Source organism: Diospyros lotus, chromosome 3, assembly GCF_014633365.1.
Source record: "Diospyros lotus cultivar Yz01 chromosome 3, ASM1463336v1, whole genome shotgun sequence".
In the NCBI taxonomy this organism is placed as follows: Eukaryota; Viridiplantae; Streptophyta; class Magnoliopsida; order Ericales; family Ebenaceae; genus Diospyros; species Diospyros lotus.
Window position 1 is genome coordinate 29038202 of NC_068340.1, and position 72089 is coordinate 29110290.

A 72089-nucleotide genomic window follows, 5' to 3' on the forward strand; every position below is an offset into this window, starting at 1 on the left:
GGCCTCCAATCCTGGGCCAAAGCCTATGAAGAAAAATACTCGCCCAAAAAATTCATCACCGCCTTAGGCCTTATTAGGAAACACAAACCCAACAATCTCCAACTTGATTTCTAATTAAGCCAGCACACACAAGCAACAAGAAACAAACATATGCAACAAATGCAAAAACATGTAACAAATGTATTCATTCACACAAGAAATAGATTCATAAACATGTAACAAATGCATTCATCCATACAAGAAATAGATTTATAAACATGTAACAAATGCTTAAACATGAGCTAACTCTCTCTCCATCCCACTTAGGTTTGGATCTTACTAATCCTCCCACTTAAAGTAAGATCTCTCTCATCCTCCTACTAAGGTTAGGATCTACTTCATCCTACCACTCAGGTTAGGATTTCTCTCATCCTCTCACTTAGGTTAGGATCTACCTTATCCTACCACTTAGGGTAGGATCTCTCTCTCACTTAGGGTTAGGCATTTTCTCATTTTCCCACTTAGGGTTAGGATCTTTTTTTCTAATCTCACTTAGGGTTAGGCCCTTTTATCATCTTCCTACTTAGGGTGATTGGGTTTAGTGACTCCACCTCACTCAAGGTAGGTTAGGCTTTCTCTTATCCTCCTACTTAAGGTGATCGGTTGAATGACTCCACCTCACTCAAGATAGTATCCCTTTCATCTTTTGTTCCAAAAAATAGACAAAATCCCCCTTCTCTTTGCAAATTTCTATTTCATAATGTGTGGACATGTTCACAAAGAATATGCTCAACACAAAATATCCAACCTAGAGGATCATAGAAACCTAGAGTTTCACAATAAGTGTGCACAAAACAACTAGGGTAGATTTGTAGTAGGGATAACACAAATTTATCAAGCACATTTTTTTTTTAAAGCACTAAGCAAGTAAAAAATTGCCACAAATAAATCACACTAAGGATGCAACCTAAGAAGACTTTAAGAAAACACAAAGTTTTAGTTTAAAAGACTTAGGTAGCAGATTCACAGATAATCAAAATTCAATTAGGAACGGGTTATTCAAGCACTTAGAGCAATAAAAAAATTAACAATATTTAAAATGCACTTAGCAGTTTAAATAGGCATAGGTAAATCACAAAAATATCAAACAAAATATCAAGCTGATACTCGATAAAAATCATAAACAAATTCTGATACCTAAGAGGTTTAATAGGCAGGATAATAAAGCACTAAGCAACAAAACAGCCACAGGTAAATACAGATGTCACAGATATTACAAAGATATCACATATTTACTTATCAATAATTAAAGGTACCAAGCAATTAAATAATCACAAGTAAATCACAAAAAATAATATATAAAACCACATAGGTTACTAAAACAGATCTCAGATCTGAGATCTGAAACTGAAGAGAGTTGGATCTAGGAAGATCTGGATCTAAATGAAACACATGTCGGCCTTTACGTTTCGTCGCCTGCAGCTTCAATCGCCTCCGTCGAACAGCGAGTTGGCTGACACGTACCGATCAGGGAAACCACTTCGGTTGGTCGATTACGGCTATGGGGTTGGAACACCCCAATTCGAACCCAAAGGGCTTTTCCGATTTGGCTTTGATTTCGCACAACCCAGGAGCCACACAAGGCTCTGATACCAATTGTTAGCGGAAGATAACTGCAAAACAGAGGATTAGAGAAAACCAAATTCGATAACCAGATTAAACCAAAAACAAGAACACGAAGATCAATAAGTAAAACTTCCTGTTGAATAGTTCAAGGCTCAAATCTGGTATGTCCGTTCACCACTTTGGTAACGCCAACGAATAGAGACCACAAAGCCACAAAGAAGCCCCTAAACTGACAACCCAGAAAACCCCCAACACCTTTCGGCCGAAACAAAACGAAGCCCTCTCTCCCAAATCGATCACAACCACACAAAGTAGGTCACCACAAAGGTAGATCAGTCAGAAAAACAATGGGTCAAAAACAAAAAGCCAAGAGAGAAACCTTACTCATAAAAGAGACCTAAGTCTCGAATATGTAGAGGTTGAGATCGGCATCGAAGGATTTCCCCTCACACACAAAGAAAGGCGACCGCGAGAATTGAAGAATAGATCAACCCACAAAAGACAAGAAGTCCCAATCACAATCAAATGAACATAAAAGGTGAGAGGAAGCAATTGGCCAAGAAAGGAAACATGAGAGGGTAGGGTTTCGGCCGCAAAAGGAGAGACACACAAAGATGACTAAAATGCCCTTTTATATGAGAGCTTTAGGGTTAAGGACAATAGGCTTTTCCCACTTGAGCAAATGGGCTAAGGCTCATTTCTTCTTCAAATTGGGATTAGGGTTTGTGGCCCAATTTTTAAAATGAGCTGTCTAAAAGTGGTGATGGACACGAGTCTCCAATCTTGGACCGAATCCTATAAAGAAAAATATCCATCCAAAAAATTTATCACTACCTTGGGTCTCATTAGAAAACACAGACCGAACATGATGAATGCATGCGGACAATAAACAAGGGAATCAAAACTGGAAGAGACTATTGATCAGCTCTTTGATTCATGTTTAGGCAGCAGCCGGGTTACCTTCCTCTCTTCTAGCAAGTGCAGTGCAGGACGGGGAGGGAGAGAGGGGGACCATACCACCCCATACCATACCATATTTGGGTCCCTCCAATGTGAGAAAAAGTAGAGGACCATCACCATTCCAGCACAAGGGAAGGGATTGGGGGTGGCCAACATATTGGTGGCCTACGTGGAGTGGGCTGATGTCTGATGTGACCCTGCCCATTGCCCAAGCCCCAACAACAGATAAAGAAGAAGATGATGCATCTGCATCTCCCCTTCCATACAAATTACTTCATCTTCACGTGGCGTGTTTCTTGCTCTTCACAGGTAAGAAAATCTTTCAACCTTTGCCTCTCCTCTCCTTGTCCATACATTATTTTCTCAAAATCTCAACTATGATTATTGAACCGTTTAGTTACATTCATTGGAACTGTGATTGTTTAAACTTTTTTCGCTTTAACGTTCACGTGATGCCAAATTAAGCTCCAGTAATCTTCTTTTGGGTTTTTTTTTTTTTCAATTCCAAATGGTTTGGCCGAGTTTAAACCGAGGTTGACAAATTTTCAGGGGTCAGAACTTACCACCCTCCTCAATTGTTCTGCTGAGTTTAATGATCCTAATCCTTCCTTCGCGTCTAATTAAGAAATATATATATATATATGTATATATGTTTAGTTAGTACGTAAGACGATGCTTACTGTTGAGTGAGTGAATGCGAGGTATCAATTAATTAATTAATTAAAGCTCAAGCAGTGAACCTTATTATGTTGCAAAGAATTCTGAGAAGCAGCTTTAAAAGCTTGCTTCCACATTTTAAGTAATACTTTCACTTGTCCTAAGCAAATAGAAATACTATTAACAATTAGCAAGTTTTCTATCTAGTGGTGTGACTGACCAAGGATCCATTGAATATGGTTGATTCTTTTTGAATTATTTGGTGGACAAATTATTAAAATGATTTTTGCAGTGTTCTTTTCATTTTAACCAGTTATTTTGATTAACACTTTTCATACAGTATTTTATATAAATATTTTTGTGTACCAAAAGATTCTGAGTTTTGTTACTTTCTGAACCCGATTAATTACTTAAATTGCAAAATTTTCTCCTAGCTTAAGTGCCCTAGTTAGTATTAGTAGATAAGTCCTGATTACTGGATTGAATCACCACCTATAATTTTGTTGAAGGTATTGCACTAATAAATTATAATCCTATAATATAATAAATTATTTATCAATAATCCAATTCTCTATTTATGTATATCGTTAACATTTTTATATTATATTGATATTAATATAGTTTCGGAACTTGAGTTTAAATTTGGAGAATTAGCAAGAAAACCGAATATTCATTTACAATTTTTTTTTATTTAAAGTATAAAAAAATCATTAAATTTTAATTTGTAATCAAAAGGACATTAAACCTTAATTTAATATATAATTATAAAATTATTGTTAATTATCGTTAAAAAATCAAATGAAATGTTGATATTTTTGTATTTTAATGTTAAAATTCAATGATCTTTAAGTATAAATTAAATTTAGTGTTATTTTTATATATTTTTACAAAATTTAATAATTATTTATTCTGTTTAACCTATATGAAGAGAGAGAGAGAGAGAGAGAGAGAGAGAGAGAGAGAGAGAGAGTGAGAGTGGGGGGGGGGGTGTTTGCTGGCGCATAATATATAGTTCCAAAGAAAGAGGTGCGAAGTTATCCTTGTTAACATTTTGCGCCTCCAGTGGGACGCAAACACAGGCATTTTAGACGCATTGCTCTCTCTCTCTCTCTCTCTCTCTCTCTCTCTGGTTCCGGTGCTTGCATACCCTTTATACGTTGCCAACCAATCCAGTCTGGAAATAAACTGAGAGAAGGTCAATCAATCGGGTGAGTTGGGTTTTGACGCAGAGAAATGCAAAGGGTTGTTTGTTTCCTGGAATAAAAAATCCCTTTTTATTAAGTTGATAATTGAGCTTATATATGCAGGTATAGGAAGACGTGTACAGGCCATGTGAATTGTAGGTGCCCAGGAATGGGATGCCATTGCTTCCGCCTCCCCTTTTCCACATTCATTCTCGGCCCTCCCTCTGCTTCTCCCTTATTTTTACAGTTCTCTCCTTCAATCATCTCTGCTTACACTAACCTACTGAGAAGCCTCTATGCTAGAGACAGGGCCAGGGGAGCCAAGGATATTTCAAATTCAGCAGCCTCAGCTTCATCTCTGGTACGCTTCCTCTCCCTCTCCCTCTATTCATATGAAAGATAGATAGATAGATGGTTGGTTTCATTTCAACAGATGAAAAACTTTATTAAACCAAGTACCCATGCATTATATATATTGTATATTGCCTCCCCTTTTCTCCTCAAAGGGCTAATTCCAAAGTGATTCTTGCTTATTGGCACTCAATTCTCTCACTCACTGCAGTTAATTAAATACTAGTTTTCATTCTTGAGACTTAAATTTTGTGTGGATGCTGCTCCTTTTCAAAGTTAAAAAAGGGAATCAGTTCGGACAAATTGTTAATTATAGGCACGCTGATCCAATTCAATGCAGTATCTGTTTCGCTTTCTTTCTTTCTCTTTTGTTTTTTTGGAGTCGTAATGTCACCGTTGGTGTCGCTCACCATCACTCTCAAGGACAGCAAACAGATGGGTGTTGATTAGCTTTAACAGAAGAAGGAGCTAGCAGCCTAGCTGCTACCCAACCCCGAAAATTGTCAATTTTTACGTGTGAACCGAAGCGTGACCCGCTGTTTCGCGAGTTCTCTAAAGTCTCTGTCTCCACTTTCCACCTCCTTCGCCCGTATCCTCAAATATCCCACCCAGATGAGAGGCCGTCATTGCTCCCTCCCTTCTCCATCCCATATCTCCACAAGTTTGTTTGGTGAAGCAATGTGCAATGACCCAACTACCCCTACCTCCTCCACTGCCTTCATCTACTACCACCCTATCTTTCGCAACACACACACACACACATAATAAATCATAAAGTATGTATATATAAAAAAACACTTTTACGTATGAATTTATTAAAATATTTTAAATCTTAATGTGGAAAGAGTTACTGTATGACTTGTTAGCATCATGTTAATTAACATTCATCACAGACAGACAGTTACCCCTCTCTCTTTCCTTCGTGACTTCTCAATATCATATGTGAACAGTTCCAAAAACCTCTCTCTCAAATGGAGCAGTCTCTCTCACCTCCAAGTTGCCCCACCACATGATAATGTTTATATTATATATACATTTATTTATTATTTATGCAGTGTGACAATATTGCTTATTATGTCATAATCTCACTAACAACTACTTATCAAGTCTCGATGGGTCAGGCATCCATGAATCCATGATCATGATAGAATTTAGAAAGTAGTATGCTCGAATATATTATTTTTTTTTATAAATAATATCATGATAGTAATATTTTTATCTTGTGTCCATCCGGAGATAATTAAGATTACAATTTTATTCATATTTTTTTGTTAAGTAATTAGAATCCTATTTGCTTTTTTAAATGAGGGAAAAATGAATTTTTGATATGGACCAATCATTATCCATAAACTATTTTATTTTTATTTTTATTTCTTGCAAACGTGTCACGTTTTTACTTGATTGATGGAATGGTATAAATTTATAATACATTTTGGTGCGGGATGTTTTCATGCAGAAATGGAACCGACGGATCACGCAAACAAGCAATCGCCTCTATTGTCAACCCTCCCCAGAGACTCACGTGGCTCCCTCGAAGTGTTCAACCCATCCGCTACGCTCCCAGGCCAAGCTATCCAACCTTCGGCTCTCAGCCGTCCACACAGTCCACCCGGAAGAGCTGTTCAGAGTTGCCGCCGCCGCCGCCGCCACGTAGCAGCCCACCGCCGGAGGAGCCCAAGCTCTCTTCCAACTCCGGCAAGGCAAACGCGGACGAAATCTCCTCATGGATGGCTCTCAAGGACCCCACGCCGCCGTCGCCACATGCGATGGCCCAAAAGACCATCTCGGCCCCCGTCAAAGACCGCCAGAACCCGGCCGAGACGACGAAGAACGTGTCCGGCGAAGTTGGCTTGGCCGCGAAAAGGGCGGCGGAATGGGGACTTGTACTGAAGACGGACACTGAAACTGGGAAGCCTCAAGGGGTAAAGGTGAGGACTTCTGGGGATGATCCGAGTAACAAACCCGGGAGCTCCAGGAGGGACTCGGGCAACTCGCTTCGGAGCTCCGGTGACATGTCCGATGATGGAGCAGGTAAACAATTAAAAACAATGATATTTATTTAGCCATCTCTCTCTAGCTAGTAGTTTAATTATTAGATAATATTAATTATATTTAATATGCATTTGTATTGATTTTAATAATCACAATTGCAGTTAAGGAGGGAGGGCTTCCAAGGGTATCCGAGGACTTGAAACATGCGCTATCGGCATTTCAACAAACATTCGTCGTCTCGGATGCCACCAAACCCGATTTCCCGATTTTGTATGCGAGTGCCGGGTTCTTCAAGATGACTGGTTACACATCCAGAGAAGTAATTGGCAGAAATAGGTAATTTGGGATTTGTTATTGACAGCTGTTTGTTGGATTGGGGATGGGTATCTTAGTAAGACACTTTCTTTAACGTGGCTTGGTCGGGTGCAGTCGGTTCTTACAGGGTTCGGGTACCGATCCAGAAGAACTGGCAAAGATCCGGGAAGCTTTGGAGGCGGGGACTAATTACTGTGGGAGGTTGCTGAATTACAAGAAGGATGGGACACCCTTTTGGAACCTTCTCACTATTGCGCCTATCAAGGATGAGAGTGGCAAAGTCCTCAAATTTATTGGGTGAGTTTTGACTTTTCATATGCAAATTTAGTATTATTTTTTAAAATAATTTGATAAGTCAAATTTATTTTATTAACTACAATAATAATGAAGTAATAAAACTATTCATTTGAATAAATTTTATTTTTGGTTTAAAAAGTTACACAATAAATCATATAGTCACGTTTACATGCATTACTATAAACAGATACACACAAATTAATTATAGCACATTGAACTTCTTTTTCAATTGTCTTATAGTATAAAACCCAATATAGTAAAAGCCGTAACAAAATTGGATCAGTCATGGTCATCGGCAGAAACCATTGTTATCAGTTTCAACTTTCATTTATTTATTTATATATATTTTTTGTTTTTTCTTGTTAGGTACTAATTAAGGCTATTTGAGTTTTTATTGAGACAACCAACTGGTTGTCATCGACTCATTGTCATGCATGGCCATTGGGCCCCAACAGTCGTCTATAACACACCATCCATCCCTCCCACATCAAGATTTTATTGGACCAGTGGATCCCAGAACCGCATCTCATGCCCAAGTTCTTTCTTCCAATAATTTCAACTTTTTCCGCCAACTGGGCCATTTACGTATTCGGACAAGTTTCCAGATTCAATACTCCATATGTTGGATATATGTGGACCTTTGTTCCATGACTTTAGGAGGTAGATTTGTGTGCTCTTTAGCTTCCTTTCTAACTCTGAAAACTCAACTCATAATTACACATCAAGTATGTGTAATAACTCCGTAAAATCACATGCTAAATTAGTCTACAACAACTTTGTCTATGGCCCAATCTCAAATAAGAAATTTTGATTTTTGGTAAAAGGACGATTATAACTCTTACTAGCAGATTAATCATAATGAGATAGATTTGGTCTATTCACCACCATGTGCTCTAGCTGATGGACAACTAGCCCGGCATCTCGTTCCCTTGTCGCTCCAATAATTATCAAGCCCCCCCCCCCCCTCCTTTTTTTTTTTTTTTCTTTATCCATCCTTTCAGTACTGGGTAAATGTGGGCCTTCGTAACCCAAGAAAAGAGCGGAATTAGGGGACCTGTAGTTTAGCCTGTAGATAAGACCCAAACTTTATAGTAGAAAATTGAAAAACTGCAATCTGTACCGCTGGGCCTAACTTCACGTGACATGGTTCCGATTCATCCGGTCCTTCAAATGGTGTCTCCCTCGCTGTTGGTGGAACAAATGGACTGTTTGTTACCTATCAAATCAATCAATACAACTTAATTGTATAGTTTTGATTTTCAAAAATTTTCAACCACTAGATATTTGCTTGTGGTAAGGTTTTTAGAAATTTATGGAATAACAATTATTTTTTGCCATATATGCTTTGAGTTTTGATTAAAAAGTAAAAACACATATATAATTTCTACTTGTTTAAAAGTTAGCACATATTTCTTCTATACTTTGGATTGAAAAAATATATGCATTTCATTAATCTAACAGCACCTGTGTTTTATTGGTTATTTTAACTCATAAAATATTTAAAATACATGGGAGTTATATGTTTCTCATAAAAATATAAGGGATTGTGTTCTATTTAGTTTTTGACGTTCAATTCTTTTAATAAACATCAAGAAATATTCATGTTTGACTTCATTTCAAGATATAATGGGATTATTATGTACTGATCTAATTATTTATATTTTTTTGTTTAAATTGTAATAAGAGAGTAAAGTACAAGTATTCTACCCTTATCTTATGGTTAATACCATAGCAATTATAAAGAGAGTGGCACTGAAAATGAAGTCTTATCTTATGGTCTTTTCGTTTGTGGACCCTATGCCTGTTTGATATAAGACATTCCATAAAAGCTCCATAAATGCATGTCCAAACTGCACCTCCTTGTGATCAAAATTCAAGGCTCAAGGGCCTGGCAACGAAATTATTTAGGATCTGTAATAGGAAAAGTTCATGGAAGAAAAATAATATGTATATATGTGTCAATCATTTTATTTTCATTTTATTTTTTAAAGAATCAGAATTTCAAACATGCCCAAAAGTTCTAGAAGTTTCTGTCTTAAACTTGACCCAATTGCTCACAATCCAAAAGAAAAAAAGAACAAATTTTTCCCAAGAATATGCTATGATGGGATGAGAAAAGTTTGTATTGGGAAATGCATATTTACAGTTATTCTTTTGCTTTTGTATGCCTATATTGGCAGAATGCAAGTGGAGGTGAGCAAGCACACTGAGGGTACCAAGGAAAAAATGACACGTCCCAATGGGCTGCCTGAATCCTTGATCCGATATGATGGTATGTATTAGTCTCCTTCTCTTGAGTAATGAAATGTTAAGTAATTTCACTCTGCACACTTATCCTATATATGCACCCAAATCTTTGGGTGCCATTAACAAATGCTTCTGGATCTACTAATTTATTTCAGAATGAAGAATAGAATTATATGTAACATTTGACTAAATTAAATGATTTTGTTATGGACAGTGTTAAAAAATATTGCCAAAAAGCATACTCTTCTTGCAATTCAATCATTATCCCAATTCAACATCTTTCTCTCATCATCTTGCTAGCCCAATGATTGTTAGTTTCCTGAATGCAGAGATTTTGTTGTTGATCTAACCAGTTACATACTTAGCATGAAATTTCCATGGTTTATCAACTCCATCAAGTGCTTTCTTGTTATGTATTTCTAACATTCTTAGCTTCTGAGCGACATGAGTTTAGAAATTAATTGTTGCATTGATGATCCTAAGAATTTTAATTGATGGATCAAACTTGCGGGTGATTAATTACGTGCGAGTGATCCCAAAGCATATATACCACAGGAATTTCATTCCAGTTGGATTAGTATATACGTCTACATATTTATATTACAAAGTGATGACTTATATATGTAAGGAGTATTTTGGTTAGACCATGTTCTCCAAATAGAACCATGGTGGGAGTCTATATAAAGTCAAGGCACAACCACTTTTTGTTGCTAATATATACTTAAAAAAAAAAAAAAAACACTATTGTATGTTTTCGTTTGGGAATTCAGTTAGGATTGTCTTTTGCTTGAAGAGTTAGTTTTACGGACTTGCAAATAAAGAAATGGAGTTTATGAATGTGTAACGTTTTAGTATTTTTAATTTTCCAGCACGTCAGAGAGAGAAGGCTAGTATCTCAGTGACTGAGCTAGTGCAGGCAGTGAAGAGACCCCGGGCACTCAGCGAATCCACAAATCGTCCCTTCATGAGAAAATCAGAGGGTGGTCAGGAAGATGAAAGATTAGAAGGTGTAGGGAGGCGAAACTCGGAGAACATGGCTCCGCATAGACGACACTCAGTTGCTGGTACAAGAACCAGCTCCATGCAGAAAATCAGTGAGGTGCCAGAAAAGAAACAGAAGAAATTTGGCCGTCGTTCTTTCATGTCGTATGTACTCATTTTTGTTAAGATTTTTTTATCTTTGTACAGTTGCATCATGCATGACGTCATGCTTGCAAGCACATTGCTGGCATATGTTATGGTTCATGCTATGCCATAAAATAATCTGTGGCAATGCCATATTGCTATCTAAATTTCCTTCATTTTCTTGCTTCAGGATGATAAAGAAAAGTCGTGCCAGCACTGAAGAGTTTGATGTTGGAGTTACCGTGGAGGATGATGATGATGATGACAGTGATGATGACAATGATGGGCGCCCTGACAGTGTGGATGACAAAGTAAGGAAGAAGGAGATGAGAAAGGGTATTGATCTTGCAACAACACTTGAACGTATTGAGAAAAACTTTGTTATTACTGATCCCAGGCTTCCTGATAATCCCATTGTAAGGTTCTTGGCTTGAGAATTTTTCTTCATTCCATTGTGACTAAGCTACCTTTTCTTCTCACAATTTGACCTTATTCATAGGAATATAATTGGTTTTGCCTGAATTTTCAGATATTTGCATCGGATAGCTTCTTGGAGCTAACTGAGTACAGTCGTGAAGAAATCCTAGGAAGGAATTGCAGGTATGGATTATAAAAACTCAGTAATTCTTTAAAGGAACTAGAATATTTGTATGGCATGATTGAATTGATTAGTGGCTGTGGAATAGCCTTTACCAGTAAGAGAGTGAGGGGATCCAGAACGATGACATGGATCACTTGAACATGCATGTACATAAGTAGTTTTTTCTTGTAGGCTGGTAATTGATCCACCTTAATAAATTTTTGTATTAACTTGGACTAAGTCCTCCCCCAGCCATCACAAAGTGAGTAGCCTTATGCATTGGGGACACCCTTCTAGACTTCTAATTTCAAATGTTCTCTAATTGCATTTACTATCCAAAATTTTTGGCCTTCCAAACTGGATTTAATTCAATAATATCTCAAACTCAATTTATTAATGTATGCAATCACAAAATTGCTATTTGACCAAAATTATAGTCCCGGTATTTATAATGAGTATTCTTTTGGGCATCCTATTCTGTAATGCTAACATTGTACAATTCTTATCAAAAAGGCAAAGCCTCTATATCAAGGAACTAATTGAAAGTTCTTTGATCCATTCAAGACTAGACCTTGACCTGAATATACATCTAGTTATCTACTAAATTTGGCTGTCCCCCAATTATAATTGTTGTTTAGGATATGAGAATTCCTCTATTCATCCCTGTATTCTTCTATAAATGTGTATGGATGTAACATGCCCAGGAGAACACTTGTACAGTTACACATGGTCACCTGATAACAGTCAGGTGCCTTTATCTATTAGCTTGCTGGCACTTGATGGTGTTTTCTGTTGAAACTTTGAAACCTGTTCTGAAAGAATGATCTTTGAAATCATTGCTATAATTATTGGAATCCCAAAAGATGCCACGGGGTAGGCTTTTTGTCTTCAGTGTGCACTGCCAATTTGTTGGGGTTCACATTTTCCCTATTAGAACAAAGTGTCTGGTTGCTAGAATGCTAAATGGAAATGGTGAATAATGATTGTACATAACCCTTAAAAATTCTTAAATTTCGTTTTATTTTAAATCCTGATATGTCTACTCTGTTTGAATTTCACCAGGTTTCTTCAAGGCCCTGAAACTGATCCAGCCACAGTGAGAAAAATTAGAGATGCAATTGATAACCAGAAAGAGATTACGGTGCAGCTTATTAACTACACCAAAAGTGGTATGCTTATCATTGCAAATATGCAATGCTCCTCTTCATTCAAAATAAATATCAATCATTGTTGTAAACATAACTTCCAATTTTAGTTTTATGCATTATTAAACAGATTAAAATACAAAGCAAAACAGACATTGCTTTGGAATACATGTAGCATGATATTCTCTAATTAGAGAACATGATTCAAGACGAGAAGAACCTCAACCGTACTCTTTTGAGGAATTTATTGCCTCAATAATGAACTAAAATTTCTGAACCCAGGGAAAAAGTTCTGGAATTTGTTTCATCTGCAGCCCATGCGTGATCAGAAGGTATATTTTTAAAATTATTTGTAGATGGGATAGGTTCTGTTGTCTTTCGAAGTGGGATTCTTCTTATTAAGTGAATAGCCTGCCAAGATTTTTCACATCTTCTTCTAAACAGGGAGAAGTGCAATATTTTATTGGGGTACAGCTTGATGGTAGCGAACATGTTGAGCCACTTCACAACTGCATCCCTGAGGAAACAGCAGAAGAGAGTTCAAAAGTGGTGGGTTCTCCTAATTTGTTTCATTGATTCTGTACTATGGGTATGATCTTTCCATGTCATTATCACTTGCTTATATGCTTGTCTGGGTGCATATTCCTATACATGTAAATGTTTATGCACAAAGGAACACAGCTTTGTTGGTAACTGTACTCATACTCCTCCACATAGATAATTATAAGAATTACGAATTTGATGATCAAGGAAATACTAATTACCTCATATCTAGACTTATAATGACCAATGGTTTGTTTCACTTGTCTTCTTATATCTGAAAGATTCATATTTTTCCCACTCTCAGGTTAAAGAAACTGCTGCAAATGTTGATGTTGCAGCCAGGGAACTTCCAGATGCCAATTTGGTAATTTCAAATTGTTAAAAAGTTCAAAAGAAAGATCAGAAAATTTTTAGATTCAAAATCCTGAACACCTTATCTATATTCAGAAACCCGAAGATCTATGGATCAACCATTCAAAAGTGGTTCAGCCAAAGCCCCACAGGAAAGACAGTGCATCTTGGAGGGCCATCCAGAAGGTACATGTCTTGAAATTTAAGTGTGGCTTGCTACTTAATTGGAATAAAAAGTTAATTGTTACTCATTGGAAGAAGGAATACAGACTGTTTCTTGGAAGAATAAATTAGATATAATGCTATTTCTTAATGTCATTCTATGTCCATAATCATGCCAATATTTCTCACTACTTCTCACTATAAATTAGATATGATGCTTTTGATCTTTAAAGTGTGAGTTTTGCTTCAATGCTTAAAGGATTTTCTAATTTACTCTTGACGTAAACAATGAGAGTTATGAGATTAGCTCAATTGATACAAGTTTTGACACAAACATGAATATGATGGCATAGAAAACAGATTGCTTCATGTTCCTTATGGCCATTCTAGATGTCCGGATTTTATTCTGATGCTTTTCTTGACTTTATTTCTCTTCAAATTTCATGGTTTGTGACTTGCAGATTCTGGATACTGGAGAACAATTAGGCTTGAAGCATTTTAGGCCAATAAAACCCTTGGGATCTGGAGATACTGGCAGGTTTGTCAATTATTTTCAATTTGGATGGACTATGATATTTCATTTGCAGTCATGGGATGAGATGTGTAATTCATCCTTATGGAACAACACTATGCTATAAATTCTGTATGTACTTATCACCCTGAGTGCAGTAAATAATGTTGAGTATAACCTCTGTAGTAAGATGTGCTGTTCTTGAATGTGTTTCAGTGAGTGCATTATTCTTCTTAATTAGATCATTGTTCTCTGCACTTTATGTGCATACTTGCTTGTATATATTGTATAATTGAGGGATTGTGGTTCTGCACAATCCCTTAAACTGGGAAGTCCTGGCACTTGGTACCAGTAGGCCTTTCCTTGACTGGATCCCCAATTATTGCTACGGACTCTTTCTGGTAACTGTATGATGTAACTCACACTTCATGACTAGGTTTTTGGCTGGATTCATTAGATAATTTCTGCTGCGGGCCTTTTAGTTAAAAAGTTGTGCAAATCAGATTTGTTTCTCAGAAAAAAAAAAAGAGAGAACAGAAGAGGATTAAAAAAACAGAAGGCAGCTGGCTAATTAACTCAAGAATGTCTTTGATCATCTCAACTTCTGTAAAATATTTCTTCAAAGAATTCTCAAACAACCATTTATATTTTCTTCCAAAGCTTATACAAAATCCTTTTCACTGCATTTTGCTTACTTGCAAAATTGAGATATTGACCCATGTGGCAGTGTGCACTTGGTGGAATTATGTGGAACTGGAGAATACTTTGCCATGAAGACTATGGATAAGGGGGTTATGCTCAATCGAAATAAGGTATTGAAAATGAAATTTTACATATTTATTGGACATAGTTCTTGGTGACAAGCAACTATAAACTGAAAATTGAAAGCCTACATGACCTATTGGCTATTTCTATCCCATAATCCTATTGTTTGACCAGAAAATAATGACATCATCTGGCCTCAATACCTATACAATATGACAGGTCATAAATTGTTAAATGACATAATTTCTCTCGATCTAATTAATGACACCAAAGTGGAATTGTGAAACCTTTCTTGCAATGTCATGAGAATTTCTTTTTTTCCCTTCTCTCTCTAGATATATGCATACAAAAACATATATATTTGTATGTACATTTTGATATTTGACCATTTCAAATTCTGAGAAGTGGACATTATATATGATTAACTCAATCCAAATCCTGGTTATACTTTGTTTAACAGCTTCTGCATTTGATTTTCTGAAGGTACATAGAGCTTGTGCAGAAAGAGAAATCCTTGACATGTTGGATCACCCTTTTCTTCCTGTATTATATGCTTCATTTCAGGTTAGGCAAATTGATGTGAGCTCTGCTATGTGGATTATAATTTTGAACTAACGATAACTCCCATAAGATGCAGAAAATTGATTGCCTTAAGGCCTTAATCACTTCACATGATGTGCTTAAAAAAAATGAAGTTGTTCTTATGCTTGCAAATGTCACTGAAAAATCTATCAGGATGTTGCAATATGCATTTAAGAACCTTTCATTAGTTAGCAACAAAAAAAAAAAGAAAAAGAAAAGTACTTTTGACTGGTATGATAGGATTTCAACATATAATGCATTTTGCAGACCAAATCACATGTCTGTCTGATAACTGATTACTGCCCTGGTGGAGAGCTGTTCTTACTTTTGGATAGACAACCAAAGAAGGTCTTGAAGGAAGATGCTGTGAGGTAAGACCCTATAATCAAATATTACATTTCAACTACAAGAAAGAAATTGGAATACTAATTTATAATTTTTTTTCCCTTGTTGAAAAAGTCCAAATAACATTGTGTTGTTTTTTCACTTCAGTCCAAGCACAGAAACATATAGACATCAATCCGGAAAAATGTGGAGTTAATCTGCTATATAAACCTTGAATTGATGACTATATAACCTACTACTTGACTAACAGTTCTTTTCTGGTTGAACTATGCAGGACGCAAATCTAGTCCCATCTATTAATATATATTTGTTTGATATCTTGTAGGTTCTATGCAGCAGAAGTAGTTGTTGCATTGGAGTACCTGCACTGTCAAGGTAGGATTGCAGCTATTTGTATATAAATTTCTTATGCATTCAAGAACACGTTCAGATACGCAAGTTTAAGATGACTATTCTTGTGCATGTTAATTTATAGCTAATTCTTTTAATCCAAATTGATCGCTAAGGTTTTTCTGGATCTTCGTCATTACATCTGAATGTCCTAAAGTCAACAATCTCTCTCTCTCTCTAGAATTCAATAAGCCTTCCAGTTAATGGGCTTCTTTTGTTGGTCTTCTGGATCATATATTATAGTTTTTATCAGTTAAAGTTGCCACTTTAGCCCTATATCCAATATTTCTCCTAGAAGCCATTCTTATTCCAACTGGATGTCCTTCTAAAGTTGCTTTACTTTTTTTGTGAACATCATTCTTTTCTTGTTTTATCCCTGCCATTCATAAGATAATTTTGTAGGTAATTTCTGGTAATGTTCATTCAAAATCTCCTACCTAGTGCTCACCCGAAAAATCCAAACTAGTTGCAAAGGTTTAGGGTATTTTTATCAATATGAAGGTTAGAATTAGAAGAAAATGAAATTAAAAAAAATATAACATTGCATATTTTAATCATTCCTCCGGGAGACCTTTTAAGTGACTATGATCCTGTGTTCACCTTTGAGATGAAAAATGCTCTTTCTTATTTTACCACTTTTTTTTTTTTCTACAGGAATAATTTACAGGGATTTAAAGCCTGAGAATGTGTTGCTTCAGAACGATGGACATGTCTCCTTGACAGATTTTGACCTGTCTTGCTTGACATCTTGCAAACCCCAGGTTTGCCAACTCCTGTCTCGCAAGCTAGCCAACGTTTTATTGGAGTACTACTAGTGGAAGCAAAAACTCTGATTTGAGTTTCTTTCTTTCTTTTTTTTTTTGGTGCGCGCTCCGTGTAGATTCTGATTCCTGATACAACTGAAAAGAAAAAGCATCAGAAAGGCCAACAAGCTCCAATATTTGTGGCTGAACCGATGCGAGCATCAAATTCTTTTGTTGGAACAGAAGAGTATATAGCCCCAGTATGTTTATCCTGAAATTGCTCTCTTGGACCTGAGAATGAATTTCAGAATTATGGATCACTTGCGGATGTTGCCTCTATGTATAAGTAAATGCAAACAGTGTTGTAGAGTAAACGACTCAGAATAAAATCACCAGAAAACCAACAAATAGTAGTTCTATATATATCCATACCATTACGATTTATATATAATTTCTCAGCACTGTAGTACATCTCTGTTTTTGTTGAAGTTGGTGTCTGGACTGTGCTTCAATAATAGAGTGGAAAATTAGAGTCTCTGGATGTTTGAAGTTTTTAGCTTTCATGTGCAACAAAGAGAAACAAAAATTCCCCTTGTGCATGCTGCTTTGCGGTTTTCTCCTCTCTTTTCAACTTGAATAGCTTCATGCGGTGGACCAATTACTTTATCTGTCTCTAAACTGTTTGAATTATTCTTTCTCAGTTCCGTAATTAGTTCTTAATTTATTATATCTTCATGTTTATGATCTTCATTACACTGACCATTGCTGCAGGAAATCATAACTGGGGCAGGCCACACAAGTGCAGTGGACTGGTGGGCTTTAGGTAATTCTCCATTCTTCTAACAAAACAGACATATTTAGTATTTATTATGTTCTTTCTTCCATAACATCAGATCAGTTTTGATTAACAATAAATCGAGGGTCAAGATTGGAACATTTATATTATTACGTTTTTAATGGAAAAGAGAAAGCGTAGGGGGTCTATATGAATAATGAGGCATATATATGTAACAAATGAGAAAAGGGAATTACGTTGTCAATATTGCAGAGTCCTAATTATGTCAGTCTTTAGGCTTTTTGCTGATTAATTGGATTTGTTGTAGCTTAGGATATATCTTATTGTTTTGTTTGTTTTCTATTTTTTATTAAACAGTTATAGTCAAGATAACATCTGAATTCAAAGTTATTATTGGACTGAATTCCTAATTCCACTGTAATTAGGATTAGATTCAACATGTAAATGCAATTACTTGTTGTCGGGAACGGAATGATCTGCTATGTCTTATGTGTATTAAAACTTAATTAGTGTTTTGAACCATGAACTGGGAACTAACATGCAAAAAATGCTGAAAAAGTTTCAAAGAAAATATAAAGAACCCCAAGCATTGTCTTTCCTTGATATTGGGTAAATGTTCCAAACTACTGTTTTTTTGCAGTGGTCTTGCAGGAATTCTATCTAGTGTCCGATTCTGAGATCACAATATAATAGCTTTTATTGCAAGAAATCATCTTTATTATTTCTTCCTTTCTTCACTTATCCTTTTTCTTCTTTTCTCTTTTCATTGTTGTTATTATATTAGGCTCCCCTGCTTGCATTGCTGTTTGATTTATTGTTATTTCAAATTTTTGATAGGCATTCTGCTCTATGAAATGCTGTATGGCTACACGCCATTTAGGGGAAAGACAAGGCAAAAGACATTTGCTAACATTCTTCATAAGGACCTTAAATTCCCAGGAAGTATACCGGTGAGATCCTCTTCACTCAATTTACCACACGAACGGGATTGGCACAGTATTCTTTAATGTTAATAAGTTTTTGAAATGTACTTCGGCTTATTTACTCCTTATCCTACTAATCATACAAAATGGTAGCATAAAGCTTCAGCAGCAGCATAGCGTAGCTGAAAGACACATAAATAATAGGAAGAACGAAATGGAATTCTATCCAACTTGGTCTTGAAGCCATTGAAAGAAGAATAAAAGAAGCATCTAAAATGTTGCTATTAGAATGTTTTGTGTTTTATTTTATGCTGTATGAATTCTTTAAAATTACTTATACAATGGTTTCCCGTAGATAATATGCATGGATTTTGATGAAATTAGCGGGAAATATATATGTTGTATGTTGCACAATTGAATTGCTGTAGCAAATAACATTGTTATCTGTTGCAGGTAAATCTCCAGGTAAAGCAATTAATCTATCGGTTGTTACACAGAGATCCCAAAAACAGATTGGGTTCACGTGAAGGAGCAAATGAAATAAAGCGACATCCTTTCTTCAAGGGTGTCAACTGGGCTTTAGTTCGTTGCATGGTAAGATCAAGAACCCTTAGTACTTGGAATTTAATTTTGAACTGATTTAAGGGGATATTCAATTCTGGACTGGTGGGGTTTTGGTAACTAAAAAGAGTGTTATCCTAGATATAACCGAATCATTTTGCTAGAATTTTCCCTTTCTAGCAGTGCGTGTTCTGTTTTCTTTAACCAAGACGGAGGCTCTGATTGCACATTTACCTAGTTATCCGTGAATTCAAGCATTTATTTACAGATATTTGTTCTTTCATGGGTAAGTTGTGCGAATGAACATTAGAGATTCAAAACCGCCAAACTGACTGATTCTGTATTCTCTTACTCTACTTTAATCATGAATCCGAATTCTCATTTCACCTTCAAATTTATTTGTACTTATTATATAGAGCCCTCCGAAGCTGGATGCTCCTCTCTTTGGGACTGAAGATGGGAAAGAAGTTAAAATTGATCCCGAAATGGAGGATTTACAAACAAATGTTTTCTAAACTGAAGTGTCTCCCGTACCATCTTCTACTTTTCCTGCACTCTGTGTCCTGAAGGCGAGTCAAAAATCTGTTCCTCATCCTGGTACTCAGTCTGATGCAGAATTGGATATCCAAGTTTCATCACTCATTCGAAGGAAGCATATAATGGAAGGAGCAGGGTTGCCTCTGGCTGGCATTGAGTTGGAGTTTCATTTGTTGCAGTTATTTTCTACTTGCTATAGTTACACACTCAAAGCTGATGACCCTGGTTCTGATTGTACAAAGAACTTGAGGGTTCTTCATTGTTGTTCACTTCATTGTATGCTATTCGTTGTGTTATGCTTTGTGTACATGTTATTGATATTTGAAAGCTTCTGTTAAAAAAGATAAGTTCATTCAATGCTTGCCTCTTTGTAAGGACTAGAAGAATGAGTGTTTGATAGGCTTGCCAGAACTAAGTAGGAGAGAGAGATGGTGAAATCGACTATGGTGATGAGTGATGATGTCAAGCGTTCAATCGTGAAAAGTAGTAATTGTTCACTTTTGTTGTCATAATAAAATTTATAATTGTTCATTACATCATTCATTTTTATTTTTTTTTAATAATTAGTTAAGATAAACAATGAAGCCAGTGGGATTTAATAATAGTAAGGGAGATTGATTTTTACTGTCTTGTGCTTTGAGAAAATATAAATTTTAAACCCCTTCCCTATTCCTAATGGGAAAAGAGAATTTTTACCCTATTCTTAAATAAATTTAGTATATGATCAATGATGATTCTTTTTACTCTCTCTCTCTCTCTCTCACTCTTTCTCTCAAAGTTTTGCATTTGTTCTAATGGTTCTCTTGTGTCATGGATGTAATGGCCTAATCATCTTGGTGAATAAACCACAAATTATATCCTTCTTCTTCTCCAGTCTCTTAAATTTCACCTTAACCTTAAACTCAATTGAAGCCTTAACCATAAAAAATCTCTCCCTCTCTCTCGCACGGCGCAATGGTAAAGAAGGGTTTGAAACCCCATTACAATTTGAGAAATTGAGTATCAAGCAAGAGAGAGAAAGAAAGGTGGGTTTCTTCTCTAGCTCCTGCACATGATAGCTAAAGTCATTGCAACTTGAGAAGTTGACTATCGAGCAAGAGAGATAGAGAATTGCCGGTTTTTCTTTAGCTCCTGCACTAGTAAGTTTTCTTTTACTCGTCTTTCTTTTCATTTTTTTTTGTCTCCAATGATGCTGAGTTTAACCAAATGTATTGATTGCTAGGTTCATTAATAATGGCAGCAATCAACCGACCATTATTGGTTTCTTTTTTCTCTCTCATCCTTTCTCTATCTACCTCTTCTCTCTCATTTTTTTTTTTTTTTTATCATCTTTGACAACGAAACCTTAATAATGGTTGAGGTTCAGCTTGGAGTTCAATGGCTAAATCTTAGAAAATGAAATGAGTTCAGATATAAGACATCGACGATAATGGTGGTAGATCAAATAACTATTAATTTTATTTTTCCTTTTGACTTTTTTTCAAATTAGAAAATGATAGAAAGAGGAAATAGAAAATAATGAAAATTGACGTTTTTCTCTTATTGAAACGATGAGAAATTATTATTATTTTCAAAATGTGAGGTTAGTCTTTGTAATTAAGACAAAATTCAATGGCAGTCAATGTAATTTACAAAATATTTAAATTTTAAAAATTCAACAGCAATCGTAAAAACTAATTTATTAACAGTGACATATTCAAATTCTAGTTTAAAATTTCATAAAAGTAATATAATTTTCTATATATATAAAAATAATTTATACATATATTTAAACCATGTGCAAAATCATTAATTGATGATGTAAAGTGTATAATTATAACTTGAAATTTAAATTTGAATGAAGTTGAGACTCTTAATACCGTAATTATAATTTTAAATTTGACTATGATTGTGATATTAAATTTAATTTTAATTATAATTTATCTCGTATAAAGAAATATTTTTTTAACTTATTTTCTCATCATAATATAATTTTTTATGTATATTTATAAATGATAAATATATATTCAATACTCTTGTACATCTATTTAACATATATATATATATCATTATTATTGTATTAATATTATTATAATAATATTTTATTTTTTTAATTTAAATTTTTTATATTAAATTTTGTATTGATTGATGATCACCACGCTTATTTTCAATCCAAAATCACAATAAACTGGTCAAACCATCAACTGTTGCCAAATATCACTCGTTGGATGTACAACTTCTGCACCATATTTTGGCTAGAGCTCCTAGCTGTCGTAGCTGCTGCCACCACTAGTTGCCACCACCAGCCACCGCCGCCTTTCGACCGCCACTACTGCCGTTCAACCACCGCTACCTCTACTCCTTTAGCCAATCGTTGACGTCGATTCCTCCTCAGCGTCGACTTCGTTTGCCTTTGTTTTTTTCCGGCTACCTGTCCTTCATCATCGATCGCCATCAACTCTAGCCTTCTGTCATCATCGTCGATGACCCTGCAGCTTTCGTTATTGTCGATGTTTCACCTCCTTCCATTTTCACCGATTGTCATTGCCAAGTTATCGCCGCCATTAGTCGTTGCCATCTCTGCCATTGTTTTTGCTCGCCCGACCATCGGCCTTCTCATGTGTGTCTTGTTCGCCGTCGGTCGCCTCCGATCATCCCCTTCAGTGGTCGCGAAAGACCATCATCGCAACCTCTACTTCGTTGACAGCCTTTGTCTTCCTCTTGCACGCCTGTTCGACCGTCAATCGTCGCTTTTCCATCGACCGCCATCAGCCCTTCAGCCATCGTCGTCATCGGTCGCCTCACCACCGCCGTCGGCCTTTAGGTTGCCATCGCCATCGGCCCTCAAGTTTCAGCCATTGACGCACGGTTCAAGCTTCCCAGCTTCACCCACATCTTGTAACAGATCTGGTCCGACTCGACTCACCAGAATCTGACTCGCGTCAAATTTGGTCAGCCTAGAGCTCACCCAACATGCCAGACTTGACCTCAGTTCAGATCTGACAGATTTAGATCTGTTGTTTACCCAGATTTGCTACCTAAATCCAGTATTATAGTATGTTTTCTATTGAGTTTTTATTTATCGATGATTTTGGCATCATTTAGGGTTATTTAATTTTCATAATAGCTACCTCGAAATATGATATTCTATTGTTAAATCAGAATATTAAATATTTACTATGACAGGTTAAGATGCATGTACTTTTGGCATAGATGAATTTATGACAGGTTAAAATATGTTGAAACTAATATTGTTGTTTATAATTTGAGTGTGACTGAAAATATCTACTAGAGTAAATTTTGTGTGAATTTGGTTGATATTTCTTATGGTACAAATTTGGTTAGTATTTGTCAGGGAGATTAATTCTTTGTAATTCAAAATTTAAATTTGACTAAGATTGAGACTTTTAATTTGACCGTAATTATAACTTTAAATTTAATTATAATTGGGACGTCAAATTTGATTTTGATTAAAATTTATCTTGTATAGAGAAATATCCTCTTGACTCATCTTTTGATCATGATATAATTTTCTATATATATTTACATATGAGTTTAGATCTATAAATAGATGTATAATGCCTTAGAATAATTAGTGGTAGTTATATCACTATAACTATAGTAATATCATCATAGTAATATTTTGTTCTTTCTGCCCCTGATTTTTTTTAATTTGGGTTTTTCATGTTAAATTTTGTGTTTATTTGTATAGTTGATGGTTTGATCGTAGTTTATTTTCAATTTAAAATCGTAACATAAAGGTGAAGTCTTTTTATTTTAAGCTACGCTAGTTTGAGATAATTATCACAATTCAACACTTTGTAGCGTAAGAAGTAATTGCAGGTTGAGAATAATTTTCATAATCTTATTATATTAGCGACATGTATTAGGATGGGTGCAAATATACACAATATACTTTGTACCCTTCCTGGGGTGGGGGTGATCCAAACTTTTTTTTTATTTGTAGATTAAATCAGATAAATAGATTAATAAAAGTTAATTACGCCATAAATCAAGGAGCCAAGCCTTTATTTTGTGTCCTTCAAACCTTGGAATGGAGATTGGCAATAGCAAGTAGCTTTGGTTAGTTTCGAACCTTCATCTTATCGAAGAATGAGCGACTTTTCATAAACCCCAAAACACTAAAGCTCAACCTCGACCACCTTGAAGAAATCACAAAATTTCCCTAATCCAAATTGTCTCAAGAGCCCTAGAAACAACATTTGTTAGCAATTTTATGCATATTCGTCTACTATGAAGATCGTTTTAGGAAAAGTTGTGTCCACAATGCTGATCTCTCTTTCCAAAGCAACCAAAGCCTTTTCCAACTTTGTCGCCGTTGAGATTGGAGCTTACCAAGCGATGTCGATATACTTGAGGCGTGCTTTGGCGTTCTTTAGCAAATTGGTTCAATTCCACAAGGAGCTCAAGGGATCCAAGTTCAATCGAAAGATAAATAACCATACCGTTGAAACTTTGGAAATCCTAGATCTGGTACGAGACACTGAGGATAGTGTTAGAAGTGGTAACACCGGTAAGATGCATGAGATGAAAAAGAAAAAGGGGAAAAGTGGGGAGGTTGTTGATGGAAAGATTGTCGATTTGGTGGAGTAGAGTAATTTGACAACAAAGAAGAAGAAGAAAAGAAGAATTAAAGGCAAAGATTAGTTGATTTTGTAATTGCTTGAAATCGTTCTCATTGTTGTTGTGATTTGGGGATGGTGATTTAAGGAGATTTTGTTTCTTGAGCTATTAATTGCTAAATGATGTTTTTGGTAAATTTTTTATGTAATACTAAGAGAATTGCATTTTTCTTTGACTACTATCTATGAAGCTATTAGTTGGCATGATATTTCTTTTTGGTTATTTATATCATGATTATTCTTTTGGGATAATTGCTTATGCAAATTGTTTGATCAATTTTGAGTGATAAATCTCGTGATCTCATGCAATATTTAATAGCGAATGAATATGTGAGTTCCTATAGAAACCTTGTAGTTGTGCATTCTCAAAAACACAAAAATTAATTAGTATTATGCTAGTAGCACTAATGTGACAATCACAATACCAAATGCCACGTTCAAACTTTGGTAATAATCAAAACAAAAATAGATGTCACTCTTGATATAGTATAGGTCGTTTAAAGTTTTTGGATATTGGTCGACATTTTTGTTTGTGTTTGGATACTTAACTAGTTTTTACTACTAATTAGGTTTTTGCACTTCTTAATGTTTCTATGCATGCCAAGAACATGTGGAATGGTGGGAGATGTGGAAGGAAGGTGATTGATTGTTTACTTTTACAGAGTCTGATTCATATAACAAGGTTTGTACTACTACAACATCTTCAACTATATCTTATATTATTCTTTTATACAATTGCCAAGTTTTCTACCTTCTAAGTGCTAATAAATTGTTTCTCTTGTATTTTCAACTTTTATTGTTATACGTGAACTTTAATTTTGCATAAAGGGCGTCCCCTGTGCATAAGATTCTTTGTTTTGCGAAGTGGCAAAAGAGAATTGTATTTGTATACAGTCTTGTAACATTCTGCATCGAGCGATAAAAAGGACCGGAATAATTTACCCTGATGGGTATACACGAACTTTCCAAGGGTCACCCATCCTTAAACTTCCCAGTTCAAGCACGCTTAATTCAGGAGTTCTTTGCCTCTATTCAGTCTAAAAGATATCCAGTTGGTGTTGTTTCATTTCTTATTTTTTCTCGATATATACTATCATTTTCTGAGCTCTTGAAGTATTACATTCTCCCCTCCTTGAGCACATGACATCCTCGTCATATGACCTTACAATTGGTCCCAACTCTCCCCCGTCTAGTGTCCCCAGTCCAGTACCCCAACCCTTGGCTAGTACACGGTCTCAACACACGGCCCGGGTTGCTCTGATACCACTTGTAACATCCCATATTGAGCAATAGGAAGGACTGAAAGAACTTACCTTGATGGGTCTACCCGAACTTCCCAGGAGTCACCCATTCTTAAGCTTCCCCAGCTCAAGCACGCTTAACCCATGAGTTCTTTGCCTACATTTAAGCCAAAAGGTATTCAACTAGTGTTGTTTCATTCCTTACTTATCATCTATATATACTACCCTTCTTTGAGTTCTTAGGATATTACAAGTCTTACCTTTGCTTTTCCAAGAGACTATTTCCATTTGAACTTCAATTATGAATACAATAAAATTACATATTTTGCATATTGTAAGAAATAGGCATTAGTCAGGCTTTAAAGCCACAAAGAAAAAATCATGGACAATCATCTCCATAGAACTATAGATAAAAATAAATAATATATTTGTAATAATTTATTTCATTTGTACTAAGTGCCCAAATTTCTTAATTTTCTTAGTACTTCTTATCCTGATTTCTTAAGTTGTATTTTGATTGACTCATGAGTAAACCTAATTGGGAGAAGAGTAGAAAACCAATTGTCTAACTCATAATGATTTCAAAGGACTTAAAAAGATTAACTTGTTAAGTGGATTCAATTCCTTTCCTCTTCTGATAATTGCTTTGTACATTAGCAATTCAAATTATATAGACCCAAATAAGCTCACACAACATAAATATAAGGTAATTGTCTAACTCATAATGATTTCAAAGGACTTAAAAAGATTAACTTGTTAAGTGGATTCAATTCCCTTCCTCTTCTGATAATTGCTTTGTACATTAGCAATTCAAATTATATAGACCCAAATAAGCTCACACAACATAAATATAAGGTAATCGTGTATTTTGTTTGAATCTATGGTATTGTATTTGAATCTCACAACTTGTGGTAGGAATTTGATGGCAATGAGAACAAATCACCGAGGTCTCTTTTACATGTAAGAGATGTTACATGTGAAGTACTTTTGTCCATCATAAGCTCGTTAAGATTTTTTCTTTCTAATGGTATGTGATGGTATGTAAAGTGTAAACCTTGTTGGAATGTCCTTCATTTTCCTTTGAATTGCAATTTGCATATGATATTTATTTAGATTTAGAATAAGAAAAGAGACCTCTTATGAAAGAGAATGAATGAGACAAAAGGAAGGGTATGAGTGTATATCTATTATATTTAAATAGCCTAATTGTTTCTAATTTGAAGAGTTCAAATATGATGGGTGAGCTTAGATGTGTGTTAGGTAATTTATTAGGAAACATATTAACTATTCAAAGAATGTGTCAATATTTAGTGTATTTTTCTTTAACTGTAAAATGAATGCATTTCATCCTAGAATTCAACGGCTTCAAATTGAGTAGGTAGAAAATTAAATACGAGAAATGTAAGTTTGGTTGACCTCACCTAGTGGGGTTGAGGCTTCTTGTTATTGTTGTTGTGGAATATAAGTTTGGACAAATTGGCCATACACCCCTTGTGGTTTGGGGCTGTTGTCCAGATATTTTCTATTATTTATTTTTAGCTAAATTAGTTTCTATACTTTGATATTTATCAAAATACCCCTTATGTTTCTAACCACTTTAGTTAGATGTAATTAATATAAATTTAACTTAATTTTTCTCTAATTAATAGTGAAAAAATAAAAAAAATAGAAAACCTATTAGATTCCAACGATATAGAAGGGGATAGAGGGGCCTCTATTGACGGTGTTGTCGACAAAGGCTTGATCTCTTGCCCTCATCGGACATTTCTTATTTTGCTTGACGCAAATGTGGTATTGTCACGTTTCACCCATCCCCAATACAACCCCCCTAATAAATCATGTTATTCTCCTAAGTAAATCATGTACAGGCCCTCCCTCCCTCCCCCCCCCCCACCACTTCGCCCCCTCCCCCAATTAATTCATGTCAGGCCCCTCTCATATTAAATCACGTTAGCGACCCCCCTAATTAATTCACGTCATGCCCTTCCTCCAATTAAATCCCGTCAACACCTTTCCCTAAATTAAAACCCTTATTTTGGCCTTCCTTGCATTTAAACCCCAGCTTTCTCAATTCTCAGTTAAATCATGGAACTTTCCTCCATTTAAACTCCACCACCCCTCAAGATTTCTCACTTTATTATTTCTACTGATTTTGGTGGTTTATTTTTCATCTCTTTCTGCCCTAATATATTTCACTCTGCCACCACTTTCGATATATTGTCCATATTTTTTTATTTTATTTTTGTTCCTCTTTTTTCTTAAATGATACATGTTTACATTTAATTTTTATTAGTTTTGGAGTATTTATTTTCACCATCTTAGACAACCATTAATTAATTATCACATAATAAAAGATTTTATAAATTTTACCTCCCTCATTTTACCTAATGAGTATTGTTATTTACTGGTAGTATTGAAGTCCTACTTTGTGGTTAATTTATTGATATGTCTTAATTGCACTAATATGTTATTTCTAATTGGAGCATAACTTTTTTTGTAGGGATGGAATCGCAACGTTCTGATAATATGTATGTTTATCAAGTTTTCATTGGTTGAATTCCAAAAATTAACCAAATATTTGTGTCAACGTGTAGAAATGGTCGATCGAGATTCGTGGGCCCGTATTAATCCAGTAATCACAAATATGATGGGAAGAGAACAATTACTCCATCAACTAACAAAACTCAAGAGTTTTTTACGTGGTTCAGTTAGAATGATGCCAAGTCCACGACTGTTCTCTGACCATTTTAGTAGAGTCACAGTGTGTATTTTTTATCATCCCCATACAATAGCTTTTGATCCCGTATTTATAGTGTGGGATATTAACAATTTACACAAAGTTAAATGTGATGGGGCCACCTTGTGAGGGACAAAGTGCCTTTCTTATCTCCTTAAAACAGGGAGTAAAAGTTTCGCACCATATGGGGTTTGGCTTTCCACGGATAAGGATAGACATCAAATCCGATTATTCTGCTTCGTGGTCTTCTTTGCGAGCTAATCAGGTTGACCAGCGAGTTAGAGCCATTGCAGAGAGCTCGCTTGCTATCGTAATCGGAGCTCGCGCTTTAGCAATTATGCGACCTAGCAGAATCATCTTCATTCTTGGGCCCGTTATACTTTGAGAGGTTGGGCTTTATCATTGGATCACTCCCAGCCAAGAGCAGTCTTGTCAATAGCCTAATGCGGTTCAGGAAATGCCCGTAACAATTTGAATCACATAAGGAGGCGTACACTTTTTATAATGTATATGCATGAGAAGTGGGTTTTAGCATTCGAATCACGAATAACAAAAAGAATAAGGAAATGAGTGAAACCATATGAAAGCTATTTGTTTGCTCTAATAAGAGAAAAATAAACGAGACTTATTAGATGGGTCGTAAAAATGCTATGCCATGGGTTACCGAAAGAAACCATAGACATACAGGAGTTGGGTGCAATGCTAGATTGTTGGTGGTGAAGCAACAGACTAGCAATAGTTGGGTGGTTAGACAATTTGTGAAGGAACATAACTATGGTCTAATTACTCCTAGTAGAGTACATTTGTTAAGATCACACTGAAATGTCTCAGTCAGAAAGAAGGTACTTGCCCAACAATTTTCGGAAGCTAATATACCAATATGTTAACAATTACGATTCATGGAGATAGAGTCGGGCGATCCATCATCAATGGATTGTACTAAGAGAGATATCAGGAACCATGAAAAGGATTTACATCATCAACAAATAGGTTATGATGCTAAAATACTAATCGAGCATTTCACATTTGAGAGAGAAAAATTCAAACTTTTTCTTTAATTACGATACAAATTCAGACAATAGGATGCTTCATTTTTTTTTGGGTTGATTTTGAGTCAAGATCATATGTTTTTTTTAGTGATGCCATGGTGTTCGATACAACCTACAACACCAACAAGTACACTACAGGAAAAAGGGGTATTGGCGGCGAAGTTTTTCCGGCGGTTTTAATAAGCATCGGGAAAACATCACAATTACCGGCGGTTTTTAAAACCGCCGGTGATGGGTCAAAATGACCGGCGGTTTCAAAACCGCCGGTAATGGGTTACACATCTCCGGCGATTTTTAAAAATCGCCGGTGATTTTTGAAGCATAACCAGCGGTTTAAAAAAACCGCCGGTTGTGTTTAACCATCCTCGGCGGTTTTAAAACCGCCGGGGATAAGACTATATAAGACCCAGCCCAATTCTCTCCCGCGCGCACCTGGCCGCATTGATCTTCCCCTCACCCTCTTCGATCTCTTCCAAAATCTCGCCCTGCAAACCCTAAAATTATCTAGCTCGCGCCTCGCTGCCTCCCTCGATAGCCCTCGCTGCCTCCCTCGATCACGCTCGCTAGCTCGCCTCACCTCGCCTCGCCCTCCCTCGCTCACTCTCAGTCGCTCTCGCCCTCGACCTCGCCCTCCCTCGCTCACTCTCAATAACTCTCGCCATCGGCCTCGCCCTCCCTCGCTCACTCTCAGTCGCTCTCGCCATCGGCCTCACCCTCCCTCGCTCACTGATCAGTCGCACATGCAACCAGAGAAGTGTTGATTGGAATTGGGGTAAATTACAGTTCGATTGCTCCGCGATAGTTGTTCTTCCTTGATCAGGTTTGTCTCCAGTTTGTATATAATGTATCTCTATCGTTTATTTATCTGTCTATACGTATGAATCTTGCGTGTTATCCCAGATCCTCTATTTATCGGTTGAGATTTAGATAATAATTCATTCTATTAGATCATAATTATTGATCAACATTGTTGTTTTTAGAGTTAGTGTTGATTGGAGTAAAATTGATTTGATCGTTTCAATGATTTTTAATTTTAACAATAAAGTATTATTTTCTAATTATAAACATTTATTGACTTTTATAGTCTTAACATTTTAAATTTAACAATACAATGAATAAGAAATAAATTACACCATAATTAATAAAGTAAAATAATTAGCTACATGATCTTAACCTTAGGTTCTATAGTATGGATCAGTGGCTTCATTCATTCGTAAGTTCACAAATTTGAACATCTTTTTCATTCCTGCAAAATGAAGTGCTCATTTTGTAGCCATTAGTTCCTTTTTGATGTAAGCATCACTTGAATAATTTCATTAACCTTAAAATGCCTTTTTCTACCATACATTTCCTGTTTCTATTGAAATATTATCCATTATTTTTATTTATTCTCTTTTATTTGTTGCATTCCTTGCTAAACATCTTTCAGACAAGTACATTTATAAGATATATAGTTTCTATCTTCTTTGGAATTATCAAAATGCCCAACATAATATTTGTTTCATCATGTTTATTGAATAGCTTGTAGAAATACTCCTTTCATCTCTCATTGATTGCCCCCTTATTCCTGATATCTGCCACACATATGCAATGGCTTATGCTTCACTTTCCATGGCGGTATGTATTTAATTACCTTAAATGGAATATGTGTCGATAAGATTAAACTGATACAGAATGAGAAAATATAATTGAATTGGTTACTGATGCAAAACTCCAAGCTTACTTTCCACATTTGTTAATTGATTTTATGATTCAATCTATCAGCTGCTTTCTTGTAAGCTGTTAGCTGTTAGTGTTATACCATGCCAGTAGAAGATCCTGTTCTTAATTCCATGAGTGATATTTCTCTTTATCAGATTACAGAAGCACGTTTCACATGCACAAATTGAGCACATCATGGAATTTGGAGTATAAAGTCTAACTATTTTCCTGCTTTGATGATGCTTCAGATAGGAGCCATTTTTCTGTGGTCATATGTTTATAACATAGTCCGAGTGTCCTCGAGCAATATTGGAAAAGAGGTCAACACAGATAAGTCAAAGTCTAATTGTGAAACGTCAGAAAAACTTCAAGGGAGCTACGCGTTTTGGACATTGTTTTGCGTGAATTGCCTACAATGCAGTGAGAATTATGGGTTTTCATGGCATTTGGCTTTATTAGTAACATTGCAGTGGTACTAATTTTTGCAGTTCTTGTTTTCTAGTTTTGTTGGGTCTCAAAAAAGATACTGCTAGAGTAGTATTCTTCCTCCACTGTTATATCTCAACTATTCTAATGTGGATTTGACTTTTTAGAGGAATGGAATTGGTTGCAGATACTGTCCTGTGGGGCGCTCATTTTATTCTCCTGATCTGGGAAGAAGGCAGCCATTGGGTGAAGGACTCGAAAGTTGGCGTGGTTTTTATCAGAGTATTCGCCCTACTCAGATGGGGCTGTCTCTGAATATAGGTAAATAATTTGTTGATTATTTATGTGATTATGGTTCCCTTGTCAAGATTCCAGAGTTTATCTATACTGCTGACCATCTACAGATGATGCTCAAATAATGTTACTCTGCATTGCTTTTGAATTTCTTAATGTGAGTTGTCTCCTTTAAGCTAAGTGGTTTTCTCATTCCAATGTAAATTTCCTGTGCAGATATGTCCTCTACTGCTTTTATTGAGCCACTGCCTGTCATCGATTTTGTGGCTCAGCTTCTGAATAGGGAAGTTTCTCTTAGACCATTGTCTGATGCTGATCGTGTGAAGGTGAGTACGACATTCTTCAGGTTGTTTTCTTATCAACTTTTTTTCTCTACCATGACACGGTAGAGAAAAGAATTGTTTGCCTCAAGTTGGTCAATGGAACATGATGAATAAGGTTAACATTCTTAAAATTTGATTGGATAACCTTGCATTTATTTTCTGGAAATTTAATGTGTAGGGATTTCTTAATTGTCTTGATTGTGCGACAAGTTTTATTTCTTCCCACATTAGTGATGTAATATGTTAAGGAGAAAATTGTCATGTTTGTCATTCATTTTTTATCATAATGCGCAATGTTGCTGTAAGTAAATATGTTGGATATTTGATTGATTACCAGTGCTAGCGAAGACACTATGCATGCATAATTTATCTTATTTCTTTTAACAAGGGTGGCAGTTCATTTTTTATTTGAAAAAAGAAAAAGAAAGAGAGTTATGGTAATGGTGGAACAGTGAACAGTTGGATTTGCATAAACTTTTCAAGGAATGTGCAAGACAGTGTGGCTTGTAGTTTTTGTTCTGAGCTTGCACAAATGTGTGTAATTTCAGGAATGGTATGGGCCTTTTCATGTATCTTAATTTACTTAAATCATTTCTTGTAACTGTTCCGTTTTTTGGAGAACAAATTCAAAATTTGACAAGGTGAAGCAACTCTTTTTTTTTATCATTGTGATGACATTGAGTTGTTTCATCTGAGCCTTGGGGTGGTCTGAATAGGTATTTCATCGCGAACCTGTGCTTCCACCAATCAGTGCCCGCCCTGATCAGGTAGAAAGGGTCTTGAAAGCTCGGTTCCATGATGCTATGACCAAACTGCATCCTCAGGGCAAGGAGCTGGACCTGCTTATTGTCATTTTGCCTGATAATAATGGTACTCTATATGGTATGGAATTCACATTGGTTCAAAGAATGCTTCATATTCATTTCTATTTTGGGTTCAACATGTTGCATTTCTTCTGTTGAACTATATTATGTCTTCAGGTGATGTGAAGCGGATTTGTGAGACAGATCTTGGCATTGTTTCCCAGTGCTGTTTAACAAAGCATGTATTTAGGATGAATAAACAATATCTTGCAAATGTGGCCTTGAAGATTAACGTGAAAGTTGGGGGAAGGAATACAGTACTTGTTGATGCACTCTCAAGGCGCATACCTCTAGTTAGTGATGTACCATCATTTTTGGGGCTGATGTTACCCATCATTTCAATGAAGCTAGTTGTGGTTGCATTATGGTCATGATTTGCAACATAGTTGCAGGTCAGAATAAAGTTGATGAAGATTGAAATTTGCTGGTGTTGTTTTGTGATGCTTTCTGGAGTAGGACTTATGCAAAATTTGATTTTTCCTCATCTCCTACTACTATCTTTTAAAAAGAAAAAACATTTTGTTGCTGATTCTGGATTATCTGTGCCTATCTGATACTAAGATTTCTTATTTTTCAGGGGAGAAGGGAATCAGTCCTAGAGCTGGAAAAGCTCTACACTACAAAGGATCCTTTTTCCATCGCGTTGTCAAAGGATCGGTGGCTCAGGTATGTCCCTAGTCCTTATTGTGCTTGGGAATTATTCTTAGGATTGCGATTAATTACGTGTGCTTAGCTTTCTGTTTAAGCATGACTTAGAGTGGTCTTTGTCTTTTTAGTCAGCTATCCTTGTTTATGCTGTAGGACACAGGGCTGACGGTCACGATTGCTTTTCTTGTGATGTAGTTTTAAGGTTGTACTTACTGAGTTGTCTACTTAAAAATGCTAAAGTTTGCAGTACCTAACCATATTTTATATAAAGGACGCCTCTTAATTATCATTTCTCTAATTTTTCTTACTTATGCTGCAGGGTGGTGATCTTCTTAAACGAGATGGTATGTATTCCTTGGGCAGTCTTTTTTTATTATTTCTATCTATTTACTAGTCTTGGACAGTCTTTTGTTTTTTTATTTCTATCTATTTACTAGTCCATTATTAAATGAATTTTACTGCATAAAATTTGTATAACTGGTATAAATGCCAAGATAACCGGTCCATGATGTTGAATAGCTAGCTTTTGTTTAATTTGGATGAAAGCATATGTTGGACAAATTATTTTAAGCAGACATGGACCTGAACCTGTCCGATTTAGACAATTCTTTGAATTATGCCGCTTCATTATGTTTGAACACACTTTTAGTTTTCTGCATTTTAGTTTTTTGCGGCGGTTCACCTTTGCCGGCGGTTTAAAAATCGTCGGTAAAATTGTCAATATGCACTTTTGCTGGCGGTTTTTAAACCGCCGGCAAAGGAAAAACTTTGCCGGCGGTTTTAAACTGCCGGCAAAGTCAATTTTCCTTCGCCGGCGGTTTTTAACCGTCGGTAATAATATCATTACCGGCGGTTTTTAAACCGCCAGCAAAGCTTTGACTTTGCCGACAGATTCCAGTAACCGTCGAAAATTCTTATTTTTACCGGCGGTTCAACAAAACCGTTGGTAAATTTTTTTTCCCGGCGGTTAAAAACCGCCGGCAATATTTTCCGACGGACGTATTTTCGGCAGAAAAAATTACCGCCGGTAAAAATTTTACCGACGATTTTTTTACTTTTTTCGGCAGTTTTTTAACCGCCGAAAAAGATCAAACCTCTTGTAGTGGTACTTGATGATTTTTACCCCATTTGTTGGTGTAAACCACCATGGCCAGGTCATTATCTTTGGCTACAGGTTATTGAGTGATAAGACAACTAAATCATTTGTTTGGTTGCTCTCGAAGTTCCTAGAAGCCATGCCAAACTAAATAGCCCATGCTATTATAATCACTGATCAAGATGTTGCAATTCCAAAGGTTATCTCAATGGTGTTGCCATTCACTTTGCATCGGTTTTGCCTGTGGCATATTTTGAACAAGTTTCCTGAAAAAATTAACGTCATGTTGTATAAGGAGCAATATCACAAGCTGGTGAATATCATTAAATAATCTGAATTGCCCAAAGTGTTTGAATAGTGATAGACTGAGTATATGGAGACCACTAATTTGGGCAGTAATGAATGGTTGATCAACATGTACAAAATATGCAATTGATGGTGCCAACATATGTCAAACATGTATTAAGTGTAGGAATGTTTAGTAGTTAAAGCATTGAGAGCAGTCACTCATTTTTTAATAGATATGTCAACATAAATAACTCATTGATGGACTTTCTTACACGTTTCAATAGGGTGTTAGCTCATTAATGCCATGAGGAATTAGTTGCCAACCATATTGATCTTAGTGAACAATAAAGGCTGACATCAATTGTTATGATGGAGCAATAAATGGTACAAATATACATAGAGTATATATTTGTGTTGTTTCAGAAAGAAGTTGAGCAAAACAACTTTTACATTTGTTCAAAGAGATCAAACTTCGTAAATACTAAGATGTATGGTGTGGAGTGATTTGAGCAAGGAAAAAATTTTGATAGGTACCAAGAGTTGACTTATTATCCAAAGTATGATTTCGTATCATGTAGTTGTCAAATGTTTCAATTTGACGGTTATCCATGCTGACACATGCTATGTTATTTGAAGAAAAAATAAATGTTGTTATTAAATAAATATATTTTAAGAAGGTGGACAAAGAATGCAAAGGTTGGACATATACACGAACCTTTGGCTAGTTTATTAGTCGGTGAGGGTTCTAGTCAGTCATTAATGGCTAGGCATGAGTTACTATCACATAAGGCTTCGTTGTTGATCGATGGCGTGCCTTTAATAGGTGCTCACAACACCTTTCTATTGGATGAATTCGAACGTTTGCACATTAGGTTTAAAGATATTAACAATGGTGAAAATATCGGAATGAGCAGGAATAAGAGCAAAAGTCGCTAGGAAACCTAAGTAATATGTGATCCAAATGTCATTAGAATGAAAAGGTGTGGGAAGTGATTAAAGTCATCAAAAGAAAAGACAATGTCATCCCAATCTAGCAGAACATGTTACATTTGTAATGTTAGTGGCTACAATAAGATGACTTGCCCGATGTTGCATGATAGGTAGTGTATTTTTTAAATTATTTCTTCGGACTAATTTATTTCATTTTACAAGTTGTATTGCGCATCTCATATTACTATTTTTCCCAATCTTTTTAAGTCAGATGGGTTGGATGACCCATATCATCGCCAGTATTCTTTTGATGGAACGCAGAATGATGGGTTCACGAGTATTGCATGTAGCAATTATGATATTTTTCATGTGAATTTCAACAATTACTTCCCATAATGATTTGTTTGTTTTAAGTCTATGTTCACGTCTATGTTGAGCAACATAAACAATGTTCGATACGGGCAACAAATTAAATCCGTCCTTTATAAAATATTCTTAAGTTGTAATTTATTTACAATATTGTTCAATAAATAAAAATATGACATTAAAAGATATTATAGTAATATTTAAAAAAAATTATAAAATTATTATGTAGGGATAATTATCTTATGTATGTATGTGGGGGCAATGCCACGTTCACGCCGGGCAAAATAAGAATTGCCCAACGCGAACAGGAGATCAAGCCTCGTTGTCGCTTTCGGCCTCTAGAAGAACCTAGCAACAGTGATGTCGCCAAACAAGAACCTCTCCCCACGTTGTTGTGACCATTAGTTCTACTTTTGAAGAACCCAACGACGCTCGCTCGCTCGCTCGCTCTCTCTCTCTCTCTCTCTCTGGGGAACCTAGCAATACATTCAGCCGTAGAACCCATCTGGTAGGTTCTGGCCATCGCTAGTGCATCATCATCAACGATGAGTGGAACTCCTTTTGAGTTCTGCTGTTATGGCATTTTATTTTTATTTTTATTATTTTTTATTTTTTCTATTTTCAACTATGGAGATTAAGTTTAATTTTATATTGATTGTATTTAATTGACATTGTTAATAACCAAGGGGACATTTTGGTAATTTGATTAAAGTACATGAACTAATTTAGCTAAAAATAAACCAGAGAGGATGTCCGAACAAAATCCCAAAACCACAAAGGGTGGGTCAATTTACCGTATAAGTGTTAATAAAAACAGAAGTGGGAGTGATATTGTGGTAAGACTTGAAGCTGAGAGTATTTCAAGAAAAAATTAATTTAAATATTTTAGATCAATTATTAAAAAAAAGAACTAATTGAGGATATTACTCACAGAAGCAAGATAACATTAGTTAAAGTGAGAAGTGCTTTCAAAATTTTATGCAATTGCAAACTCTTTTAAAGTTTGAAGAAAATTTTATGAGACAAGATCAAATTCATGAAATGTTGGGTGGAAAAATACAAATTTATGTAAAAAATGAGCCTAATATGAATATTTTGGTGGATGTGCAATCATATCAGAAAAAAAAATTAGAAATGAGTTTATCCATAATAAAATTAAGAGTATTACCTATTGAAAAAAAGATATATAGAATATGAATAAGATGGTTCATATGCATGAAAAGGCAGTTAATTGATGCCCTTGTGAGGAGAGCAAATGGAATGGAAAAAATTTGCTAAAAAAGAGGTAGAATACTAAAAAAAATTGTTAAATAGCTCTTAATATGGGATGTAACAAACTTACAAGAAGTATGGTCATGAATAGAGATGTTTGGAGTTAGAATCTATATAGCCCAACCAGTGAGATTAGGGCTCGGAGATAATGGGGTTTTTATCTAAATGAATGCATTTAATGGATTGGGCTTCTTAATATTGAAGGCTGCAAGCTGACCCATTGGGAGGGTTTGGCCTCAATTCTTTAGGCCATTGGATTATAAATAAACCGCTTGCAATTGTTAGTCAACACCCCCCCCCCCCCCCCAAAAAAAAAAAATAAATAAATAAATAAATAAAATACACATATGCATTACCTGAAAGTGCAGGACTGGGTATGGTTTGGACATTAGAATAATTTTTCCAGTCTAGCTCATTTTGGGCTTATGATCCTCGTGTTCTTGCCATATAATCATTAGGCACAGTACACGTCCTTGTTCTCCAGCATCTGCTAAGAAGGGATTTTGAAAGATTTTGTCTAAATGTTGGTGAAGTGACAACCTGATGTGTGCACCCTGATCAATGTAGTGGATACGCTCTTTCATCTTCATCATAAACCTTGAACCCCAAAAAAGTGGGATCATTTTCATGAATTTCAGCTTTTTAGTCATCTCTATTCATATCCATAGCTATATCTTCTGTAGACTACTGTTATATTCATGTCATGTTTAAGGGTTTTCTACCTAGTTTTTATTGGTCATCCTCCACTTTTCTTGCTACACCCTTCTTGCATTTCATCTACTCATGTTACTGGTGCTTCTATTTGTTTTCTTTTCACACTCTTTGATTAAGAAATTTGTATCAACATTAATGTTCTTGGTCCCAGACAACAATTTATATATTGCACTCTCTTAAAGACACATTAAAATTTGCAGAAAGTGAAGCCTTTAATTTCTTTTTTAATGATAAAAAGTTCACCCCTGATACTGATACCTCTACGACATAATATACATGTGATCATTTTGCACTGGCCAAAAAGTCTTGTGATTGCTTCTCGTAACTAAAATTAGTCTTCTTGGAGTCGTCTGCTGACCAAATGAATATACCGTGAAGTTTACCTGACTTTTAAGCGTGCTGCAGGCTTTGAAGAACCCATTTTCGGGCTTCAAGCCACCACTTCCATCAGTGCTAAAGCTTGCCAATATTTTACCTCCTCCGTAGTCACGGCTTTGAGTCTTAAAATATTTCAGAAACTGGGAAACAGTTGTCCCCTTATCATATGCATAGACTGGAAGTTCACGTAGTCTATCAGATGTGCATACTTCCTCCATAAAGCCAAGTAACGTGTCTGGACATCGTCATCCTCATATGGGGCTATTGATGTAAATGACACAATATTATGTTTTTTGAGGTAGATCAGCAACTGTCCGATGCACTCCGCAAATGTATCAGGATCAGCTTTGAAGTGTTCATAATCGATGTCAATTCCATCTAAATTGTATTCTCTGACTATCTGAATGATTGAATTAATAGCATTTTTAACCCAAGAACTTACTGATGCAGGTTGGAAGTAGACATATTGATCGTTAATAGTATCACCTGCAAGACTCATAGTGACCTTGACATTTGGATGGCGGGCCTTGGTGGAAGAAATTTGAGAAGGGCTGAGGTTCTGTGTCCCAGTATGCACTGAAGTTACCATTAGTGGGGGAAGGATGGGATGAATTTGTGTAGTCAATGGCAAATGAAAGGATGAAGTGGAAATCCACGTTGGAATTGATAGGTAAATCTGAAAACCTAACATTCTTGCGCTCAGCTCCTATATATTCTCTGAAGAGCGTGGAGTTAGATGGGGCTGCCTGGATTGGTGAATTAAGTGTTGAAAAGCACTTGAAGAAGGAACAGGAGGACAATGAGATTTAACAAAGCCATATGCTTCCTTGGGAGAGCTTATTATATGCAAGCCTAGTCTTGAATTCTATTTCTGTATATAGGGTGCACGTTACCACACATTTGATATTGTTTTCAGCCGTTTTCTGCTCACCGGGGAATTGTTTGTTGTGTAAATGCTATATTTCCCTTTCTGATCAATCTACTACAATTCCAAGACTTGCCGGTTGAGTTAGCATCTGTCTAAGGACAACCTGCTGATAAAGTTTTGGCAATGATGAGTGACTCTTTTTAGCCCTCTTGACTTCAGAGACTCTGTGTCGGGACATAGCTTGGCTGCTGATATTTTGGCCCGTTCTGCCGGTGCCATGAGATATGATTTGGAGTCTCTCTTTGCAAATTGCAATTCTAAGCTGTGCTGGGCAAACCAAAGCTTGATTACTGTTGCTTTAATGCAGGCGGACATGTTGTTTAGTTGATGATGATGGTCTTCATGTTCTATTGCTAATAACTTGGTTACCATTCTATGCCGTCTCATTGTTTCTGCCCTGTCTCTGTATCGTATCCTCCACATTGGTACCTAATCAATTAGGATTCTTCGTGACACATTAGATGCCGAATAGCCGCCATTTGTAGAAATATTAAACTGGGATCATTAATTACAAGGCAAGCCCATCGGAAGTATCCTACTGTCGAAGGAGCTAACATGCTTTTCCCTTTGTTTATGCTTTTCTATGGGTTCTTGAATCTTGCAAGGAATATTAAATGCCAAAATAAAAATAGAAACTAGAGAGAGAGAGAGAGAGAGAGTAGGGCCGGCTTACCACTAGTTGTAACTCTAGGCACAATTATTTAAGTGGTCTTTTATTAATATAAATAAATAATAAAAATTATTAATTTTTTTATTTTTTGAGATATAAATTCATTAATTAAATTTTTATATTCAAATTTAAAAAATAAATCTTTTTTACTTGACAATATAGTCAAATTACTTAATTTTTTTTGGTGACATAGATGTAGAGATGGCAAAATGGGCCCGGCCCGACGGGCTGGCCCGTTGGGGCCCGGCCCGGGACCGGGCTAGGGCCAGCAGTTTGCTGGCCCATTTAAGGCCGGGCCGATTTGGCCCGGCCCGCTTGGCCCGGCGGGCCAAATGGTGGCGAGCCGGGCTGGCCCGCTTGGCCCGCCGGCCCGTTAATCGCCGCGTCCCACAAAACCCCCCCCCCACCCTCAGCCTCGCCTCTCTCTCGCCCTCGCCCTAACCCTAACCCTAACCCTCGCCCTCGCCCTCGCCTTCACCCTCGTCTCGCCCTCTGTCATTCTCGCCCTCGCCCCTGGCTGTCGCCCTCGCCCTAGCCCTCGCCCTCGCTCTCGCCCTAGCCCTCGCCCTCGCTCTCGCCCTAGCCCTCGCCCTCGCCCTAGCCCTCGCCCTCGCTCTCGCCCTCGCCCCTCGCTCTCGCCCTCGCCCTCGCCCTCGCCCTCACCCGCCCTCTGTCTCGCTCTCGCCCTCGCCCTCGCCCTAGCCCTCGCTCTCGCTCTCGCCCGCGCCCGCACCCTCGCCCTCGCCCGCGCTCGCCCTCGCCCGCGCTCGCCCTCGCCCGCGCTCGCCCTTTGCCCGCGCCTCTTGCTCTCGCCCTCTATCTCGCCCTCGCCCTTGCCCTCGCTCGCGCTCGCCCTCTGTCTCGCCCTCGCCCGCGCCCCTGGCCCGCGCCTCTTGCTCTCGCCCTCGCTCCTCAGTCGCCCGCGGCCCTCGCCATCTCTCGCTCACTGCCTCGCTCACGCTGCCTGTCTCTGACTCTCTATTGCCTTGCTTTAGCTAGGTAAGTTAAGTGTTTTTTTGTTAATTATTTGCCTACCTAAAGTTTTGTGTTAATTATTTAAAATAAATTATTTTAATTATTTACAGTGAGGATTCTTCTGTTAGAAATTTAGAATGGATGGTGATGATCAAATTTCAAGAGAAATCCCTTGTAATGTTAATGAGGAATTCATCTCACAATCACAATCAAAAAAGCCTAAGATTTTAACCTCTGATGTGTGGAACCATTTTGTGAAAATTGGTGTTGGTAGTGATGGCAAACCAAGGTGTAAATGTAAGGGGTGTGGTAAGGAATATTCATGTCCATCTAAATCAGGAACCTCTCATTTAAGTCGTCATATTCCTAAATGTATGATGATTTCTAAGTATAATGATGCGGGAGATATGCTTATTGATTATGAAGGAAAGTTGAAGAGAAAAAAATTTGACCCTAAAGTAAATCGTGAACTTATTACTCAGATGATTATTTCACATGGTGCTCCCTTTAATATGGTTGAGTGGAAGGGGTTTAGAAATTATCAAAAGTTTCTGAATGAACATTGTAAGTTCATTTGTAGAAATACTGCTAAAGCGGATGTCTTGAGAACATATGAAATAGAGAAAGAGAAGTTAAAACAACAATTGGCCCAAATTCCTGGTAGAGTTTGTTTGACTTTTGATGTTTGGACTGCATGCACTAATCATGGATTTATTTCTCTTACTGTTCATTATGTTGATGGCAATTGGAAGTTAAATAGTAAGATATTGTTATTTGCTCATATGAAGCCACCACATAGTGGACATGAATTATCATTGAAGGTGTTGGAATTTTTAAAGGATTGGGGATTGGAGAAAAAATTTTTTTCCCTCACTTTGGACAATGCCACTTCAAATGACAACATGCAAAATATATTGAAAGAACATTTAAATTTGTCGAATACTTTGTTGCTTAATGGAGAGTTCTTTCACATTAGATGTTGTGCTCATATACTGAACCTTATTGTTCAAGATGGTTTGAAGGTAGCTAGTGAGACATTGCATAAAATAAGACAAAGTGTTCATTATGTGAGGGGTTCAGAAGCTAGGATGAGACAATTTTATCAATGTATTGAGCAAGTTGGTGGAATTGATACAGGAATTGGGTTGAGACCGGATGTTGTCATTAGATGGAACTCCACCTACATAATGCTTGAGAGTGCACTCAAGTATCGTCGTGCATTTCATAGTTTAAGCTTATGTGATAAAAATTATAGGTGGTGTCCATCAAGTGATGAGTGGACAAGAGGGGAGATAATTTGTGAATTCTTGAAGCCATTTTATACTATCACTAATTTGATTTCTGGATCCTCTTACCCTACATCTAATTTGTATTTTGGGGAAATTTGGAGGATATAGTGTCTCTTGACATCCAACTTGGAAAATGATGATGAGTTGATTACAAGTATGAGTGCAAGGATGAAAGAAAAATTTGATAAGTATTGGAGTGATTATAAAGTGGTTCTTGCATTTGGGGCAATTCTTGATCCAACCAAGAAGTTTAACTTTTTGAGGTACACTTATTCAAAGCTCAATCCTTATAACTATGAAGAGAAGTTGGAAAGGGTGAAGACGGCTTTGTATAGGCTTTATGCTGAATATGTTAATAATGGTTTATCAAGTTCAAGTTCAATGCCTTCCTCAAATGTTAGTGGATCACAAATTTCCATTGGAGGTGAACAAGCAAAGAAGTCAAAAAATATATATGATGTAAGTCTATATTTTTTTAAAACACTTGTTCATATATAATTGATATAAATATTTGGTTGACTATTTTTTTGATTATTTGATAGGATTTTGAAGCATTTGATTGCCAAGTTTCTAACGATGCCGGAAAATCTCAACTTGATCTTTATTTGGAAGAGCCAAGGATTCCAATATCGGGAGCATTTGATGTCTTGGCATATTGGAGAGAGCGAGCTAATAGAGGGAAAATTATTGCAAAGATGGCTTGTGATATATTGAGTATTCCGATAACAACCGTAGCATCGGAGTCCGCTTTTAGCATTGGATCTCGTATTTTGAACAAGTATAGAAGTCGTTTGCATGATGAAACAGTTCAAGCTCTCTTGTGCACACGGAGTTGGTTACATGGTTTTGGAGGTAATTTTTTTTAAACTTTCTAATATCTAGGATTTAACATAATATTAAACATTTCTCTTATATGATAAATAATTAACATATGTAATTTTTTATTATAGATGATGAGGAGGAGGAGGAGTCAAGCATTGATGATATAAGACTTTCTAAACAAGACTCAAATGTTGTTGTTGATGAAGAGGATGAAGATTAGAGGTATAATTTTTAATTATTTTTTTTTTCTTATTTGTAATTTGGCCTCCAGAAATGACTTTTTAAGCAAGTTGTTTTTCTTCAAAGTGGACTAAATGGCCAAATATGATATAAAAAAAAAAAAAAAAAATTGGCGGGCCCGTTTGGCCCGCGGGCCCGTGGCGGGCCGGGCTAGGGCCAGCAATCTGCTGGCCCGTTTTTAAGCGGGCCGATTTGGCCCGGCCCGCGGGCCACTTGGTGGCGGGCCGGCCCGGCCCGGCCCGTTTGCCATTTCTACATAGATGAAATAAGATTTTATTAATTTTGATTTAAATTTTTTTTATTAAAACTACAATAACGATAATGATTAATAGTATTCTATAACATATCCATGTATTTGGAAAAAAAATTACATTTTTTTTTTATAAAATTTAATATCTCAACTGGTGTTTTTATTTCTATAGTTATAATTTTTTTAAAATTTTTAATTTTAAAAATAAATCTAAATCATCAATATCAGAGAACCTGTCATATTTTAGAAAATTTTCAAGATTTAAACAATTTTTCTTCAAATTATGAAAACACTTTAACTAGATTGAATGTTACATGGATAGTAGATTTAGGTCTATGCATAGAATAAATTTATTTACATTAAAAGTCAAATTATATCTGTGTTATCTAATAGATGGAGTATATAAATTAAAATTTGTTAAAAACTGAATATCTTATCTCATCTAGTTTTCAGGGAGAGGACATAAATTATAATAAATTTAATTTATAATATAACATAATAGTAGTTTGTCTAATTATAACTCTAGATTTATTTATTAATTTAAATTATTCACACCACCAATGATCATGATCATCCATTCTCATTTTTATATTATTTTTTATTTAGCTTTTATTGATGTAAAAAATAAATTATTTGATATAATTTTTATCAAATTAAATCAATTTTTTCTTGCTTGCCCGCTCAGCTCTTCTTTCGAGGGCTCCATCTTTTTTTTTATTTTTTTAAAAAAGACTACTTAAGTTGAGAGAAAGAGTAAAAAAATATAAAGTAATATTATAGGACATGATTGATGGCAATATTCAGTATATGTGACAATTACGTTAGAGTGTTTGACGTCATATATACTGATAATTGTCATCAGTCATGCCCTTTGTAACATTACTCAAAAATATAACATAAAATTTATAGCAAATCAAGTTATATTGTGCCAAGTTTTTATTTTTTTTAATTGAGAGCAAAAATTGAACCCCAAAGAAAACATGAAAATTGAAACAAATAATAAAATATGCTGTCAAATGATGCTTGACATATTTCCACGGCATTTCTTTTCGTGATTGTCACTTCTTGCTGCCATGCCATGTTCTGTTTCTGTCCCAACCCTCCAAAAGTGTCCTTGGATGGCCTCCAAGTTAGCCTTTCGTTCACTGATAATTGTATGAAAACAATTCAACCACAAAATGTCTTGAGCCTGCAACAAGGTTACAGATTCTTCCATTATTGATCAAAGGAACACTATTTCTACAAAATTTATGTGCACCCAGATGCTTCTTAGGTCTTTGCTATAGTGGTTTTTTTATAAATATATATTACCATGATGAGGGTATATATGCATCAGCAAGCAAGACTATTTTTGGGTGTTAATTAAGTTCACTGGATGCGTTTACTCAAGTAAGTACATAAAAATATATATTAAATTTATCTTCATAAATATTTAAACTCAAATGATAGAAAAGATCATCAAAAATAGGAAGTAAAATTTATTGTCGAGGACAAAATTAAGGCGAAGAGTCAATATATTAAAAGAAAATACTATTACAAAAACTATAAATAAATTCTACCTCTAACATATGAGAATCCATGTTTTAGAATTGAAAAAATTTTGGAAGGTTGGAGAGCCAGTGGTCCCCCTGCCCCTTAAAGGATCTGACCTTTAATTATAGGCCATTACAGTTATCTACCATCGTGTCAATATTGGATAAGACATTAATACTATTTTTTTATATTTAAATTTAAATTTGTAAAGGAAAAAAAAAGTAGAAAATTAAGTATTTGTATAAACACATGGTGAAATTGTAATTATATGTATAAACAATTTTAGTCCCACTTGCGATACTCGATCGCCTAATGGAAATTTTCCCATAAACTTAAACATCAGGACGACTTATATATATAGTTTTGTATGAAAATTTCATGGACCCAATTAAATTTGAAGGTTGTACTATTTTTACAGTATCTTTATATAGAAAGATACCATAATGTTATAATGGTATTTTTGTTAATAAACTAAACAATACAACGAACAATCTTATTTTGGTGTCTTCCCATTCATGCATGGTTCTTTCTTTCTTTAGGTAAGATATATTTAGTACTATGTCTGAAATTTAAATTTGTAAAAGGCAAAAAATTGAAGAAAATGAAATATTATTAATATTATGTGCATATATAATGTCATGGACCGAACACCCAGTCTATTCTTTCATATATATAAATATATATATGAAAATGCTTTTGAAGTTGCTTTTATCATTGATTGTTGTCTTTAATTAAGATCTTCTGGCTTTTCTTTTCCTTTTTTGAGCTTGCTTATCTCTTGCAGAAAGTTCTATTCTTCATGCTTCTCCTAACTAGTTTGTTCTTCTTCCTTCCTTTTGTTTCCAACTTTTCAGCTAATTAACATGTTATAATTTGGGTCTCACCCAACGGAAGAAGCAAAGGGCCATATTATTATATATATGGCAATTAATGCAAAAATATTAAGGGCAGAACCAGACCGGATTCAATTCTTTTATTTTAAAACTTTTAGTATTACCCCATTAATTATTTGTGTGTCGCACTAACGCAATCCACCTTGCATACCCGTTTACATCACTCGGCGGTGTCTTTTTACATTCCTTAAGATAACTACAGAAGTAAAAGATTAAGAGTCCTTTAATCCACAGAAAGCTAAAGGTATGAGTAAAACCTAAGCAAACATACCAAAAGAATACAAAAAAGTAGATGTATTGCACCAGTACCACAGCCGATCGATCCGATCCAAAAGCTTGAGAATCTGATATTCTTTGAGGGTGTGAAGGAACGAATTTTGCAACAAATTAAGGACTATAAATTGCAAGGATATGTGTGTTGTTTGGTGCTTTTAAGATGAAGCTGGTTTGAGCTTTTGCTATCAACAAGGATGACTGAGTATAAAGGTTCATCTTCACTCCGTGTTCTATTACTTGTCTTTGCTTTCATTGTTGCCGGAGGTGAAGCTCTCCCGCCAACACAGAAGGTATTGAATTGCTACCTCTATCTCAACTCAAGCAAAATTGTTTTTGTTTTTGTTTTGTTTTGTTAAAAGATCTCCGTCCGATCGACTACTCCCTCGAGTCTGTACCTTAAATATACATGTATAATTTGTATAGTAATTTATAACTGAATATTTTATGTACAATTTTATCCGTTAATTATATGGTTTATTAAATATCTTTACATTAAGAAAAAAAAAAAACTTGTCAAAATATTAGCTCATGTATAGTTACAAAAATATTACCTTATTTTGTATGAATTTTCAATAATGTCAAAATCATTCCCCTAATTAAGCATTTGGAATTGAGGTCTCCCAAATAGTTCTTTGACTATATATTGACGTTAATTGTAGGAAAATTGCACATATGTGGTAACAATAGAGACGACATGCATCGAAGGCGCCGAGACATCAAACAGAATCAGCTTGAGATTTGGCGACACAAAGTCAAATGACATCACAGTGAAACGCCTCAATTCAAAGCACGTTAGATGGGTTGACCCATTGGCGCCGGACGTTCTTGACGACGTGCCAAGAAAGCCATTTCAGGCTTGCATGGTGGACCGGTTCCAGGTTATCGACCAATGTGTGGAGTCACCCATATGCTACCTGTACTTGAAACTTGTCGGAGATGATGATTGGCGGCCAGGTTTCGCTCAAGTTCAGGTGGAGGATGGATCCCATCTCAGCTCACGATATTTTTACTTTTGCCGGTATTTGCCTCGACGCGTGTGGCATGGTTCTAACATGTGTGAAAGGGTGATTACTCCTTTTGGGTTCAGGTGGAGGAAGGTATTGTCGCCATAGGCAAAGTTTGTTGTATTTTTCATTTTGGTATAAATTATGTGATCATCTACTTAAAATTGTATACTAATTACTCATGTATTTTAAATAATAAAATCTCAATAAGACTACTTTGTTGCTACAGAAATTTTTTTATAGATGCATAATTAAGCTTTATTTGTATATTATTAATATTGTGATGATTCAGTTTCATATCAACGGTTTTTTCTTTTATAAATTTATATCAATGGTTTAGTATATATAAGCAATTTTGAGTATATTAAGGGGATTCAATATATATATATATGCTTGAATTATAAAAATTAAGCAATGACAAGACAATCATATGCAGATGAACTTTTTAGATGAAAATTCATATATACAAATAATATTGTTTTCTAATTAATATCCATTTATTAAGGAGTATAAAAGTAATCAATCATAATGTGTATATACGGGTTGCCTTAAGAATATTTGTGATCTTAGGCGAAAGTTATTTTGGTGGCTCTTTAATAATATAAATATATATTAAAAATTATTTAAAATTTACTTTCTTTACTTTTTGAAAGGTAAAATTATTAATTAAATTTTTACATTCAAGTTTAAAAAGTAAATCTTTTTTAATTGGCAATATAATTTTTTTTTTGAAAATGTAAGAATTGAATAAATAAAAAATGTGGAGCAATCACAACTTGCACGTCCTACAAATTAAAAAATCATCAATTTATTTTTATTTTTTTTTCTTTAATACCTAAATCAATATTGATTCCCTAAATGAAATTTTCATTATTTAAAGAACTATTTTATCAATTTATCCTCCTAAAATAACATCACTTCTTGCATTTTTTTCTCTTACATTACTGATTTACACCTCACTATTTATTACTTAATATTATATAATAGTCCGTAAACTTGAAAAGTTAGAGGGCCTCCGTGTCTAAATGACACCTTATTATTAATTATCTAATATTGGGAAATAATTTATGGACTTAAGGAGTTGGGAGACTTCTCTTAGATGACACCTCACTGTTCATTGTTTAATATTAAAAAATAATTCGTGAATTTGGAGAGTTGGGAGCCTTCTTGTCTAAATGAAATAACAAAATAAATAGATTATGAATTCAAACAAAAAAAAACTATCATGAAAAAGTGATTTTGGGCCCTCTTTTTTGGAGTCTTAGGCGTAGACTTTAGTGGCATGTGACTTGAGCCAACACTGCATATATATTAGATAAAAATACCACTTTAATTATACAAAGAAGTATGATATATCTAGACAGTTGTATGCTTAATCACAGTTAATTAGAGATAGATGCCTTTTTGTTTTCTTGGTGCTTAAAAGGGAAAAATTGGTTGATTATATATGGGACACAGCATGCAAATGTTGCCTTTTTTAACTCTGCTTCAACACGCTCATGTTATGCATAATATTTAAATATTCGTCATTTAAAACAATCTTAACTCTTTATCTTTAAATTGACAATGGTATCAACACATTTAAAAATGCTATATATTTACATATTAAATATAACCATAAAACAATACAAAATATTAAATCTTAGAAGTATATACCGTGAAGCGGTGAGACCAATCCAGTGCTTTTATATAGCCGTACAATAATTTCTAGAATTCCACGTAGTAAAAGAACGGTCTTCACCACTTTCTTTCGACGATGAAGTCTTGTTTGGTTTATATTTGTGTGGGTGATGAAAGGCTTGAATTATTCCAAGAGCAGTGGATCCCCCTACACTGTACGTTGCATAGCGGATTCACTATTCATACAGTTATTGCAGTTCAGAATTGTGTGGGCTATGGAGGACAGGAAACTGAGCCATTGAATTCCATTTTTAATGGCGTCTTCACTCCAATCCCGCCTTATGATACATCATTTTCTCTACCCACAAAATGCTTTGATGTCTTGTTACATCACTATTAGTTACAGTTGGTTTAATTTACTTGAATATACAGAATATTCTTTTGAATTCTTAAAAAAATAATGTAATTTGACATCTTAACAGACTCATCATAATGTCCACAATGTCAGACAAGAATAATCCACTAATTAATCAAAGATATAATAATTCTTAATTAAACCTCTCACTCTCACAATTATTCCAATATTAATAATTTTCCATATCATTTTACCTCCCTTAATATTTGTCTGCGAATATATACGTACCCTTCATTCTTCAATGTATGGGTAATTTTGTTATTTGGATTAAATTAAAGAATTAATGAAAATAAAGAAGTAAAATTTAAGCATGTAAATAAGGTTGACTGGAGTGAAGTATGGATGGCATATACATATACATAAATATATATATATATGCTGCATGCAGAGGGGAAATTAAAACTACTTTTTGTCTTGTCAAAAATCCCCACGTGTTGACTTGTGTTCTGAGTTCTGAGCCGTAATAATATGCACCAAAACAAAATTATCTCCATGCAAATGTCATTTTCGGTATCCAGCTTTTTAAGATTTCCTTCCTTCTCTTCTCTCTTTGTGTCTGCTTCCTCATTTATATAGTTTCTGTCTCCCTCCTCCTCCTCCTCTTCTTTTATTTCTCTCTTATCAGAAATATTCTACAGTACTATTCCGATAAACTTTGATTAATTATGTACAAGAAAAACAAAAAGCTAATCTATGACAATAAAAAGATGCATGTTATGGACTTCCAAAACTAAAAAATTATTATTAAAGACTTATGATTGTATTATAAATCTTATCTAGCTTGGGATATCATTTCATTTCATCACCCTTTAAGTTTTTTTCTCTTTTTCTATCAAGATTTTAAATACGTGACGGAGCATGAGAGGATATGAGGAGGATTCAGAAATACTCGTTTTGTATCAGTTTTCGATCTTGGGATTCCTTTTTCTTAGTTACGATGTCTAAGGTTTACATGCACGTTAATCTCCCCTATTATAATATATTTCAGATTAAACAAGGATGAGTTTTAGTCTCCAACATATCTCTAATGATACTTTCGCTCTTCTACCATTTGGTTTGGGGGCTTGTGCACAGAACCAGACAAGAGAAGAGATGGCGTGTGAGATAACATCATAACAAAATAATAAACTGAAAAGTGCAGACAGGGAGAGAGAGAGAGGGGGGGAGAGGTATTGAGGGGTCGAATCAGCATTGAAGATGATGTATCATCCATGCATGATTGAAGGCTGCAGCATAAAACTACCATAAATAAACAATTCAATACGGGGTCTTCTCAACTTTTGATTTGACAATCTTGTCCTTTAATTTTATACACCAAAAAAAAAAGAAAATTCATTCTCTCTCCCTCTCTCATATGGGCCAAAGGAAAGTACTGAAAAGTGACAAGACAGTTAAGCTTGCAGGTGGCTGGCTGGCGGAATCCACCCTTCTCTACTACTACAATTGCATGCAGTATTAGTAGTAGCCTCTGCCCCTGCCCCTGCCCCTGCCCCTGCCCCTGCTGCCTTGTTAGTGTACTCTGCTGCAGATTAACCACATCTTTCTACTTTCACTCTCTCCACCCGTTGTAGCTATTAATTTCTGGATCTTCCAAACAGGCCTTTAAAACAAGAATAATAAAATTTCAACCGACTTTACATCACTAGGTAAAATTATGAGTAAAGTATGAGTAAAATGGACAATCAGTGCTCAAAGAAAACACAATTTTTGAAATTCCTTCATCGTACGAGTATACATAGTGATAAGATAATGAAACAGTAGTCTTTTAAGTATATAACATGGTTTAAATATTTTGTGGGATTCAAAGCGTAATCAATTAAATTATTGATATATATATACATGTGTGTGTAGCAATTTGGGCTAAGGCCACTTTTCTGGGAGTGTAATTGGACGGCTCAGATTTTGGGGGTTTGGCAGAGGATAAAGCCTCCAAAAGATAGAAAAGATATTGGACAGTGGATCTCCATGCATTTATGGAATGAAAACTCCTTCTTGTCTCAAGACTCTAAACCCCATGCCTCTCTGTCACAGTGAACTTTTGGGGGGGGGGGGGGGGGGGGGGGGAGGGGGAGGGGGAGGAGAGAGAGAGAGAGGGGATTTGCAATTCCCAACAAAAGGAATGCTCTTCAATTCATGAATGGGCCGGGTACTGAATCAGAAACTGCTGAATGCCTAAAGATGAAGACCCCAGGCCTTTTAAGCAGGACCAGAAGAAGGGACATGGAAAGTTTGAAAAGAAGTAACAAGACAATGGTAGATAAATATGATAAGAATATATATGAAGGAAACTAATTAATGTTGCTGATCAGAAAAAAAAAAAAAAAAAAAAAACCAAAATTTAAAACTCTTTAACTTCTGTTTTATCACATGGGGACAAATACTTCATAATTAAACTCTCGGATACACACAAAAACTGATTATGTACACACAGAAATCTTTTGCATGGACAGATCACATTGTTTACAGTTAGGCGGGGGTGCTGATGATCCCATCTATAATGGGATGTATGATGGGAAAAAGACTAGTCATGCAACGTTGGATTTTGTTTAATTCTAAAGTACACGAAAATCTTCGTGCATGCATGTTACTTCACCAATTACTTGTACAAGTATAGTCCTTGACTAGTACCATAGATGAGACCTCTCATATGTCCGAAAGAAGCCCATATTATTATTACGGTTTAGCTAGAGGGAGGGTCCATCCCAGGCCAAGCACTCTCTCTGGCTCACATCTGTCTTCTGCCTGCCACAAAAAATCCAAAACTGTTTCCAATTTCACCCAATTTTATATTATCATCATTATTATTACTGCTTTCTGTTCTATTCCAATTCCAATTCCAATTCCAATTCGTTCCCCCACCTTGTGAAGTAAATAATATAGTGATGATGACGAAATCATTCAACCCATTAAATTCTCTCTCTCTCTCTAGAGATGAGCTGCAAACTTCACTGAATGCCTTTCTGAAGGGAGACATCAGAAACACAGCCAGCATTAGTCGCTTTCCATCTTTTAGCCTCTCCTTTTTGTCACTCTCTCTTCTCATTCTACTGTAACTTTCTCTCTGTCCATCTGTTTTATTTATACCCTTGGTGAAGTTGCAGATCTAATTTCAACCTTTTCAGCTGCAGCAAAGAATACCAATTAGCAGTAGTGGCCGGCCGGCAATGCGTCCAGCAGCTTCATCAAGGTGGTGTCCAACGCCGGAGCAGCTGATGATCTTAGAGGAAATGTACAGGAGCGGGATCAGGACTCCGAATGCATCTCAGATACAGGAAATCACTGCCCACCTCTCCTTCTATGGCAAGATTGAAGGGAAAAATGTGTTTTACTGGTTTCAGAACCACAAAGCCAGGGATAGACAGAAGCTTAGAAGGAAGCTCACCAAGCAACTCCATCAACAACAACTTTACTTCCAACACCACCACCACCTTCACTTTGATTCCCTTCCTCCGGTTTCTAGTACTCTCCCTCAACTTCCACACTGTTGCCCAGTGGGGTGTCTTCCTCAGGTATATATACACATATACGCTTTTGATTATGTATATATGACAGTATTAATTAATTAATTGTGAACCGTATATGATGATGATAGTAAAAAGTTATGGAAACAACTTAATATAAATGCAAAACTGTTCCATTAGCCATTTCTTTTGTTGTGTTTTTACTGTGTGATATCCATGAAAAACCATGCAATCTTTTATGAGAAAGTTCTTAATCTAGCTAAAATGCGTCACAATGTGCCCTACTACAACTTGCAATGGGTCTTTGAGGTTGCATTGATGAATGGGATGTGGCCACTCTGAGCCCTGCCTACTGTGGTTACTATCAGATATGGCTTGCTTCTCCTTACCTTGGAGCAGAAACAAGACAGAAAACCCTTTATTTTTTGGAAAGTAGGTGCATTATATTTTGGGTTCTTTTTTATTTTTTTCTGAAATGTTATGATATTATATGAACATAAACCTCAATAACCTTTTCAGAAGAGTGGGTTTATATGATCTTTTTTTTTTTTTTTCCCTTGTAGTCTCTTAATAGTTAGAAGGAAGAATGAACCGAAGAATTTCTTTTTCTATGGCACAAAAACTCATAATTCTTTATAAATCAGTTTTGTACAAAAGGATGTATACTTTTTTTTTTTTTAAAGAAAGCGAGAAAGGATAAAATGTATTGAAATTATTGTGATTGTAAAATTAACGCTTTATCCTACATCATTTTTTCTAGATTAATTTGTTAATTTATTGTAAGAAATGAACATCAGTTCCTTCTTGATCTGTTGAAGTGATATTAATCAGCCTTCTGATTATATTCTAGCTAATTTTCTGTTCTTGGGTTTAGGACACTGGAGTTGATCAGCGTGGATCAACGCAAATAATGGGCCACTCATGGAAGGCGGATCTTCGTCACCTCCAGGAAATCAGCTCCGAGATGGATAAACCCACGGCGAGAACAAACGGCCGTGATTGGATGATGATGCTGGATCATCATGAGGGTCCACCTGCTCCTTACCATAGACCCCTCAAAACCCTAGAGCTCTTCCCCGTATCGGCCACAGCTCTCAAAGATGAGTGCGCTTCATCCAAGCAAAACCCTCCCTAGCCACCCATATATATATGGATATATCTCTAGCTATGAGTAGTTAATTTAGAAGAAGTAGGGCTTACTATTTGCTGCCTATGGATTGCTCATTCTCTCATCGTTTCAGTCATAAATCTCTAGGCTCTGAAGGGAGAAAGATCTCAATTGTCTAATTAGCATATTGTAGCACTGTGATCCTATATTATATATACTTGTGCTACTATAACTTGCTTGAGCTATTGATTTCCATATTGGTATCTGCCTTGGGCTTGGGAAGGTTTTTGTTTTGTATTGTTTTTGAGCTATCTTGCCTCTACCTATCTTAAAGCTGTCAAAGTGAAACATCAGTATACTACATAGACAAACACGAATCTTGCTTTCTTGGTCTTCCACTCTCGGACAAGTCAATACTGTCTCGTTTGTCTATGATGGAGTGTGAAAAGAGAAAGTTAAGAATCTTTAGTGGAAGCAGTGGGATTTCATCAACTCGTTCTTCTTGATAATTGCGTTGGCCCTACCCAGCTAGCTTGCGATTTTGTAAGTAATAATTAAGAAACTTTATTTATCTTTCTTACAACAATGCACTAAATGAGGGTGAAAAAGATTTCTGAAAATTGAAATTTCATTTAATTCTTGCATGTATTCTTAGCTAGGCCAAATTAAGGATATATATTCAGTCGATGAACCATGGTAACTTCAAGAAGATGAATGTGTACAAGAAGAAGAAGTCAACAAACCGTGCATTCATTTTCCTTGGAATTAATTATTTAATTTATCAATTCGTCTCAAATTCAAAATCCCAACTTGCATGTGAGAGGAGAAAAACAATAAAGATATACATACTCATTTCAAACCCATAAATATGATTGTAATATCTTATCGTAAAACAATGCAAAACAAACTCGAATTTAATTAAACTAAATTAGATGTCTTTTAGTTTGTACGTGATTGAATAAGTTTTGAATTGAAGTTTCCAGCGCATAGTTTATTTCAGTCCAATTTAATATATAAAACTCAAAGTAACCCAACTCCTAATTAAACACCCTAATGTCTATTGAATACAGAATGAAAGATATGAATGGGTGAAGAAAAAAATGAGATTAAAGATAGAATACTGGTGTAAACATGCCATATGATAGTTTTGACAAATGACATATGTTGGGTCCCTTTTAATTAAAAGTTCACCTTATTGATAATTGTTGTGTGTTCAAGTGAGGGATTGTAAGTCTAAATGTGTCTCACATTGGTAGTGTAAAAGAGATTGAATTGGGTATTTATACTCCTCCCTCTCAATTGGGTTTGGACTCTAAGTGGCATCCAGATTTTGTGAGCAGGCAAATCCCTTGGCCCTTGTGCGCTACCGCCATCCGTCTAGCTGGTCGGACGGGCGGGTCAGGTCAATTTTTATATATATTTTTTTGTATAAATTAAGAAAATTAGAATTATTTCCTTTTATTTTATTTTTTATTTGTGTTCTTCCCAAGTGACAATTTGGATTTCGAGCGATCCTCGAATTAATGTTGTTATCGCTTTGGTAGCTTCAAACGTCAAATATTTATGCCGATGTTAAATACCGGCGTCGATTGGAGTATCTCTGAAGCCCTATATATAAGGTCGGTTTCCCTCAGTGTCTAGGCATCGAAGCTCATTCCATCCATCTACTGCTTTCGCTTGTTTGTTGTTCTGGTCGTGGAGAACCAGTCCCTTAGAGTTTTGCCAGAGCTTATTGTTGTGGTTGTCGTCGTTGGGTTGGTTGCCGTATCTTGCAAAGCAGATGCCATAGCTTGTCACAACTGGTACAGGGCGAATCTGCCTAGCTTCAGGACAGTGCCTCCGGCATGCTTCGACCGCTGTCTCCGTCTCCAGATCTGTTGCTTCAACGACTTGTTGGTTTGAATTTCTAGCCCCCAGATCTTTACAATTTGACTATTGTTCCGGGTATTTTGTGTTCAGTCTTCTTGCTGTTACAAAATACGGATATATTTATATATTGTTACTGCCTTCTTGTTGGGTTTGTGGAACTTTCAATTGTTGTGGTTGCTGTTGCCATAGTCCATTTTTGTATTGTTGTGCTAACAATCTGAAGGCAAAGGAAAAAAAACAAAAATATAGTTTATAATCTGATATAGCTGCCCCCAACCCCAACAATGATGTTGTTGCCTCGACCTCCACTTAGGCTGTTGTTCCAACCACTATCACTGTTGCCGCTATTGGACTGGCTATCCCTAACGCAACACCATATGTTGAGAAGCCACAACAATTTAACAGCAAGGATTTTAAGAGGTGGCAACAAAGATGATCTTCTATCTCACCGCCTTGAATCTAGCCCACATTCTCAAGGAGGATTGCTCAATCACTCCCAAAGAAGATGTAACGGTAGAGACATAGGCCGCCAATGAAGCATGATAGCATTCGAATTTCCTTTGTTGAAACTACATATTGAGTGGGATGGCAAACTCACTATACAATGTGTAACGACCCATAGGGTTTAGTATTTATTTAGCATTGATTAATTTATTTAATTAATTTTCAGTTTAAGATTTTGCCAATTAATTATTTAATGTGGCAATTGAGATTTTATTTGAGAAAATAGTAATTAAATAGCATTTGAGTCTTATTAATTTGTGAGAATTGAATATAAGGGCATGACAGTCTTTTAGAGATTTGTTAATTAGAATTAAATTATTTAATTGAGAGTTATTATGTTGGAAGAATCCCTAAGAGAAGAGGGATTAAATTATAGTCTCCTAATTACAAAATGAGTATGAGTTATGGGATTTAGGGTTGTATTTTCTACTTATATATATATACATATATATATATAAGCCTTTAGAGTCTAGCATGAAGTCACATCGTGAAGAACAAAAGAAAAGAAATTGAAGAAGCCAAGAGTTCATTCAAGTTTCATCCGTTTTGGTTTTCATTAGTCGATTGATCAAATCAAAGGCAAGTTCTTCTCCTTGTAAACCTTTCTTACGGGAGCATGTGTAGCAATCAAACTCAACTTTTGTATGATTTACATTGAGTTCCAGATCAGTTTTTCAGCCAAATATAGATTTATATATACATATACATGAATAACAGTAAGTGGAATCAAGTTGTGCGATAGTTTTATCATTGATTCTTCAAGTTGTCCTTGTAAAGCTTTCTTTTAGGATCCGATTAAGCCCTTGATATCAATTTTTGGTAATCCTTCATTGAGTTTCAGATTCATTTGGTTATAGTCAGTTGTATAATTATACATACATATATATTAGCATAACAGTGTGCATGATTAGATCATTCATTGGATTTTTTTATCTATGATTCTTCAAGTTTTAATCCGTTGTTCATTCATATGATTGATTCTTACCAATTGGGACTTGGTTTCCCAATATTTCATTCGAAATGGTGTTGCTATTAAGTTTTAAATTAAATCCATGGCATTTCTGTCCGTGCTTCGTTTCTAGGCTTGGAATATGAAGGTATCCGAATACTAGTATTCAGTATTCGGATACCCAGCATTCCAGAAAATTTTTGTTCTCTTACGGGTCAATTTTGACCTTGATGGAGCCCTAATCTCAAAAAATGAAAAACATGAAAGTTGTAGGTCTTCCTCTTGGCTTTCCATATCAAGTTGAATCTACTCAATCAAAGTTCAGAAGAGAGAGTTTTGGCCAAAATACGAAAGAGTATCAATCTGTCCCGAATTCCGTGTTTTCTTAAAGTTGTCTCTTTCAGTATCTGAAAGCCTTTATCCCAGACTATCCAAATACCCCTCAGAGTATCCGTATGCCATTTTCTAGTATCCGGATGGGTCTTCTGATCAGAATTTCAAGTAGGCTTCCAGAAAGTCCAATTCAAGTTTAATTTCGATAAAATAGTCAATACCCTCAACTATTGAATTTAAATGCCAGATTATATCAAGTTAATCATGCCCATGCCGTAATACATAGTTCATAGAATCTTTGTATTCCAATACATTGAAGATTAGATTACATGTTTAGTATTTATTATGACATGGTCAGCATTACTTGTGAGATTATGTGCATACATTTTTGGTATGACCATTTGGCATGATTTTATATGGAGCACTACATATTGTGTGCCAGTATATATATGTGCACAACATTTCATTATGCGCGCCAGGCGACTTATCCGTGGAGATCCCACCAGTTTAGTTTTCAATTTTGTTTCGCTCGCCTGTTCTCGACCAGGGAGCTAGGGGCAGATTGCCCATAGTATGTGTTTATAGTTTTTCTGTTTGCAGGATTCAGATCAGTCAGGTATGATTTTCAGTTATGTGGGCCTATGAGCCAAAGTTGCATACTTGCATCTAATTTACAGTTTATGTGCATTACATTATTATGAATGCAACCAGTTAGTAACTATACTCGGTACAAGTTAAATTAGTATTTATTCTCAGCACCAGTTCAGTAAGTTTTTATTAGTATCGATATTTCTTCGATTCAACTACAGTTAATTCTTTCTAACTTACTACTTGCTGAGCTTTGTAGCTCACCTTGTACTCTTCACCATTCCATATCCTAGTGGGAAAGTACTAGATGTGGGGCCTAATAGCAGTGGTTTATAGTGTATGTACGTGGGGCTGCTCAAGACCAAAGACTGTCTGGGAGTGTTATTAGATGTATTAGTTTAATCAGTCGTTAGTTCATTGAGTTTATCAGTTTAGGCTTATTTTATGTTTCAGTTGAGGGATTGTCCCTTAGACAGAGATTTTAATTTCTAGTTATGTTAACTCAGGGATTTATTTCTATTTCAGTTTGACTTAGATGTTCAATTGGTATCAGATCCTCAGTTTATCAATCAGTTTTATTTTATTTCCCGTAGCACCTCTTCTCGGGCAGTTCTAAGAGAGGGGATGCTACACAATGTCTACTGCACGGCCTATCTAACATCCAAACAGCTCTGGGAAGCACTGGACAAGAAGTATAAGTTCGAAGATGCGGGCACCAAGAAGTTCTTGGTGGGTAAGTTCCTAGACTATAAGATGGTCAATACCAAGCTAGTGGTTAACCAGTTGGAAGAACTGCAAGTCATTTTCAATGACTTGCTGAGTAAGGGATTGGTCATTAATGAGTCATTCCAGGTTGTCGCTGTGATAGAAAAGTTACCACATTCGTGGAAAGACTTCAAGAACTATCTCAAGCACAAGTGGAAAGAGCTGTCCATAGAAGATCTGGTTGTCAGACTCCACATCGAAGAGGACAATAGAAAGGGAGATAAAGTCTCTCTCAAGCTTGAAGCTAGGGCTAATGTGTCTAAAGTTTCAAATCCTCAACCTAAGAAGCAACAAGCCAAAAAGAACAGTTGGAACATGGGTCCCAAGAACAAGACCATCAATAAGCGCATCCAAGAAAGTTGTTGGGTGTGTGGCAAAGTGGGCTATAGAGCTATCGATTGCTGTCACAAGAAAGGAAAGAGTTCTGGAAATAACCAGCACAAGAACAGGCCTAATTAGGCAAACAAAATGGAGGAAGATGTCGACCTAATTACAGTTATCACAGATGTCTGCATGGTATCTAACACCAAGGGCTGGTGGATAGACACTGGGGCTACGGGGCACATTTGTGGGGATAGGGCTTTGTTCGCCACGTATGAGAAGACTGACGGCTTTTAGAAGCTGTACATAGGGAATGCTTCAGCTTCTCTAGTGGAAGGAAAAGGCAAGGTCCTATTAAAGTGGACCTCCAAGAAAATACTTACCCTTAACGATGTATGCCATGTGCCAAAAATTTGAAAGAACCTAGTGTCTGGAACCCTACTGAATAAAAATGGGTTCAAACTTGTATTTGAGTAAGACAAATTTACTCTGACTAAGAGGGGTTTGTATGTGGGAAGGGGCTACCTACATGATGGCATGTTTAAACTAAATATACTAGCCCAAGTTCCCAAAAATAATGAGAATAAGAACAAGGCTTCTGCCAATTATATTGTTGAGTTGTGTGATGTGTGACACTCTTGGTTAGGGTACATCAATTATCGTTCTCTCCAAAGAATGGTAAATTTAGGACTATTGCCTAACTTTAACATTGATAATGGGCACAAATGTGAAATTTGTGTTGAGTCAAAGTTCTCAAGGAAGTCATTTTCATTTATGGAAATAAACAGTGAATTACTTGACCTAATTCATAGTGATATATGTGACATGAAGAGCACTCCTACTAGATGTGGGAAAAAAATACTTCATCACGTTTATAGATGACTGTAACAAATACTACTATGTATATTTACTACATAGTAAAGATGAGACCTTAGGTGTCTTCAAGGCATATGAGGCAAAGTTGAAAATCAACTTGGGAAGAAGGTGAAAGTGTTGAGATCAGATAGAGATGGTGAGTATGAATCATCATTTCTCTTTGAGTTCTGTGAGGTTAATGGTATAATTCATTAAACCACAACACCTTATACACCACAACAAAATAGTGTAACTGAAAGAAAAAAATCAAACTTGGAAGGACATGGTTAATTGCAAGCTCAATAGTTCTAGTTTACCCCACAACTTATTGAGGGAAGCTTTGCTTACAACAAATTTAATATTAAAGAATTCCATATAGAAAAACCGACAAGTCTCCTTATGAAGTGTGGAATGGGAAGCAATTCTCATACAAACTGGACCAACTTAGACCAAAGACGATAGATTGTGTCTTTATTGGCTATGCGTTGCATAGTACGACCTATATAGGTTCCTGATGGTAAAATAAAAAATTCTTGATATTATTAATAACAACACCATAATAGAATCTATTGAACTTGAGTTATTTGAGAACATATTCTCTTTCTAGGAAGAGAGGCACAATGATGGTAGTTCTGACTGCACTCTCACCCTGCTATTAAAACACAATAAAAATAAATCATAATAAAACTTTTATATTTTTTTTATTTTAGTGAGAGGTTTATACTCGCCAGTGTACGAGTGCAGTTGTAGTCCAAATTTAAATTTATATTTTCTGGATGAATCCAGGTCGTCCACTGAGAGATTTATTTATGGCAAAAGAAAAAGAATGTCACACACACGCACACGCATTTGGACAAATTGGCAACAAGGTTTTTTATGAGTTTTTTTTAGACAACAGATACTAGAAAATAAAGTAAGGCAGAAATTGAAATAAACATTAAACGTAAAAATATGAATTTGGATAGTGCTTGAGTTAAGACAATTTCAGTACCAACCCGTTGATTCCCAAATTTTAGCATAAAAAATTAGCAACATTAATTTAATTTCAGATATGAGGGTTTGTTATTAAATGCAATTAGAGATGATGATAGTTCTAGGTTAAGCAATCCCCATACATGATATGCGGGATTCTAATTTAAGCAACTACCATAAATCCAATTACAATTAATATACAAAACAACTAAATTAATCATCCGGGTTTGGGTATGATAGCGTTTCCAGTTCTAGTAACTCTCATACATGGCATGAAAGCTCTAAGTTAGGCTTACGCTCCAATCCAAACCTAGTGATTTTTTAATAATTAATACACACTCATACTGAAATTTAAATTAAGGTTACTTATTTAAAATGCAGCTTTCTTTGGGAATCATTGGCGTTGGACAATGTCCTTGCCTTAACCCAAGATTAGATTTAGCTACTCTCATTTTTATTTGAAAGTTAATTGACAAGAATTTAAATGACATAATTTGAATAACAGAATTTAAATGATGGGAATTAAAATAGTAGAAACTAACCGGCCATTTAGGCGGTGAACATTTAAATGACAAGAATTAAAATTACAGAAATTTAAAGGCATAAACTAACCGGCCATTTAGGCGGTGAATAATTAAATGACAAGAATTAAAATTGCAGAAATTTAAAGGCATAAATTAACCGGCCATTTAGGCGGTGAATAATAAAGTAATAATAAATGACATAAGAATTTAAAAGAAGAAAGGAATGAAGTAAGATCACAAGAGAAAATACTAAAGAAAATGAGAGAGAACAAAAGCAATTCTCAAAGAGAGAATTCTAAGGAAATAACTAAACTTTTATTCAAGAATAATAATCACACTTACAAATGCAATCAAGTGAGCTATTTATAGGCCACAAGATGCAATACAAACCACACAATTTCAATTATTCAATTAGACATAATTATATCTAATGGGCACTCACACACTTAAAGTTAAATGGATTTTAGCTATAATACATACCTAATATTAAATGGATTTTAGCTAAAATACATACCTAATAAAGCACTCATAAAGTTAAATGGATTTTAGCTATAATATCCACCTAATAGTTAAATGGATTTTAGCTAAAAAACACACATAATAAAGCTCTCACATAAAAAATAAAAATAGATTTCTATAAATTGGTTTTTAATCTTCATTAGGATTAAAAATAATCCTTGGGCCTTCTCCAAATAATATCTTCCATGGGTTGCTCAAATTGGGCCTTAATTCTTCATGGGCTTGAATTCTTCATGGACTTTAATTTTTCATGGGCTTGATTTCTTCATAGGTTTGATTTCTTCATGGATTTGATTTCTTCATGGATTTGAATTCTTCATGGACTTGATTTCTTCATGGGCTTGAATTCTTCATGCCTAAAAAAAAAATAATAATAATTTAATGTTATTAATAAATTATATATTATATATATGTATTACACATGGCACATATATATATTAGATTATATTATATATATATATTACATGCATGCATATAATGATGTATATGTATTATATATAATTTTATATATTATTATTATTATTATTAAATTTTACTTTAAAATTTCATTTCATTTATTTTTCAATTTAAACTTGCATATAACCATAAAATATATATTAATATCTAATTTAAACCATTTTTAAGATCAAAAGAAGGGTATAATTATAACAAAATTTTTACAAAATTAACCACTAATCATACCCCCCAACTTAAACATTGTTAGTCCCTTAGCAATCAGATTATACACCTGCCAAACTTTATTCACAATAACTGTATGAATGTAAAAATTTCAAATTCGAAGCCAAAATGCATAAAATCGAATAAGTAATTTAGCATTCTAAATCAGATTTTTGGTTAAAGGTCATACAATCTCAGGAATGGAAATTAGGATAACCAACACACAGATTTACTCCCTCAAAGTTTTGACTTCAAATCTCACTATGGATTTTCTCTCCAATAAAAAGGATTCCTCAGGTGTACACACAAGGGGGTGCACCGTTATAAGAGTAAATGCAGAACAAGTTTAAAACTCGGTGTCATCCCAAATACAAGGAACGTATTTTCATGAAAGAACAGGGAAATTGATATAGCTTCATGATTGGAATAATGCTCTAGATGAGTAACTTCTGAATTTAAACATGATTCCCTACTCCAAACTCGAATTCTGAGATCACATGATTTATAGCATCAAAAAGGGACCAGAATGGGTTGTAATGGGGCTATAAGGTTAATACGGGTTGTCAAAGAAAAGGTAGAGTGTGCAAAGGGTGTGTCGGGATTTTTTTTTTTTTTTTTTTTTTTTTTAGCATTCATTTTGAAACAGTTATGCTGAATAGCTAAGAGAATTTGCCCCTTTTTTGTTCACTTTTTTTTCTTCTTCTTCTTTTTTTTTTTCTTTTTTTTTCTTTTTCTTTTTAAATATGAAAATAGATAAACAGACTAATTCCCAAAATCACACCAGGTTGGATAAAATTCATATGGTTATGGGTTAAACGAGGATAACGAAAGAAGTTGTACTACAAATGGCTCAAATGGGCTAACAAGAGGTTGATTTAAAGAAAAAAATAGGCTCAAAATAAAAGAAATTGATCCCTCTATCATGCTTCTACAAAACGATGATACTCAGTCATCTAATTCAGAGTTTGAAACCAGTCAAACTTATCCATTATCATACTAGACATTCAAAACGAATTGATATTTTGAAGCCATTGAAAAGATAAGATAAACAAGAGAGCATATTTAGAGTAAGTGTTATTTCACTTAGAATTAACGGTTATTAGGCTCAAACACTCACTTGGGTAATAGTCTCCACTTCTGTTGAGGGATCATACAGTGTACTAATCAGCTAATTACTGTTACCTTTGACTTTATGACCGATAATCAATTTTTAAATTTTGAATCCCCGATGAATGCAAATTACTTATTTTAATGCATATACGTTTTCAAATGAGAAATCAATGCATTCATGTTTCGTATTGCAAACTTAACCGGCTATCAGTGCATAACTTCAAAACTTTAGGAATAGCGTTATTTGAAACACAATTTTTTTTTTTTTAATAAGAGCAGATAAAGATAATCAATTCACACAAGACAACAAACTAGCAATAGCAAACTCACAGTTAAGTATGAACCAAATAATTCATAACTAAACCTTATACCCCCCAACTTGAATTGCAGTAATAAATTAGGGTTGTTAGGAATACCTGTAACTCCACAAGTTCATTTTGCTGTGAACTGCTAAAACTTAAACAACAAATGAGCACACCATATATATATATTTATATTTTCATACCAAAATAAAAATTGATGCAAGTCATAAGATAAAAAAAATGCGTCTCAAGAGTACAAAAAGTACTCCTTACTCAGCCACCTTATCAAAGACTTTGCTAACAACATTCCACAGTTTTGTTTTTTTTTTTGTTTTTTTTGTTTTTTTTTTTTTTTAAAGAACACAACCAAGAAAAATCCTGCAAGGTGTACAGTAACTAGATGCGTCTCAAGAGTACAAAAAGTACTCCTTACTCAGCCATCTTAATAAAGAGCATTTCTCACAGTGATAAATCTAAATTAATCGGACCCCTTTGGCGCTTGTTACTAATTGCCTTAGACCAGTCTATCCGAGGCTCATGAGGATCGTACTGTGGAACATAAGCATGTAATTTCTCTAGCAGCTTATCAATGGTGGATGCAGAAATGAGAATCTTTCTTGCTGAACGAGAAATGAACTGTTGGTCCACAGCCTGATCAAGAAAAGAGAGTAACCCATCGAAAAAATGGTTAACATTTAAAAGTCCAATGGGTTTGGTATGGAGATTACTCTTGGCCCAGGAGATTATACAAAAGATTTCTTCAAGTGTTCCAAAACCTCCTGGTAAAGCAATGAAGGCATCTGACTGATAAATCTTACAAGCCATGCGCTCAGACATAGAAGTCGTTTCTATAAGTTGACCGCGTGTAATCCCGGAAATATGTGGTTCAGCTAAAGGGATTGGCATTACACCTACCACAGATGAATTTCCAAGATGTACAGCTTGTGAAACATAACCATTCAATCCACGACTTCCCCCTCCATATACCAAATTAATTTTTTTCTCTCCTAGTTTTTTACCAAGTTCGCTCGCTGCAAGTGCGTAACAAATATCGCTCCCAAGTTGAGAGCCACAAAGTACGCATATGGTATTGATTCGACGAACTAACTGGCCTTCCATGTTTGTTCCTTTTGTATGTCCTGAAAAGAAGTTTGGCGATCAAAAGTAGCTATACAACAATTGAACAAGAAATAAATACAAACAAAAATCATGCGTATGTATAAGTAGTTGTGATTGTGGCTCACATCTTCCTCTGGTTTTACGTCCAGAAACGGCTTAAACACTTTCTATGAAGCGGGGATAAGCTTCCCATCCAATTTTCTTATAGATTGGCAAACAGGGTCTTTTTTAGTCAGATTCCCAAGACTATAGCGTTGGTGGTCACTTCTGAACTGGGTCCATAAAGCAAGAAGTTCTCTTTGCACTATTCCACATGGATGCGTCTCAAGAGTCAATCGGATATCATCCAGAGACTCCTTACTCAGTCCATCCTTTATGAAACTAATTTTATCTTCTCGATTTATGGACGTAAACCCCACAGATTTGCATCGTGTGTTACAGGTCCATCGAGCACATTTGTAACAACCATTCACTCTTTTCGCTCTTCTTTTCTTCGCAAAACTACTCTTCCCTAAGCCTGGAAAATGCTTAAAACTAGGTGAAGTTTCACCAGCTAATCGAACTTTTGCTTCGATCAGCCAACGAATATCTTCAGGGATGTTATTAAGCATCAACAACCTAAGTCTTTCACACCTAGCAACATAAATGTTTTTCAAATCATTCTGCGGGAGAGATGGATAGTACTTGTGAATTTTTGAGAGATAAAGATCCATTTTTTTTTTTTTTAAAAAAAAATTATACTAAGAAGAAAGTAAAGAACTATAAACTTTACAAAAGGGATGAGAGTACCTGATCGGAGAATAACACAAAGGAGAGAAGATTGAGCTCAAGAGGGGTGACTTGCCTCATACAGATATGAAGTCTCTTATAGAGCAATGGGCATCACTATTCTACACTCGACTCGAGGCATGCCATAATTGCACCGTTAGACTTGACGTCGTTTAGCGTCTCATTTTTCAACATTTGGCAGTGTGCCTTTTTTTTTTCAACGCTCGGCGCCTCTGTTTTCAACATTTGGCAGTGTGCCTTTTTTCTTTATAGGGCAGTGTGATTGCACTGCCCAAGAAAAGATGGCTACCACCAGCGTCAATTCTGTCTCTCTCAATTCAATTTTTTTTTTAATTAATTTTGTTTTAATTTTTGTTTGTTTTTTTTTTTTTTTTTTTAGGGAAAATTTTGTAGACACCTTACCCCCCAACTTAAATTGCGTATTGTCCTCAATTGGCAATAAAAGGATAGAAGATAGGCATACCTGGCGGTCTTCAATACATAAACTCGTATGGAGAAATTTTATTTAGACTGCACATAGAGAAACACTAGTTAAGTAATGAAGAAAAGGAACAACTTATATGTATATATATATAAAAAAAATTATTTTATTATATTTTTTTTTTTTTAGAATTTTTTTTTTCTTTTCTTCCAATTAAGGATTAAATGAGTGGTTGCCCACCTAATCGTATAATATCTCCCATTCACTACACCACTTTTAAAGTTATTTTCAAAATTATATAAATTGATTTTTCTCATGAATGCACATATATATTTTGAAAATATATCGTCCGGAGGTGTTGGTTTTATTATATCCGCGTATGGCACATTAATTTGCACAAACATCTCACACGTGTTTGGTTTAATTTGATCCCCAATAATATCGACTAACCTAAAAGATAGAATTTTAGGCTTAAATGTGGATAAACTTATGACATCTTCACATTTTAGCTCTCGGATTTTATCCTCTTCTTCCTCCCAGGTTTCTTCTTTTCTTACATCATTTTGGTCTTTTTCTTCCTCCAAGGCTTCATTGACATCTACCTCACTGTGATCAACCACTCTCTTTTCTTGCACCAAAGGGTGTACTGTCCTAGGGGCATCAAGTTTCTCAATTATTTCTCCATTCCTTAAGACAGTCACTCCTATGTCCTGCTCCTGACTTTCACTTTTGATGATGGGTTTTATTAATGGGATTTGGAGTGAGTTGGGATGGACAGGCTCTGACATGCTCAAAGTCTGTGTTAGCTGTGTCAATTGGTTCCTAATGTCCTCTGTAACTCTAATGGTATGTTCTTGACATTTGGACATTTGTGTAAAAATTTCCATTTGGCCTTGCATAAATAGATTGAAGGTATCTTCTAATGAACTCCCATGAGGGGGTTGATATGCATCGAATGTAGACCCTTCATTAGTTTGAAATGATTGAGGCTGGGAAAGGAAGTGCTCATGTGGTTGGGCTACAAAATCATTTTTCCATGAGAAATTTGGATGAAAGTGTGAATTAGGGTGATATGCATCAAAGTCCGAATGGTAGTTTTCCTCATGGTTCTGGTAATACATTCCCTCATAGTTGTGTGTGTGTGTGTAACTGGATTGACCATACAATACCTCCTTAAAAGTAGGTATTATAGGGCAGTCATCTGTTAAATGAGCTGAAGTTTCACACACAGCACACCAAACCTCAATTTCATGGTAAGTGGGTAACAAATTGGTAGTGTCTGATTGCAAATCAAAAGTGGTTTGCCTAAGAGGGTATAGATAATCCTTAAGAGGTCTAGACAAATCAGATTCAAAATGATAATTTTCATCATGATAAGTATCTTGTGCAGACAGATTGTAGTAATTTTGAGACATGAGTGTAAAGTTGACAATCCAATTGCAGGTAAAGACTCAGAATGATATGAAAATACTGTTTCAAAATTCTACCTGATCTCAGTCTCATATACAATGCACAAACAAAAATAAAGTAAAAGAGAAATAGAGTTACCGATTTTATCAAGAGATGCTTATTCTTTTATTTTTTTTATTTTTTTTATTTTTTTATTTTTGTTTTTGCCTTAATCTCCCCGGCAACGGCGCCAAAATTTGACTGCACTCTCACCCTGCTATTAAAACACAATAAAAATAAATCATAATAAAACTTTTATATTTTTTTTATTTTAGTGAGAGGTTTATACTCGCCAGTGTACGAGTGCAGTTGTAGTCCAAATTTAAATTTATATTTTCTGGATGAATCCAGGTCGTCCACTGAGAGATTTATTTATGGCAAAAGAAAAAGAATGTCACACACACGCACACGCATTTGGACAAATTGGCAACAAGGTTTTTTATGAGTTTTTTTTAGACAACAGATACTAGAAAATAAAGTAAGGCAGAAATTGAAATAAACATTAAACGTAAAAATATGAATTTGGATAGTGCTTGAGTTAAGACAATTTCAGTACCAACCCGTTGATTCCCAAATTTTAGCATAAAAAATTAGCAACATTAATTTAATTTCAGATATGAGGGTTTGTTATTAAATGCAATTAGAGATGATGATAGTTCTAGGTTAAGCAATCCCCATACATGATATGCGGGATTCTAATTTAAGCAACTACCATAAATCCAATTACAATTAATATACAAAACAACTAAATTAATCATCCGGGTTTGGGTATGATAGCGTTTCCAGTTCTAGTAACTCTCATACATGGCATGAAAGCTCTAAGTTAGGCTTACGCTCCAATCCAAACCTAGTGATTTTTTAATAATTAATACACACTCATACTGAAATTTAAATTAAGGTTACTTATTTAAAACGCAGCTTTCTTTGGGAATCATTGGCGTTGGACAATGTCCTTGCCTTAACCCAAGATTAGATTTAGCTACTCTCATTTTTATTTGAAAGTTAATTGACAAGAATTTAAATGACATAATTTGAATAACAGAATTTAAATGACGGGAATTAAAATAGTAGAAACTAACCGGCCATTTAGGCGGTGAACATTTAAATGACAAGAATTAAAATTACAGAAATTTAAAGGCATAAACTAACCGGCCATTTAGGCGGTGAATAATTAAATGACAAGAATTAAAATTGCAGAAATTTAAAGGCATAAATTAACCGGCCATTTAGGCGGTGAATAATAAAGTAATAATAAATGACATAAGAATTTAAAAGAAGAAAGGAATGAAGTAAGATCACAAGAGAAAATACTAAAGAAAATGAGAGAGAACAAAAGCAATTCTCAAAGAGAGAATTCTAAGGAAATAACTAAACTTTTATTCAAGAATAATAATCACACTTACAAATGCAATCAAGTGAGCTATTTATAGGCCACAAGATGCAATACAAACCACACAATTTCAATTATTCAATTAGACATAATTATATCTAATGGGCACTCACACACTTAAAGTTAAATGGATTTTAGCTATAATACACACCTAATATTAAATGGATTTTAGCTAAAATACATACCTAATAAAGCACTCATAAAGTTAAATGGATTTTAGCTATAATATCCACCTAATAGTTAAATGGATTTTAGCTAAAAAACACACATAATAAAGCTCTTACATAAAAAATAAAAATAGATTTCTATAAATTGGTTTTTAATCTTCATTAGGATTAAAAATAATCCTTGGGCCTTCTCCAAATAATATCTTCCATGGGTTGCTCAAATTGGGCCTTAATTCTTCATGGGCTTGAATTCTTCATGGACTTTAATTTTTCATGGGCTTGATTTCTTCATAGGTTTGATTTCTTCATGAATTTGATTTCTTCATGGATTTGAATTCTTCATGGGCTTGATTTCTTCATGAGCTTGAATTCTTCATGCCTAAAAAAAAAATAATAATAATTTAATGTTATTAATAAATTATATATTATATATATGTATTACACATGGCACATATATATATTAGATTATATTATATATATATATTACATGCATGCATATAATGATGTATATGTATTATATATAATTTTATATATTATTATTATTATTATTAAATTTTACTTTAAAATTTCATTTCATTTATTTTTCAATTTAAACTTGCATATAACCATAAAATATATATTAATATCTAATTTAAACCATTTTTAAGATCAAAAGAAGGGTATAATTATAACAAAATTTTTACAAAATTAACCACTAATCAAGTTCCAAGAGGAAGTATGAGGCGAGCTCTTCTGAAGATCAAGTTGGTCAAGAGATTGAGGTCGAACTTAGAAGAAGTAAAAGAACCAAGAAAGCTACTTCATTTGGACCAAATTTTCTAACATTCATGGTAGAGGACGAGTCTCAAACTTTTAATGAGGCTATGGCATCTTCTGACACTCCATATTGGAAGGATGCTGTCAATAGTGAAATAGATTCTGTCGACGTTCAGAATTAGCCGATCATGATTCGTAGGCCCGCAATGAAGAATTAAGCCCAAATGCAAGGAGGAGGAATAGAATAGAATGTACACATGAGGTTTTTACGTGGTTCGAGCAGAATGATGTCTACTCCACGACTGTCATCTGATTATTCTGGCAGAGTAACAGTATGTCATTATTGTTTTTTCTCCCTCTTACAATGATATTTTGACCCTTATTTATAGTGATGGGTGTTTACCATAAAATCCTTACATTAAATCTATGAAATGGAAGGATAATGACAAGGGGGACAAAGTGTCCTCATAAATTCCATAAAAATGGGAGTGGGGCTCCGTGTTATCGGGAATTTGGTTTGCTTCAGATAAAGTAGGTGGGTTCCTGCCTCTGGTTATTCAGCAGCAATATTGTTATGCGAGCTGAAAGGTTAGGCCGGTGAATTGAAAGCATCGCTAGGAGCTAGCTGGAAGCTTGCTTGGCTTCGCAATCTGAGCTTGGGCTTTAGCAACGTGTGGCCTCGTTCTAGAGAGCTAGGCCTTGGGCTTATAGGGCTTCTGACTATTGGCCCGGCCTGCTGGGCTATGCCCAGCCCATAAGTAGTAGTGCGGGAAATACCCATAACAGAGTCCATTTTGCAAAATCAGACATGGGTATTGGTCAACTTAATTACCTCCTAGAAGTAAGCTAATTGTGTAACACCCCATTTTCTCGGGCATGTTATAACTTGTGACAATTCTGGGATAATAATTTTTTCTTTCAAACTAATGCTAAACCATATCATTCCTTATATTTATTCCAAAATTTCCATTCATTTATCTCGAAAGAGAATCATCATACACATCTATTGCGGAAGCTAGAATCGAATCTAATATCTTAACATTGATCATAAATCAATTCTTACATCCTCATTAACCATAAACAAGGTTATACATCATCATTCCTCAACGTTTAGATGTCAAAGTAGCAGAACTTAAATGCATAGGCTACATAACATACATTCAATACATTATGCACTTTGCTAAGTGCCATTTCATGCCTCATTCGTCCTCGTTTCTGCTACAATCTTTATCTGGAACGTTTGAATATTCCAGAGGCAAAGTCCAAGTTAGATGATGAATCATCTAAGTAAGGGTGATAAACATATTTTGTGCATTAATGCAAAATATAAAATATCATTTCCATATCATTTCGGTTTGAATCGATCGCACCTAACTACTACTCCCCATTTTTACAGCCTCCTTACCAGGCCAAAATGTATGGGTGCACCCTTGGCAGAGCAGCAGTGTCAGTCAATAATTTCAAACCCTTATGTGATTCATGATCAGTAAAATCATCGTGAATATATGCACATTTCATCATCAATATATGTAAATGCAATCTACATGGTATATTCATATCAAGGCATGACAACATGATAAAATCATTTACTTAATATCGGGTTTAGGGTCGAATCACTTACAAACCAAATA

At 35.4% G+C, this 72089-nt stretch overlaps 5 protein-coding genes and 1 pseudogene across 6 annotated transcripts; 5 read left to right on the top strand and 1 right to left on the bottom strand.

The window, feature by feature from the left end:
* The first annotated feature begins 6215 nt into the window (after positions 1–6215).
* Positions 6216–20024, top strand: LOC127797532 (phototropin-1). The gene is given in 24 exon segments (XM_052330517.1): positions 6216–6315; positions 6318–6788; positions 6911–7085; positions 7179–7361; positions 9542–9633; positions 10478–10754; positions 10924–11149; positions 11263–11333; positions 12376–12482; positions 12741–12790; positions 12903–13007; positions 13306–13365; positions 13449–13538; positions 13976–14052; positions 14753–14837; positions 15274–15354; positions 15640–15743; positions 16043–16092; positions 16762–16868; positions 16988–17110; positions 17622–17673; positions 18484–18596; positions 19023–19163; positions 19547–20024. Coding segments are annotated over 24 exon segments (3039 nt in total). The 3' UTR covers positions 19646–20024.
* A 3876-nt stretch (positions 20025–23900) lies between these two features.
* On the top strand, positions 23901–24260 carry LOC127796912 (uncharacterized). Its single transcript, XM_052329316.1, has one exon. It carries the CDS (start codon positions 23901–23903, stop codon positions 24258–24260), a length of 360 nt encoding a protein of 119 aa, XP_052185276.1.
* An 8086-nt stretch (positions 24261–32346) lies between these two features.
* On the top strand, positions 32347–33737 carry LOC127796913 (protein argonaute 1-like). The gene is made up of 6 exons (XM_052329317.1): positions 32347–32361; positions 32479–32613; positions 32777–32942; positions 33041–33279; positions 33501–33589; positions 33725–33737. The coding sequence occupies exons 1-6, from the start codon at positions 32347–32349 to the stop codon at positions 33735–33737; spliced, it is 657 nt and encodes a 218-aa protein (XP_052185277.1).
* Positions 33738–38519: 4782 nt separating this feature from the next.
* On the bottom strand, positions 38520–39434 carry LOC127796914 (chitinase 2-like; annotated as a pseudogene).
* Positions 39435–46644: 7210 nt separating this feature from the next.
* Positions 46645–47713, top strand: LOC127798012 (embryo-specific protein ATS3A-like). The gene is made up of 2 exons (XM_052331284.1): positions 46645–46781; positions 47151–47713. The coding sequence occupies exons 1-2, from the start codon at positions 46686–46688 to the stop codon at positions 47601–47603; spliced, it is 549 nt and encodes a 182-aa protein (XP_052187244.1). The 5' UTR covers positions 46645–46685; the 3' UTR covers positions 47604–47713.
* Positions 47714–52449: 4736 nt separating this feature from the next.
* Positions 52450–54334, top strand: LOC127797925 (WUSCHEL-related homeobox 3). 2 transcript variants are annotated; one of them, XM_052331126.1, is made up of 3 exons: positions 52450–52579; positions 52653–53039; positions 53866–54334. In XM_052331126.1, exons 2-3 carry the CDS (start codon positions 52695–52697, stop codon positions 54124–54126), a joined length of 606 nt encoding a protein of 201 aa, XP_052187086.1. In that variant the 5' UTR covers positions 52450–52579; positions 52653–52694; the 3' UTR covers positions 54127–54334. The 2 variants fall into 2 exon arrangements, with proteins under 2 accessions (XP_052187086.1, XP_052187085.1); XM_052331125.1 differs by lacking the exon at positions 52450–52579 and having other exon boundaries at positions 52586–53039.
* The last annotated feature ends 17755 nt before the right edge of the window (positions 54335–72089 follow it).

Bases quoted from the DNA above. Each gene is read 5' to 3' on its own strand.
- LOC127797925 (XM_052331126.1), top strand. From the start codon at position 52,695: ATGCGTCCAGCAGCTTCATCAAGGTGGTGTCCAACGCCGGAGCAGCTG. The intron at 53,040-53,865 runs GTATATATACAC...TCTTGGGTTTAG, and splicing joins CAGTGGGGTGTCTTCCTCAG to GACACTGGAGTTGATCAGCG.
- LOC127796913 (XM_052329317.1), top strand. The intron at 32,614-32,776 runs GTATGGGCCTTT...TGGTCTGAATAG, and splicing joins TGTGTGTAATTTCAGGAATG to GTATTTCATCGCGAACCTGT. The intron at 33,280-33,500 runs GTTGCATTATGG...CTTATTTTTCAG, and splicing joins TTTCAATGAAGCTAGTTGTG to GGGAGAAGGGAATCAGTCCT.
- LOC127798012 (XM_052331284.1), top strand. From the start codon at position 46,686: ATGACTGAGTATAAAGGTTCATCTTCACTCCGTGTTCTATTACTTGTC. The intron at 46,782-47,150 runs GTATTGAATTGC...CGTTAATTGTAG, and splicing joins CTCTCCCGCCAACACAGAAG to GAAAATTGCACATATGTGGT.
- LOC127796912 (XM_052329316.1), top strand. From the start codon at position 23,901: ATGAAGATCGTTTTAGGAAAAGTTGTGTCCACAATGCTGATCTCTCTT.